General features: G+C 49.0%; 1 long non-coding RNA gene, 3 other non-coding genes and 8 pseudogenes across 4 annotated transcripts; 11 read left to right on the top strand and 1 right to left on the bottom strand.

Moving 5' to 3' along the window:
- Positions 1–230: 230 nt before the first annotated feature.
- Positions 231–405, top strand: LOC142653758 (U2 spliceosomal RNA; annotated as a pseudogene).
- A 23,549-nt stretch (positions 406–23,954) lies between these two features.
- LOC142653734 (U2 spliceosomal RNA) lies at positions 23,955–24,127 on the top strand (annotated as a pseudogene).
- Positions 24,128–30,705: 6,578 nt separating this feature from the next.
- On the top strand, positions 30,706–30,924 carry LOC142654005 (U2 spliceosomal RNA; annotated as a pseudogene).
- A 4,967-nt stretch (positions 30,925–35,891) lies between these two features.
- On the bottom strand, positions 35,892–36,657 carry LOC142652859 (uncharacterized). The gene is made up of 3 exons (XR_012847957.1): positions 36,571–36,657; positions 36,065–36,146; positions 35,892–35,967 (listed from the first exon to the last, which is right to left on the bottom strand). It is a non-coding gene; the product is annotated as an uncharacterized LOC142652859 (long non-coding RNA).
- Positions 36,658–37,105: 448 nt separating this feature from the next.
- On the top strand, positions 37,106–37,296 carry LOC142653815 (U2 spliceosomal RNA). The gene has a single exon (XR_012848674.1). It is a non-coding gene; the product is annotated as a U2 spliceosomal RNA (small nuclear RNA).
- A 6,635-nt stretch (positions 37,297–43,931) lies between these two features.
- On the top strand, positions 43,932–44,122 carry LOC142654224 (U2 spliceosomal RNA). The gene has a single exon (XR_012848937.1). It is a non-coding gene; the product is annotated as a U2 spliceosomal RNA (small nuclear RNA).
- Positions 44,123–45,395: 1,273 nt separating this feature from the next.
- LOC142654712 (U2 spliceosomal RNA) lies at positions 45,396–45,465 on the top strand (annotated as a pseudogene).
- A 786-nt stretch (positions 45,466–46,251) lies between these two features.
- Positions 46,252–46,430, top strand: LOC142654136 (U2 spliceosomal RNA; annotated as a pseudogene).
- A 6,265-nt stretch (positions 46,431–52,695) lies between these two features.
- LOC142654056 (U2 spliceosomal RNA) lies at positions 52,696–52,888 on the top strand. The gene has a single exon (XR_012848852.1). It is a non-coding gene; the product is annotated as a U2 spliceosomal RNA (small nuclear RNA).
- Positions 52,889–54,161: 1,273 nt separating this feature from the next.
- LOC142654588 (U2 spliceosomal RNA) lies at positions 54,162–54,303 on the top strand (annotated as a pseudogene).
- Positions 54,304–67,859: 13,556 nt separating this feature from the next.
- Positions 67,860–68,034, top strand: LOC142653731 (U2 spliceosomal RNA; annotated as a pseudogene).
- A 1,273-nt stretch (positions 68,035–69,307) lies between these two features.
- Positions 69,308–69,409, top strand: LOC142654527 (U2 spliceosomal RNA; annotated as a pseudogene).
- The last annotated feature ends 972 nt before the right edge of the window (positions 69,410–70,381 follow it).

Genomic DNA, 70,381 nt, shown 5'->3' with positions numbered 1-70,381 from the left:
CCTCCTACCCACTCCCCTATCCCATCACTTGTCTGTAATGCTTTGTTGTTTGGCTTTAGTGAATGCAAGAATGTTAGTGTAGCATGTGGTGTAATGTATAGCATAGGCTAGCCTGTACTGTGTATTATACTGTCATGTTATGTTTGACGACTGTTATTATTTATTATTTGCTGCTTCATGGCTTGCGCTGCGTCGCAGTAATGTTTGTATGATGACGATTGATTGTCAATAAAGCATTTTTCAATCAAAAAATCTGTTCTTATCAGTTTAATATCTGATACGTCCCCTATCTGGGGACCATATATTAAATGGATTTTTAGAACAGGGAGATGGAAATAGAGCTTGCTCTGTCCACTCCACGCATTGACCTGGTATTGCAGTATTTCCAGGACCGGTGCACCCTTCCCTTATGTGTTGACTAAAATCAGATTCCAAAAGTGCTATTTGTGTTTGCTATTGTTTTTGTCTTTCTGATGGGATCTCCCCTTTTAATCCCATTATTTCAACACCTGTTGGACAATGCATTTGTACAGTCATGTGTGATAATGAGCTAATTTATTAAATGCAATTAATTAATACATTGCCACCTCTTGTTGTGTGTGTGTGTGTGTGTGTCTTCTGTGTTTCTGTGTTTCCGGCATTTCACATTGGAACAGCTCATTCACCTTCCTTGTCTTCTCTCCGCCCTCCCTTTTAGGTAGGTTAAAGAGCTGCACCTGAGCCAGCCACTGATTGATTGATTGATGCAGCACCACAGTCAAATAGTGGAGTGGAGTAGGGGGAACAGCAAACAGCCATTAAAGCAGCCCGCCCGCCACAATGGACCTACCTGTGTACACTAGATGGATGTGATGGAATGTACTGTCGTCCCTACATTTCCAAGAAGAAGTAAGAATTGCAGTTGCAACAAACCCTTGCTTGCCTACAAAGAGAGCAGCAATTTGGATTTGTTACTATGTTACCTAGAAGAATAACAAACTGTGCAAGGATGGAGGTTGTAGGAGCAAGGAGAACAAGTTGTCTGTAAAGTTGGTGGATGCCTATTTTCCATTTTGCAGTCCCTTGTCTCCCTCTTGTGGCCTCCTGGAGGCAAATAAATGTGCAAAAAAAAGACAGCCTGGCGGCCGGCTGTTGCAGTGTTGCCCTCTCAGGCAACACTGAGTGACTGACTGAGCCTCACCGTCTTATATAAAGTTCAGACGGAACTTTGCACGTGTCATAGTGGAGCCCTCAGGATTCCAGAGCCAGCTTTCTGACATCATAATGGGGCCTGCCTCAGAGATAAAAGCCTGGGCCCAGGCAGTGTTGTTCAGTGCTGCTCAGCAGGCAGCACAGGACTGGATTAAAGCTGATACAAGGTGTGAAGGAACAAGGGGTGGCTGTGGGCATGCACTTGCTGCCGCTGCCAGTGTTTATCTGCATGGCAGGAGGGCATTTGGGCGTTGCCAGGAAGGCGTTTTTATGTAGATTCCTCCTCTTTCAGCACTGCATTGTGGTGCAAGCAAAAGAAGCAAATCCTGTGTAGCTTCCTCTCCGGCCTTTATTCACCTCCCTCCCGCTTAGTAGCTGTAAATGTGTGTGAGCCTGCAGGGCCCCATGGAATTGCCTAGGAGTAGGCTGAATCAATCGCTGCAAGGGGTGAACAGCAGTATGGGACAGGCTCGGTCAACGGCCGGCCCATTCGGGTTATCGCTTCTCGGCCTTTTGGCTAAGACCAAGTGTATTTATACAGGAGGTTTTTAGTCAGAAGGTGCTCAGGTACCCTCTCTCTCGGCCTCGGGGGATCGTCCAGGTTCGCCTGGACTTCACCCCCGTGCTGCTATTTGGGAGAGAGGCTTAGTCCTGAGCAACGAGTTGCGATCCCCCCCCAGCCCTTTGGTAAGTCTCAGGACCCCATAGGGCGCAGCAATTGCTGTGCGGTTCGGCCTGGCCACGGAAATGGCAGGCGAGCCTGATGCGGTGCCGGTGTATGCCCGGCTAAGGAACTCTGCCCGATTTATCGTGGCAGAGGGTGGAGGCGGTCCACGTGGCGTAAAGTTCTTGGTCCACAAGATCTTGGAAGAACTACTGGCGGTCCACAAGAATGAGATTCTGGCTATCCAGGACTACCCGAAACGAGGAATTTTCGACGTCACCTTTATGGGAGAAGGAATCCTCCGTGATGCCATGGACCGAGCTGAGAGGAGAAAAGGTGAACTCGTGGTAGCGGGAGTCCAGGTAGTAGAACATGCCTTCGAAATTACGAAACTCGTGGTGATTAAAATGTACTCCCCATATGTGAAGGATATGGAAGTGGCAGCATTCTTAGCTGCCTACTTCAAGAATGTCAAACTGTTGGGGAGAGTTATGAACGAGTGTGGAGTGTGGACCGTCAAGTGGAAGTTTTTAGTAACATTGATAAAGGACCCCTCCACCCAGGAAACGAGATTACCACCGGCTCGTTTTAAAATTGGAAATGTGAATGGCGACCTCTATTTTTCAGGGATGCCAAACTTCTGCAGGGCCTGCGGTACTTATGGACATACCAGTTTTAACTGCGATGTCACCTGTAGAAACTGTGGAAGCAAAGAGCACAATATGAGAGAGTGCTCACAAGAGAAAAAATGTAATTTTTGCCAAAAAACTGGTCATTTGTACTATTCTTGTCCCCATAGGTACCGAGGCGAAGAAAATGAGCAACCCGAGGCGCCCCCACGTGCTCCACCAGCGGACCAGTCCCACCCCCGGGGAGAGGAGCATGCCGGGGCCGCGAAGGAGCAGCGAGGCACCTGGGCTTCAGTGGTGCGGAGTAATGGAGCCAAAGCAGGTGCCTCGCAGCCAGCAACCTCTGAGGAAAGGAAGGAGCCCAGCGCCAATGACAAAAGGCAAGCTAAGCGGAAGGCGGAAAAGGAGCAGGCCACCAATGATACTGTGGCATCCCAGAGGGCTGGTTGTCCAGTGGGTGCCGGGCCTGCTCCTGTACCTGGGTCTCAGGAGTCTGACTCCGAGCAGGAGAACTGGGTAGCGGTGGGTCCCCGAAAAAAGGGAAAACAGGAGCGTGCTGGTAGGAGGGAATCAGGGGAGGAGCAGATGGACACATACGTGAAGAAAAGTGAGGCTCCTCCTAGGACCACCTCCTCGCCTGACCTGGTGAGGAGGGTGGGCACTGTTCCCTCCCAGATACCGGACACCCCGCCGTGTGCGCAACCTCCCCCTCTAAGACGGCGTCAACAGAGCCTGGGGGGAGAGGCGGGGCCCTTGGGGGACCCACCCGAAATGGACCTACGTGGTCACCCAGTGGAGACCCAGGTGACGCTAAGCGAGAGTGGGCTCCCCTTGTACGAGATAAGAGTTGCTGGCACGGCTCTCAGTGAAGGTAGTTCCTCTCCCTTTTCGTCCCTCTTTGCAGGCGATTCGGACGAGGGTGGGGATATGAGCGCAAACGAGAATTCTGGTAATGCTGGTGGAGGAAATGTCTGATTTTAAGTTCCACGAATATTTATTATTTTAAAATCAAGACGTTATTTTAATCTCCACAATGTCTGAAGTAAAGGGAATCTCCCTCAACGTGAGGGGCGCCAAGTCCAAAGTTAGAAGGGTTGCTCTCTTCAGCTTTTTAGCTGGCCTGGCAGCCTCTGTTTTTTTCCTGCAGGAGTGCGGCATTCCCCATACGATGAAGTACCATAAATACCAAGAGGATTGGAAGTATGGTCCATCAGTCTGGTCTGGATCTAACGAGTCCAGATCAGCAGGGGTCGCCATTCTTTTTAAGGGAAACGTTTTAATCGATTTTATCCAAGAGATTCTTCCAGGACGTATTTTATTGGTTAAGGCTTTTATTGACGGTGTGAAATGGCAGTTTTTAAATTTTTACGGCTCACCAGACAAAAATGAAAGAGCAGAAATGTTAGCGATTTTACCTCTTTTTATTAACACGACTGAGCCTTTTATCCTCGCAGGTGATTTTAATTGTATCCTGAGAGGGGAACGCCGGCTTACCAGCGCTACAAGCAGAAACTATGACAAGACCTCTGGACTGCTCAAAGATATGGTGGGTGATTTTAAGTTAAAAGACGTTTATAAAGAATGTAACAGGAGCAGTCCAGAGGAAGCCGGCGTTACCTGGAGCAACGCCACCTGTAGCTCCAGGATAGATTTTATATTTTGTAATGAGAATCTACTGCCTTTTAAATGTGAAGTTTTAACCAATGTGTTTTCTGATCACAAGCTTTTATCATTTTATGTAAAGCGTGATTTTAATAACGTTATTAGTAAAAAGTCCTGGAAGTTAAATGTTTCCCTTTTAGATGATCCACAGGTTTTTACAGATTTTATTGAATTTTACAAAGAGAGTAGGCGGGTGAGAGACACACGGGCTCCCATCACTGAATGGTGGGAGAAAATGAAAAGAAAAATAAAAGAATTTTTTATTAAAAAAAGTGTGGCAAAAGCCAGAGAGAAGCAAGCTTTTTTTAAAATCCTCAACACCCGCCTACAGACCCTGTACAAGATGAGAGAGCATGAGATAGATGTAAAAGACGACATCACCAACTTAAAAAAAGAGATAGCTCAGTGCCTGGAGCAGAAAGGCAAAGAAATTATTTTTCGTTCTAGGATACAACACGTGGAAGAGAACGAGACCTGCTCCAGGTACTTTTTTAAGAAAATGAACAATAAAAAAGCTATTCTTAAAAATATTGATGGGGTGTCGGATGTACAGGGTCTTTTAAGTAAAGTTCATGAGTTTTATACTGACCTTTTTAATGTGAAAACTGTGGATCGTGATTTTATGCGTGACTCGCTGAAGGAGATTACCACTGTTTTAGACCCTGTCTCCCAGAATTTTTTATTGCAGGAACTGTCGGAGCAGGAGATTTTAGAGACAGTGAAGAGTTTTAAAGCAGGTAAAGTTCCTGGCCCGGACGGTATACCCAGCGAGTTTTATGTCAAATTTTATGATATTTTAAAAGATGATCTCTTAAACCTTTTTACCGAAGTCTTTCATTCCAAGATGCTGCCTAAGTCCTGGCGGAAGGGTGAGGTCTCCTTGCTATACAAAAAAGGTGACATCGCAGTTTTAGAGAATTGGAGACCAATAACCCTTCTGAATAGTGACTACAAAATAATGGCAAAACTATGTGCAAACCGTTTAAAAGCCATAGTACCCCACATCATACACTCTAACCAGGTGTGTGGGGTGCCAGGCCGCAGCATCTGGGATAATATTAATTTAATAAAAGATGCGATTGAAGACACAAAATCTAGAAACGGAAAATTAGCCATTTTATCCATAGATTTTCAAAAAGCTTTCGACCGAGTATCGCACTTTTATCTTTTTAAGGTTTTAGAGCGGATGGGTATACCTGAAGGTTTTTTACTATCTATTAAAGCCTTTTATAAAGATTGCACAAGCAAAATTTTAGTAAATGGTTTTAAGACACAGGACGTTCTTTTAAACTCTGGGGTGAAGCAGGGGTGTCCCTTGTCCCCACTGCTTTTCATATGTGCACTAGAGCCTCTGCTATGCGCAATACGCCGTGATAAACAAATACGTGGAGTCCCCCTGCCAGGGGGAGGCGGCATAGAGGCTAAAGCAGTGGGGTACATGGATGATGTGGCGATACTTTGTAGGGACACCCTCTCGCTTCAGAAAGCCCTAAAACAAATTGAGTTTTATTGCTGTGCTTCCGGTTTTAGAATAAATTTCAGCAAAAGTAATATTTTAAGAATAGGAAGCATGGTTTTTAGAGACGTACCCGTTCCTGTGTCAGATACTATTAAAGTTTTAGGTATCTCCTTCAGTGAGCACGACAATGGTTTTATAAGTTGGGACATGGTGGCGCAGAAGGTAAACAATAAAATTTGTATGTGGAATATGAGGAAACTCACCATGGAGGGAAAAATTTTAATCATAAAAATGGTCATTTTACCCCTTCTTTTATATACAAGCATGGTGTTCCCTCCCCCAACAGTTTTATTACGAAAAATAACAAAAGCATGTTTTACCTTCTTTTGGAGTTCCAGGATGGAGAAATTGAAACGAGAAACGGTAATAAAGTCCAAACCAAAGGGTGGCAAAGATTTTCCTGATTTTAATAGGTTTCTTTTAATTAAGTTCTTTAGTTTCTGTTTTAATTCCCTTTTTAAAGAGCACTATTGGTCTTACTTTTTACGTTTTAATACTGGGTTTTTTATGCGGAGGTTTGGTTGGTTTAACATAATTTTATCCTCACCATACGCTTTTAAATTACCAGCAAACTACGTAATTTTAGAAAAAATAGTGGCTCTCTTCAATTTAAAAGGGAAGACCGTGAATGAACTTAAGAATAGCAAAAAACTAATAAAAGACCTGAGAGAGAGCGAGACGGTCAGCAATGTAGAGAATTTTAATACGCAACGATGTGCTTTTATTTTCAAAATGATTAATGTGTTTTATCTTTTTAATGCACAGATGGACCTGGCCTGGAGCTGCGTTCATCAATGTCTTCCATGCCGGGCATTCCAGTACAGAAGAGGATTCGCGAGGTCTGCCGTCTGCCCGAGGGAAGGCTGCCAGGCCGAGGAAACTATAAGACATATTTTTTGGACATGTGACTTTGCAAAACAATTTTGGAAAAAAATATTCCCTCTTTTGGTGAAGATGGCAGACCTAAAGGACTTAAACTATGAAGATATTTTATATGGACTTTTTGGATGCCCAACCGCGAGTCAGAAGATAATTGCATGGAAGACGATGAACTGCGCCAAAGAAGCTCTATGGAAGGCCAGGAACATCCTCCTTTTTAAGCACGACGTTTTATCGGTTGATGATGTTTTAGGTCTTTGTTTTAGTGAGATGTATATTTATTTTTTATTAGACAAAAAAAGGAATGCCACCCTTCTAAATAAATGGTTTGTGACTGACTGGAACTCCAAATAAATAAAGATTTGCCCCATGTCCCTCTACATAAATTTTATGAAAATTTGATTTTACTATTGTTACAATGTAAAAATTATTTGTATGTATCTGTGTAACTAAAATGTGTTTTATTGTAAAATTGAAATTTTTATAAATAAATCATTGACACCCCCGCGAGGGGGTAGCCAACTGAAAAAAAAAATCTGTTCTTATCAGTCCTTGTAAGGATAGATAGCTCGGAGAACCACTGGGGGCTATAAACACTAGCTTAGCGATCCAAGAGCGTTCCAGACGAAGCCGGCGACGAACTGCGGAGAAGAACCAGCGAAGACGACGATCCAGAAGGGAGAAGCCGCCATCGAGGAAGAAGCTCCGGGAGATCGCTGCCGGGAAGAAGAAGGAGAACTTCGGAGAAGAGCCGCTGCTGAAGGGAATCTTCGAAGAAGCTCGGCCGCAGAAGAAGAAGCTCGACGAGGAACCGCTGCGGAAGAAATTTCGTGGAAGAACCTCGGCCAGCAAGGAGAAGATTTGCATAGCTCCGCCCCCTTCGGGAAAGAGCTATCGAAGATCCTCCCCAAGCGACAGGAACAGCTGGAAGAAGCCATGGCCTCAACCAGCAACCCTGCCACCCAGAAGGAGAAGGCTGATGGACCAGGTGAGCCGGCCCAGGCCAGGACATCTCCTCCTGAAGCCTCCTCAAGCCAACAGGCCACCAGGAAGCCGAACCAGGCTGCTCCAACCCTGGAGCCCTGGATGAAGCAGACGGTGGCCCTGAAGCTGAAGGAGGTGGACGGGAGAGTGCCGGACATGACGGAAGAAGTGTTCTGCCAGAAGATGCTCCTGGACCAGGGCTTCGCTAAGCCGGAGACCATCAGCATCCAGGCCTTCATGACCGGGATGTTCTTCGTGACCTTCGCTTCGATCAACATTTGCAGAAGGTACTGGGAGATGGTGAAAGCGGCGAGGCCTGAATCCCCTTTCTCTCGCTTTGTGGGCAACTGCCCTGTCCAAAGAGAGGAAAGGCGGGTGACGGTCTCAATGCGGAACCCACACACCCCCGGCAAAGACATCACCACGCTCCTGAAGCGGTTCTGCACAGTGGTGAGGGAACCCACCCACATCCTGAACGGACTCGGCTTCTGGACTGGCAAGTGGTCGGTAATCGTCCGACTGAACAAGGATTCGAGCGCGGAAGACGGCCTCCAGCACCTGCCCCAGTCATTCTCGCTGGGCAACTCCTACGGCCTCATCTATTACCCGGACATGCCGCAGATCTGCAGGAGATGCAGCAAGAAGGGTCATTCGGTGAAGGACTGCAAGGAGGACGCCTGCAAGAACTGCCGGGTAACAGGACACGAGACCAAAGACTGCCCGAAACGGACAATGTGCAACCTCTGCGGACAAGCAGCCCACTCTTACAAGGACTGCCCGAAGAGGGATCGATCCTGGGCAACTGTAGCAGCGAAAGCTCCAGCCAGAGGGAACCCCGCCCCAGCCAGAGCTCCAGCGGCACAGAAGACCGGGAAAAAGAAGGATGGTAAGAAGACGACAGTCCCTCCCCCCCCTCTCCCGGCCCTCCCTCGCCCTACCCTTCCCACCCTCCCTCGCCCGGCCCTCCCCACCCCCCCGTCCCCAACCCCTGTCACCCCCACTGAGGCTCTCACCTTCTCCTACCCACCCATCTCAGTGGTCCTGTCACCTGCACCTCTCCCAACCCAGCCTCCCTTCTCCCCAGCTCCAGCAGCACTAACATCTTCCCCTCCAGCTGCTGGAGTCCTCTCCCTGGAGGATTTTCCCCCTCTTGTCTCCTCAGGTGCCATCCAGAGGAAGAGAAAGGTGAGGGACAGCCCAGCTGCTGAGTCCTCAAAGCGACAAGTCGTGGAAATCTGCGAAGATTCCCTTGCGCAGCAGGAGGAAATGGAGCAGATGGTGGAGGAACTCGTGTCTGAACCTGAGGTCATCGACTTCACAACAGACATCCAGGTGGCTACAATCCTGGAACAATTTTTGTCAGAGGGCCTGCTGGATCTTCCGGACCCGCCAGGCTCCAGAGAGGAGGATCCGCCCGACCGGACTGGTAACTAAGGTGTATCGTTTGCACTAACCTTCTTTATTCTCCCCCATGGCTGCTAAACTTAACATCTTTAGCCTCAATGTGAGGAGTGTTAGAGATAGGACTAGATGTCAGATGGTGCTAACTTTTCTTTCCAAGCAGTCGAGTGATGTATTTATGCTGCAGGAATGTACTCTCCCCTCTTCCAGGTCATACCATCATCTGGCCAGGCAGTGGACCCATGGCCCGTCCTACTGGTCTGGTGGGGGCGACTGTAAGTCTGCAGGGGTTGCCATCCTGATTAGGGGAAGCGTATTTACTGTTGACTCTGTCCAGGAGCTCGTCTGCGGCCGCTTGTTGGTCGTAGACGGTTCCTGGGCGGGAGAGCCGATTAGGCTCATCAACGTGTACGCCCCCCCTATGAAGGCTGAGCGCCTGGAACTATTCCAGACCCTGCGGACCCAGCTCGCCACCACTAGGGCAGTGGTGATGGCCGGGGACTTCAACTGCCCCATCGAAGAGGATGGACGAAGTTCCGGCACTTCAATCAAGCTGGATGTCAGTTCCAAACTGCTTATCGAGATGGTAACCGAAGCATCCTTGCAGGACGTGGTGGGCTCCATGGGGATCGGCTCTGTGAACTATTCATGGAGCCGACCCGATGGCTCACTTCGTTCTCGGATTGACTTTGTGTTCACCTCCCGGGCAGTCAAGCAGCATGGGCACTCCATGGTCCCCTGCTTCTTCTCTGACCACAGGGCCATTCTCTTCCAGGGTGCCATCGGCCACGGTTTTCCTCCCGGCCCTGGCTCCTGGAAGCTGAATTGTGCCCTGCTGGAAAGAGAGGAGGTACTGGCGGAACTTAGAGACGCCTATATTGTTTGGAGGAATGATAAAGTTTTCTTTGACAAAACCTGTGACTGGTGGGAATATGTTAAAGTTGAATTTCGTTGTTTCTTTCAGGCAAAAAGTCGTCAACAGGCGTGTGAGAGGAAGAGAGACTTCAGAGAGATGCAGCGTCAGCTGCGATCCCTGCAAGACCTCCTTCAATGCGGCTGGGACGTCAGGAAGGAGCTGGAGGAAGCCAAAAAGGGCCTGAAAAGGCACTTTGAGGAGGAATCCAAGCGAATTGTCTTTCGTTCCAAGGTGGAGAACCTGGAGAAGGGTGAGAAATGTAACTCGTTCTTTTTCAGGAAACTCCATGCCGGCCACACGCCCCTGAAGGAACTCCGAGATGAGACCGGAAACATGCATTCTGGGAAGAAGGAGGTGATGGGAGTCGTCACAGACTACTACCGAAGCCTCTACTCCCGGAAAACCACTGACCCCGAAGCCGCCGATAAATTCCTGTCAGGTATCACTAATCATCTTGATCCTGCAGGTACGGAGGCTATGGATGTACCCCTGACGGTGGAGGAACTGCTCTCTGCCGCTAAATCCTTCAGACCCGGCAGGACCCCGGGCAGTGATGGTCTCCCAGCAGAGCTCTATGTAGCGCTGGGGGACTTGATCTGTCCGGACCTGCTGGAGCTCTATGAGGAGATGGTGGTGGAGGGTAGAATGCCACCGTCCTTGAGAGAAGGCATGATCACGATCTTGTATAAGCGGAAGGGGGAGAGATGTGACCTGAAAAACTGGCGTCCCATCTCTCTCCTGAACGTGGACTACAAGATCCTCGCCAAAGTATTGGCCAACAGACTGAAGGTTGTCATCGGACAGATCATCGGATCGGACCAAACCTGCGGCATTCCTGGCCGTAGGGTGGCCGACAGTCTTGCCCTGGTGAGGGACACGGTGCATTACATGCAAAGCCGCCGTACACACGCGGCCCTGGTCAGTCTGGATCAGGAGAAGGCTTTTGACCGGGTCTCTCACGAATTCATGGGTAAGGCTCTGCGTAGGCTGCGGCTTGGCAGGTTGTTCTGTTTGTATGTTAACCTGATGTATTGCGACATTTACAGCTCGGTGCTGGTGAACGGCTGGAAGACTGACCCCTTTCCTGTATCGTCGGGGGTTAGACAAGGCTGTCCTCTTTCACCTCTCCTTTTTGTTTGTGTTATAGAGCTCTTCGCAGAGGCTATCCGGCAGAATGGAGAGATCAGAGGGATCACCGCACCAGGTCCAGGACACTTCGAGGTCAAATGCTCGCTGTACATGGACGACGTGACCGTCTTCTGCGCTGACCAGAGTTCGGTGACTGCACTCGTCCAGACCTGCGAGGAGTTCGGACGCGCTTCAGGGGCAAAAGTCAACTGCGGGAAGTCGGAAGCCATGCTCTTCGGAAAGTGGTACCTGCCTTCTCCTGCCTCCTTCCCGTTTACTATCAAGCCGGACTTCATCAAAATTCTGGGAGTCTGGTTCGGTAAGGAAGGTGCAGCCCTAAAGTCGTGGGAAGAACGCTTGGCCAAAGTCAACCAAAGGATCGGACTGTGGAGCCTCAGACAACTCACTATTGAGGGCAAAGCAATGGTCCTGCGTAACGAAGTCTTGCCTGTGCTACAATACACTGCACAGGCATGGCCCCCTCTTGCCACCGTCTCGAGGGCCATTACCAGGACTGTGTTTCGCTTCATCTGGGGCTCGAAAATGGACAGAGTAAAGCGGACTGTTATGTACAAGGAGCCCCGCAAAGGTGGGAAGGGTATACCCGACATTCCCACTCTGCTGCGGATCGCTTTTGTATGTGACTGTGTTCGTAGGACTCTGAGGACAGCAAACGGCTCTGCGGGCAAGGCCATGTCCCGCTACTTCCTCCTTCCCCTCTGGCGAGGTTTTGGCTGGGACAAGTGGGACAGCTCCTTCCCTTACAACTGGCACGCTCCCTGGTTCTACGGAGATGTCGTCCGGTTTGTGAGGGAGCATCAACTGGAGGGTCTTAAGCCCGACTTGTGGAAACCTAAGACGATCCACAAGCACATCAGAGCAAAGGACTCACTGGAGTCTGTTCCAGGGCTTCATGCCGACACGTTGGAGACTGTTTGGACTAACGTGTCATCTGGCAGGTTGACCAACGGGCACAAGGACATTTCATGGATGGCCATCCAGGGAGGACTGCCTCTTAGGTCATTCATGCATGCCCGCAACCTGTGCAAGACCCGGTACTGCCCCAGGTGCCCCTTCACGGAGGAAACATCTTTGCACATTTTCTGGCAGTGCCCCTTTGCACAGGGTCTGTTGAAAGCCTTGGAACATGAACTCAAGGACTCAGTACCCAGGAACAGACTGTCGTACCGCTCGGTACTTTATGGACTATTTCCTGGGAATACCACGGATGGAGCAATCCAGGAAGCCTGGCGCCTTATGAACTGCTTTAAGGACGCTATATGGTTTGCCAGGAACCGTCTGATTTTGCGGAGAGAGAGTGTGTCCGTCCAGGACTGCCGCAGGCTGATCCACAGCCTGCTCAGAGACTATTCCACCTGGGACAGCCCGGACGTCGATGAGGAAGAGGACTGATACTCCCCTTCCCCCCACTCTCCCTTCTTGTGTGTCGTCTTTCAATAAAGCTTCGGGCCTGTGATTTCCCCCTCCCCTATCCCCTCCTACCCACTCCCCTATCCCATCACTTGTCTGTAATGCTTTGTTGTCTGGCGTTAGTGAATGCAAGAATGTTAGTGTAGCATGTGGTGTAATGTATAGCATAGGCTAGCCTGTACTGTGTATTATACTGTCATGTTATGTTTGACGACTGTTATTATTTATTATTTGCTGCTTCATGGCTTGCGCTGCGTCGCAGTAATGTTTGTATGATGACGATTGATTGTCAATAAAGCAATTTTCAATCAAAAAATCTGTTCTTATCAGTCCTTGTAAGGATAGATAGCTCGGAGAACCACTGGGGGCTATAAACACTAGCTTAGCGATCCAAGAGCGTTCCAGACGAAGCCGGCGACGAACTGCGGAGAAGAACCAGCGAAGACGACGATCCAGAAGGGAGAAGCCGCCATCGGGGAAGAAGCTCCGGGAGATCGCTGCCGGGAAGAAGAAGGAGAACTTCGGAGAAGAGCCGCTGCTGAAGGGGATCTTCGAAGAAGCTCGGCCGCAGAAGAAGAAGCTCGACGAGGAACCGCTGCGGAAGAAATTTCGTGGAAGAACCTCGGCCAGCAAGGAGAAGATTTGCATAGCTCCGCCCCCTTCGGGAAAGAGCTATCGAAGATCCTCCCCAAGCGACAGGAACAGCTGGAAGAAGCCATGGCCTCAACCAGCAACCCTGCCACCCAGAAGAAGAAGGCTGATGGACCAGGTGAGCCGGCCCAGGCCAGGACATCTCCTCCTGAAGCCTCCTCAAGCGAACAGGCCAACCCTGGAGCCCTGGATGAAGCAGACGGTGGCCCTGAAGCTGAAGGAGGTGGACGGGAGAGTGCCGGACATGACGGAAGAAGTGTTCTGCCAGAAGATGCTCCTGGACCAGGGCTTCGCTAAGCCGGAGACCATCAGCATCCAGGCCTTCATGACCGGGATGTTCTTCGTGACCTTCGCTTCGATCAACATCTGCAGAAGGTACTGGGAGATGGTGAAAGCGGCGAGGCCTGAATCCCCTTTCTCTCGCTTTGTGGGCAACTGCCCTGTCCAAAGAGAGGAAAGGCGGGTGACGGTCTCAATGCGGAACCCACACACCCCCGGCAAAGACATCACCACGCTCCTAAAGCGGTTCTGCACAGTGGTGAGGGAACCCACCCACATCCTGAACGGACTCGGCTTCTGGACTGGCAAGTGGTCGGTAATCGTCCGACTGAACAAGGATTCGAGCGCGGAAGACGGCCTCCAGCACCTGCCCCAGTCATTCTCGCTGGGCAACTCCTACGGCCTCATCTATTACCCGGACATGCCGCAGATCTGCAGGAGATGCAGCAAGAAGGGTCATTCGGTGAAGGACTGCAAGGAGGACGCCTGCAAGAACTGCCGGGTAACAGGACACGAGACCAAAGACTGCCCGAAACGGACAATGTGCAACCTCTGCGGACAAGCAGCCCACTCTTACAAGGACTGCCCGAAGAGGGATCGATCCTGGGCAACTGTAGCAGCGAAAGCTCCAGCCAGAGGGAACCCCGCCCCAGCCAGAGCTCCAGCGGCACAGAAGACCGGGAAAAAGAAGGATGGTAAGAAGACGACAGTCCCTCCCCCCCCTCTCCCGGCCCTCCCTCGCCCTACCCTTCCCACCCTCCCCCGCCCGGCCCTCCCCACCCCCCCGTCCCCAACCCCTGTCACCCCCACTGAGGCTCTCACCTTCTCCTACCCACCCATCTCAGTGGTCCTGTCACCTGCACCTCTCCCAACCCAGCCTCCCTTCTCCCCAGCTCCAGCAGCACTAACATCTTCCCCTCCAGCTGCTGGAGTCCTCTCCCTGGAGGATTTTCCCCCTCTTGTCTCCTCAGGTGCCATCCAGAGGAAGAGAAAGGTGAGGGACAGCCCAGCTGCTGAGTCCTCAAAGCGACAAGTCGTGGAAATCTGCGAAGATTCCCTTGCGCAGCAGGAGGAAATGGAGCAGATGGTGGAGGAACTCGTGTCTGAACCTGAGGTCATCGACTTCACAACAGACATCCAGGTGGCTACAATCCTGGAACAATTTTTGTCAGAGGGCCTGCTGGATCTTTCGGACCCGCCAGGCGAGGAGGACCCGCCCGACCGGACTGGTAACTAAGGTGTATCGTTTGCACTAACCTTCTTTATTCTCCCCCATGGCTGCTAAACTTAACATCTTTAGCCTCAATGTGAGGAGTGTTAGAGATAGGACTAGATGTCAGATGGTGCTAACTTTTCTTTCCAAGCAGTCGAGTGATATATTTATGCTGCAGGAATGTACTCTCCCCTCTTCCAGGTCATATCATCACCTGGCCAGGCAGTGGACCCATGGCCCGTCCTACTGGTCTGGTGGGGGCGACTGTAAGTCTGCGGGGGTTGCCATCCTGATTAGGGGAGGCGTATTTAGTGTTGACTCTGTCCAGGAGCTCGTCTGCGGCCGCTTGTTGGTCGTAGACGGTTCCTGGGCAGGAGAGCCGATTAGGCTCATCAACGTGTACGCCCCCCCTATGAAGGCTGAGCGCCTGGAACTATTCCAGACCCTGCGGACCCAGCTCGCCACCACTAGGGCAGTGGTGATGGCCGGGGACTTCAACTGCCCCATCGAAGAGGATGGACGAAGTTCCGGCACTTCAATCAAGCTGGATGTCAGTTCCAAACTGCTTATCGAGATGGTAACCGAAGCATCCTTGCAGGACGTTGTGGGCTCCATGGGGATCGGCTCTGTGAACTATTCATGGAGCCGACCCGATGGCTCACTTCGTTCTCGGATTGACTTTGTGTTCACCTCCCGGGCAGTCAAGCAGCATGGGCACTCCATGGTCCCCTGCTTCTTCTCTGACCACAGGGCCATTCTCTTCCAGGGTGCCATCGGCCACGGTTTTCCTCCCGGCCCTGGCTCCTGGAAGCTGAATTGTGCCCTGCTGGAAAGAGAGGAGGTGCTGGCGGAACTTAGAGACGCCTATATTGTTTGGAGGAATGATAAAGTTTTCTTTGACAAAACCTGTGACTGGTGGGAATATGTTAAAGTTGAATTTCGTTGTTTCTTTCAGGCAAAAAGTCGTCAACAGGCGTGTGAGAGGAAGAGAGACTTCAGAGAGATGCAGCGTCAGCTGCGATCCCTGCAAGACCTCCTTCAATGCGGCTGGGACGTCAGGAAGGAGCTGGAGGAAGCCAAAAAGGGCCTGAAAAGGCACTTTGAGGAGGAATCCAAGCGAATTGTCTTTCGTTCCAAGGTGGAGAACCTGGAGAAGGGTGAGAAATGTAACTCGTTCTTTTTCAGGAAACTCCATGCCGGCCACACGCCCCTGAAGGAACTCCGAGATGAGACCGGAAACATGCATTCTGGGAAGAAGGAGGTGATGGGAGTCGTCACAGACTACTACCGAAGCCTCTACTCCCGGAAAACCACTGACCCCGAAGCCGCCGATAAATTCCTGTCAGGTATCACTAATCATCTTGATCCTGCAGGTACGGAGGCTATGGACGTACCCCTGACGGTGGAGGAACTGCTCTCTGCCGCTAAATCCTTCAGACCCGGCAGGACCCCGGGCAGTGATGGCCTCCCAGCAGAGCTCTATGTAGCGCTGGGGGACTTGATCTGTCCGGACCTGCTGGAGCTCTATGAGGAGATGGTGGTGGAGGGTAGAATGCCACCGTCCTTGAGAGAAGGCATGATCACGATCTTGTATAAGCGGAAGGGGGAGAGATGTGACCTGAAAAACTGGCGTCCCATCTCTCTCCTGAACGTGGACTACAAGATCCTCGCCAAAGTATTGACCAACAGACTGAAGGTTGTCATCGGACAGATCATCGGATCGGACCAAACCTGCGGCATTCCTGGCCGTAGGGTGGCCGACAGTCTTGCCCTGGTGAGGGACACGGTGCATTACATGCAAAGCCGCCGTACACACGCGGCCCTGGTCAGTCTGGATCAGGAGAAGGCTTTTGACCGGGTCTCTCACGAATTCATGGGTAAGGCTCTGCGTAGGCTGCGGCTTGGCAGGTTGTTCTGTTTGTATGTTAACCTGATGTATTGCGACATTTACAGCTCGGTGCTGGTGAACGGCTGGAAGACTGACCCCTTTCCTGTATCGTCGGGGGTTAGACAAGGCTGTCCTCTTTCACCTCTCCTTTTTGTTTGTGTTATAGAGCTCTTCGCAGAGGCTATCCGGCAGAATGGAGAGATCAGAGGGATCACCGCACCAGGTCCAGGACACTTCGAGGTCAAATGCTCGCTGTACATGGACGACGTGACCGTCTTCTGCGCTGACCAGAGTTCGGTGACTGCACTCGTCCAGACCTGTGAGGAGTTCGGACGCGCTTCAGGAGCAAAAGTCAACTGCGGGAAGTCGGAAGCCATGCTCTTCGGAAAGTGGTACCTGCCTTCTCCTGCCTCCTTCCCGTTTACTATCAAGCCGGACTTCATCAAAATTCTGGGAGTCTGGTTCGGTAAGGAAGGTGCAGCCCTAAAGTCGTGGGAAGAACGCTTGGCCAAAGTCAACCAAAGGATCGGACTGTGGAGCCTCAGACAACTCACTATTGAGGGCAAAGCAATGGTCCTGCGTAACGAAGTCTTGCCTGTGCTACAATACACTGCACAGGCATGGCCCCCTCTTGCCACCGTCTCGAGGGCCATTACCAGGACTGTGTTTCGCTTCATCTGGGGCTCGAAAATGGACAGAGTAAAGCGGACTGTTATGTACAAGGAGCCCCGCAAAGGTGGGAAGGGTATACCCGACATTCCCACTCTGCTGCGGATCGCTTTTGTATGTGACTGTGTTCGTAGGACTCTGAGGACAGCAAACGGCTCTGCGGGCAAGGCCATGTCCCGCTACTTCCTCCTTCCCCTCTGGCGAGGTTTTGGCTGGGACAAGTGGGACAGCTCCTTCCCTTACAACTGGCACGCTCCCTGGTTCTACGGAGATGTCGTCCGGTTTGTGAGGGAGCATCAACTGGAGGGTCTTAAGCCCGACTTGTGGAAACCTAAGACGATCCACAAGCACATCAGAGCAAAGGACTCACTGGAGTCTGTTCCAGGGCTTCATGCCGACACGTTGGAGACTGTTTGGACTAACGTGTCATCTGTCAGGTTGACCAACGGGCACAAGGACATTTCATGGATGGCCATCCAGGGAGGACTGCCTCTTAGGTCATTCATGCATGCCCGCAACCTGTGCAAGACCCGGTACTGCCCCAGGTGCCCCTTCACGGAGGAAACATCTTTGCACATTTTCTGGCAGTGCCCCTTTGCACAGGGTCTGTTGAAAGCCTTGGAACATGAACTCAAGGACTCAGTACCCAGGAACAGACTGTCGTACCGCTCGGTACTTTATGGACTATTTCCTGGGAATACCACAGATGGAGCAATCCAGGAAGCCTGGCGCCTTATGAACTGCTTTAAGGACGCTATATGGTTTGCCAGGAACCGTCTGATTTTGCGGAGAGAGAGTGTGTCCGTCCAGGACTGCCGCAGGCTGATCCACAGCCTGCTCAGAGACTATTCCACCTGGGACAGCCCGGACGTCGATGAGGAAGAGGACTGATACTCCCCTTCCCCCCACTCTCCCTTCTTGTGTGTTGTCTTTCAATAAAGCTTCGGGCCTGTGATTTCCCCCTTCCCTATCCCCTCCTACCCACTCCCCTATCCCATCACTTGTCTGTAATGCTTTGTTGTTTGGCGTTAGTGAATGCAAGAATGTTAGTGTAGCATGTGGTGTAATGTATAGCATAGGCTAGCCTGTACTGTGTATTATACTGTCATGTTATGTTTGACGACTGTTATTATTTATTATTTGCTGCTTCATGGCTTGCGCTGCGTCGCAGTAATGTTTGTATGATGACGATTGATTGTCAATAAAGCAATTTTCAATCAAAAAAAATCTGTTCTTATCAGTCCTTGTAAGGATAGATAGCTCGGAGAACCACTGGGGGCTATAAACACTAGCTTAGCGATCCAAGAGCGTTCCAGACGAAGCCGGCGACGAACTGCGGAGAAGAACCAGCGAAGACGACGATCCAGAAGGGAGAAGCCGCCATCGGGGAAGAAGCTCCGGGAGATCGCTGCCGGGAAGAAGAAGGAGAACTGCGACAGAGACCTTCGGAGAAGAGCCGCTGCTGAAGGGGATCTTTGAAGAAGCTCGGCCGCAGAAGAAGCTCGACGAGGAACCACTGCGGAAGAAATTTCGTGGAAGAACCTCGGCCAGCAAGGAGAAGATTTGCATAGCTCCGCCCCCTTCGGGAAAGAGCTATCGAAGATCCTCCCCAAGCGACAGGAACAGCTGGAAGAAGCCATGGCCTCAACCAGCAACCCTGCCACCCAGAAGAAGAAGGCTGATGGACCAGGTGAGCCGGCCCAGGCCAGGACATCTCCTCCTGAAGCCTCCTCAAGCCAACAGGCCACCAGGAAGCCGAACCAGGCTGCTCCAACCCTGGAGCCCTGGATGAAGCAGACGGTGGCCCTGAAGCTGAAGGAGGTGGACGGGAGAGTGCCGGACATGACGGAAGAAGTGTTCTGCCAGAAGATGCTCCTGGACCAGGGCTTCGCTAAGCCGGAGACCATCAGCATCCAGGCCTTCATGACCGGGATGTTCTTCGTGACCTTCGCTTCGATCAACATCTGCAGAAGGTACTGGGAGATGGTGAAAGCGGCGAGGCCTGAATCCCCTTTCTCTCGCTTTGTGGGCAACTGCCCTGTCCAAAGAGAGGAAAGGCGGGTGACGGTCTCAATGCGGAACCCACACACCCCCGGCAAAGACATCACCACGCTCCTGAAGCGGTTCTGCACAGTGGTGAGGGAACCCACCCACATCCTGAACGGACTCGGCTTCTGGACTGGCAAGTGGTCGGTAATCGTCCGACTGAACAAGGATTCCAGCGCGGAAGACGGCCTCCAACACCTGCCCCAGTCATTCTCGCTGGGCAACTCCTACGGCCTCATCTACTACCCGGACATGCCGCAGATCTGCAGGAGATGCAGCAAGAAGGGTCATTCGGTGAAGGACTGCAAGGAGGACGCCTGCAAGAACTGCCGGGTAACAGGACACGAGACCAAAGACTGCCCGAAACGGACAATGTGCAACCTCTGCGGACAAGCAGCCCACTCCTACAAGGACTGCCCGAAGAGGGATCGATCCTGGGCAACTGTAGCGGCGAAAGCTCCGGCCAGAGGGAACCCCGCCCCAGCCAGAGCTCCAGCGGCGCAGAAGACCGGGAATAAGAAGGATGGTAAGAAGACGACAGTCCCTCCCCCCCGTCTCCCGGCCCTCCCTCGCCCTACCCTTCCCACCCTCCCTCGCCCGGCCCTCCCCACCCCCCCGTCCCCAACCCCTGTCACCCCCACTGAGGCTCTCACCTTCTCCTACCCACCCATCTCAGTGGTCCTGTCACCTGCACCTCTCCCAACCCAGCCTCCCTTCTCCCCAGCTCCAGCAGCACTAACATCTTCCCCTCCAGCTGCTGGAGTCCTCTCCCTGGAGGATTTTCCCCCTCTTGTCTCCTCAGGTGCCATCCAGAGGAAGAGAAAGGTGAGGGACAGCCCAGCTGCTGAGTCCTCAAAGCGACAAGTCGTGGAAATCTGCGAAGATTCCCTTGCGCAGCAGGAGGAAATGGAGCAGATGGTGGAGGAACTCGTGTCTGAACCTGAGGTCATCGACTTCACAACAGACATCCAGGTGGCTACAATCCTGGAACAATTTTTGTCAGAGGGCCTGCTGGATCTTTCGGACCCGCCAGGAGAGGAGGATCCGCCCGACCGGACTGGTAACTAAGGTGTATCGTTTGCACTAACCTTCTTTATTCTCCCCCATGGCTGCTAAACTTAACATCTTTAGCCTCAATGTGAGGAGTGTTAGAGATAGGACTAGATGTCAGATGGTGCTAACTTTTCTTTCCAAGCAGTCGAGTGATGTATTTATGCTGCAGGAATGTACTCTCCCCTCTTCCAGGTCATACCATCATCTGGCCAGGCAGTGGACCCATGGCCCGTCCTACTGGTCTGGTGGGGGCGACTGTAAGTCTGCAGGGGTTGCCATCCTGATTAGGGGAAGCGTATTTACTGTTGACTCTGTCCAGGAGCTCGCCTGCGGCCGCTTGTTGGTCGTAGACGGTTCCTGGGCAGGAGAGCCGATTAGGCTCATCAACGTGTACGCTCCCCCTATGAAGGCTGAGCGCCTGGAACTATTCCAGACCCTGCGGACCCAGCTCGCCACCACTAGGGCAGTGGTGATGGCCGGGGACTTCAACTGCCCCATCGAAGAGGATGGACGAAGTTCCGGCACTTCAATCAAACTGGATGTCAGTTCCAAACTGCTTATCGAGATGGTAACCGAAGCATCCTTGCAGGACGTTGTGGGCTCCATGGGGATTGGCTCTGTGAACTATTCATGGAGCCGACCCGATGGCTCACTTCGTTCTCGGATTGACTTTGTGTTCACCTCCCGGGCAGTCAAGCAGCATGGGCACTCCATGGTCCCCTGCTTCTTCTCTGACCACAGGGCCATTCTCTTCCAGGGTGCCATCGGCCACGGTTTTCCTCCCGGCCCTGGCTCCTGGAAGCTGAATTGTGCCCTGCTGGAAAGAGAGGAGGTACTGGCGGAACTTAGAGACGCCTATATTGTTTGGAGGAATGATAAAGTTTTCTTTGACAAAACCTGTGACTGGTGGGAATATGTTAAAGTTGAATTTCGTTGTTTCTTTCAGGCAAAAAGTCGTCAACAGGCGTGTGAGAGGAAGAGAGACTTCAGAGAGATGCAGCGTCAGCTGCGATCCCTGCAAGACCTCCTTCAATGCGGCTGGGACGTCAGGAAGGAGCTGGAGGAAGCCAAAAAGGGCCTGAAAAGGCACTTTGAGGAGGAATCCAAGCGAATTGTCTTTCGTTCCAAGGTGGAGAACCTGGAGAAGGGTGAGAAATGTAACTCGTTCTTTTTCAGGAAACTCCATGCCGGCCACACGCCCCTGAAGGAACTTCGAGATGAGACCGGAAACATGCATTCTGGGAAGAAGGAGGTGATGGGAGTCGTCACAGACTACTACCGAAGCCTCTACTCCCGGAAAACCACTGACCCCGAAGCCGCCGATAAATTCCTGTCAGGTATCACTAATCATCTTGATCCTGCAGGTACGGAGGCTATGGATGTACCCCTGACGGTGGAGGAACTGCTCTCTGCCGCTAAATCCTTCAGACCCGGCAGGACCCCGGGCAGTGATGGTCTCCCAGCAGAGCTCTATGTAGCGCTGGGGGACTTGATCAGTCCGGACCTGCTGGAGCTCTATGAGGAGATGGTGGTGGAGGGTAGAATGCCACCGTCCTTGAGAGAAGGCATGATCACGATCTTGTATAAGCGGAAGGGGGAGAGATGTGACCTGAAAAACTGGCGTCCCATCTCTCTCCTGAACGTGGACTACAAGATCCTCGCCAAAGTATTGGCCAACAGACTGAAGGTTGTCATCGGACAGATCATCGGATCGGACCAAACCTGCGGCATTCCTGGCCGTAGGGTGGCCGACAGTCTTGCCCTGGTGAGGGACACGGTGCATTACATGCAAAGCCGCCGTACACACGCGGCCCTGGTCAGTCTGGATCAGGAGAAGGCTTTTGACCGGGTCTCTCACGAATTCATGGGTAAGGCTCTGCGTAGGCTGCGGCTTGGCAGGTTGTTCTGTTTGTATGTTAACCTGATGTATTGCGACATTTACAGCTCGGTGCTGGTGAACGGCTGGAAGACTGACCCCTTTCCTGTATCGTCGGGGGTTAGACAAGGCTGTCCTCTTTCACCTCTCCTTTTTGTTTGTGTTATAGAGCTCTTCGCAGAGGCTATCCGGCAGAATGGAGAGATCAGAGGGATCACCGCACCAGGTCCAGGACACTTCGAGGTCAAATGCTCGCTGTACATGGACGACGTGACCGTCTTCTGCGCTGACCAGAGTTCGGTGACTGCACTCGTCCAGACCTGTGAGGAGTTCGGACGCGCTTCAGGGGCAAAAGTCAACTGCGGGAAGTCGGAAGCCATGCTCTTCGGAAAGTGGTACCTGCCTTCTCCTGCCTCCTTCCCGTTTACTATCAAGCCGGACTTCATCAAAATTCTGGGAGTCTGGTTCGGTAAGGAAGGTGCAGCCCTAAAGTCGTGGGAAGAACGCTTGGCCAAAGTCAACCAAAGGATCGGACTGTGGAGCCTCAGACAACTCACTATTGAGGGCAAAGCAATGGTCCTGCGTAACGAAGTCTTGCCTGTGCTACAATACACTGCACAGGCATGGCCCCCTCTTGCCACCGTCTCGAGGGCCATTACCAGGACTGTGTTTCGCTTCATCTGGGGCTCGAAAATGGACAGAGTAAAGCGGACTGTTATGTACAAGGAGCCCCGCAAAGGTGGGAAGGGTATACCCGACATTCCCACTCTGCTGCGGATCGCTTTTGTATGTGACTGTGTTCGTAGGACTCTGAGGACAGCAAACGGCTCTGCGGGCAAGGCCATGTCCCGCTACTTCCTCCTTCCCCTCTGGCGAGGTTTTGGCTGGGACAAGTGGGACAGCTCCTTCCCTTACAACTGGCACGCTCCCTGGTTCTACGGAGATGTCGTCCGGTTCGTGAGGGAGCATCAACTGGAGGGTCTTAAGCCCGACTTGTGGAAACCTAAGACGATCCACAAGCACATCAGAGCAAAGGACTCACTGGAGTCTGTTCCAGGGCTTCATGCCGACACGTTGGAGACTGTTTGGACTAACGTGTCATCTGGCAGGTTGACCAACGGGCACAAGGACATTTCATGGATGGCCATCCAGGGAGGACTGCCTCTTAGGTCATTCATGCATGCCCGCAACCTGTGCAAGACCCGGTACTGCCCCAGGTGCCCCTTCACGGAGGAAACATCTTTGCACATTTTCTGGCAGTGCCCCTTTGCACAGGGTCTGTTGAAAGCCTTGGAACATGAACTCAAGGACTCAGTACCCAGGAACAGACTGTCGTACCGCTCGGTACTTTATGGACTATTTCCTGGGAATACCACGGATGGAGCAATCCAGGAAGCCTGGCGCCTTATGAACTGCTTTAAGGACGCTATATGGTTTGCCAGGAACCGTCTGATTTTGCGGAGAGAGAGTGTGTCCGTCCAGGACTGCCGCAGGCTGATCCACAGCCTGCTCAGAGACTATTCCACCTGGGACAGCCCGGACGTCGATGAGGAAGAGGACTGATACTCCCCTTCCCCCCACGCTCCCTTCTTGTGTGTTGTCTTTCAATAAAGCTTCGGGCCTGTGATTTCCCCCTTCCCTATCCCCTCCTACCCACTCCCCTATCCCATCACTTGTCTGTAATGCTTTGTTGTTTGGCTTTAGTGAATGCAAGAATGTTAGTGTAGCATGTGGTGTAATGTATAGCATAGGCTAGCCTGTACTGTGTATTATACTGTCATGTTATGTTTGACGACTGTTATTATTTATTATTTGCTGCTTCATGGCTTGCGCTGCGTCGCAGTAATGTTTGTATGATGACGATTGATTGTCAATAAAGCATTTTTCAATCAAAATCTGTTCTTATCAGTTTAATATCTGATACGTCCCCTATCTGGGGACCATATATTAAATGGATTTTTAGAACAGGGAGATGGAAATAGAGCTTGCTCTGTCCACTCCACGCATTGACCTGGTATTGCAGTATTTCCAGGACCGGTGCACCCTTTCCTTATGTGTTGACTAAAATCAGATTCCAAAAGTGTTTTTTCTCTTTGCCATTGTTTCTGTCTTTCTGAAGGGATCTCCCCTTTTAATCCCATTATTTCAACACCTGTTGGACAATGCATTTGTACAGTCATGTGTGATAATGAGCTCATTTATTAACTGCAATTAATTAATGAATAGATTGCCACCTCTTGTTTTGTGTCGTCTGTGTTTCTGTGTTTCCGGCATTTCACATTGGAACAGCTCATTCACCTTCCTTGTCTTCTCTCCGCCCTCCCTTTTAGGTAAGTTAAAGAGCTGCACCTGAGCCAGCCACTGATTGATGCAGCACCACAGTCAAATAGTGGAGTGGAGTGGAGTAGGGGAACAGCAAACAGCCATTAAAGCAGCCAGCCGCCTACCCGCCACAATGGACCTACCTGTGTACACTAGATGGATGTGATGGAATGTACTGTCGTCCCTACATTTCAAGAAGAAGTAAGAATTGCAGTTGCAACAAAGCCTTGCTTGCCTACAAAGAGAGCAGCAATTTGGATTTGTTACTTTGTTACCTGGAAGAATAACAAACTGTGCAAGGATGGAGGTTGTAGGAGCAAGGAGAAGTTGTCTGTAAAGTTGGTGGATGCCTATTTTCCATTTTGCAGTCCCTTGTCTCCCTCTTGTGGCCTCCTGGAGGCAACTAGCTGTGCAAAAAAAAGACAGCCTGGCGGCCGGCTGTTGCAGTGTTGCCCTCTCAGGCAACACTGAGTGACTGACTGAGCCGCACCGTCTTATATAAAGTTCAGACGGAACTTTGCACGTGTCATAGTGGAGCCCTCAGGATTCCAGAGCCAGCTTTCTGACATCATAATGGGGCCTGCCTCAGAGATAAAAGCCTGGGCCCAGGCAGTGTTGGTCAGTGCTGCTCAGCAGGCAGCACCGGACTGGATTGGATTAAAGCTGATACAAGGTGTGAAGGAACAAGGGGTGGCTGTGGGCATGCACTTGCTGCCGCTGCCAGTGTTTATCTGCATGGCAGGAGGGCATTTGGGCGTTGCCAGGAAGGCGTTTTTATGTAGATTCCTCCTCTTTCAGCACTGCATTGTGGTGCAAGCAAAAGAAGCAAATCCTGTCTGGCTTCCTCTCCGGCCTTTATTCACCTCCCGCTTAGTAGCTGTAAATGTGTGTGAGCCTGCAGGGCCCCATGGAATTGCCTAGGAGTAGGCTGAATCAATCGCTGCAAGGGGTGAACAGCAGTATTAGGCAGGCTCGGTCAACGGCCGGCCCATTCGGGTTATCGCTTCTCGGCCTTTTGGCTAAGACCAAGTGTATTTATACAGGAGGTTTTTAGTCAGAAGGTGCTCAGGTACCCTCTCTCTCGGCCTCGGGGGATCGTCCAGGTTCGCCTGGACTTCACCCCCGTGCTGCTATTTGGGAGAGAGGCTTAGTCCTGAGCAACGAGTTGCGATCCCCCCCCAGCCCTTTGGTGTGTCTCCTTGAACCCAAAGGGCGCAGCGCAAGCTGTGCGGTACCGACCTGGCCACGCAAATGGCAGGCGGACCTGATGCGGTGCCGGTATACGCCCGGTTGCGGAATACTGCAAGATTTATCTTGGCAGAGGGTGGAGGCGGTCCTCGTGGTCTCAAGTTCCTTGTCCACGATATTTTGGAAAAGCGGTTGGCGGTCCACAAGAATGAGATTTTGGCGATCCAGGACTACCCAAGGCGTGGAGTGTACGACGTGACTTTTATGGGAGAAGGAATCCTCCGTGATGCCATGGGAAAAGCTGAGAGGCAACAAGGTGAACTCATGGCCTTGGGAGTCCAGGTAATTGAACACGCTTTTGAAGTAACCAAACTCGTAGTGATTAAAATGTATTCCCCATACGTGAAAGATCAGGAAGTGGCGGCGTTTCTTGCTGCATACTTTAAGAACGTTAAGCTGCTGGGGAGAGTTATGAACGAGTGCGGTGTGTGGACCGTCAAATGGAAATTTATTGTTACGCTAATAAAGGACCCCTCCACCCAAGAAACGAAGCTACCACCTGCTCGTTTTAAACTTGGGAATGTGAATGGCGACCTCTATTTCTCAGGAATGCCAAACTTCTGCAGGGCCTGCGGTACCTATGGACATACCAGTTTTAACTGCGATGTCACCTGCAGGAACTGTGGAAGTAAACAACACACAATGAGAGAATGTACAGAAGAGAAAAAATGCAATTTTTGTCAAAAAACTGGTCATCTTTATTATGCTTGTCCACATAGGTACCGAGGCGAAGAAGATGAGCAACCCGAGGTGCCCCCACGTGCTCCACCAGCAGAGCAGTCCCGTCCTCAAGGAGGAGAACAAGCTGTTGCGGCGAAAGAGCAGAGAGGTACCTGGGCTTCAAGAGTACGGCTAGCCGAAGCCAAAACAGGTGCCTCTCAGCCAGCGACCTCAGGGGATAAAAATGAGCCCAGCGCCAAGGAAAAACGGCAGGCCAAGAGGAAGGCAGAAAAGGAGCAGGCCATCGATGAACCTGTGGCATCCCAGACGGCTGGTTGCTCAGGCGGTGCCGGGCCTGCTCCTAATCCTGGGTCTCTAGAGACCGACTCGGAAGGAGAAGACTGGGTACAGGTGGGTCCCCGTAAAAAGGGGAAGCAAGAACGTGCCAGTAGGAGGGAGACAGGGGAGGAGCAGATGGATACGTCCGTGCGGAAAGATGTGGCTCCTCCTGGGACCCCCTCCTCGCCTGCACTGGTGAGGAGGACGGGCACTGCTCCCTCCGTATTATCGGACACCCCGCCATGCGCACAACCTCCCCCTCTAGACCGGCCTTCACGGGCCCAGGGGGGAGAGGCGGGGCCCTTGGGGGACCCACCAGACATGGACCCAGTCGGTCAACCGAGAGAGACCCAGGTGAGGCTGTGCGAGTCTGGGCTCCCCGTGTACGAGGTGAGTGTTGCTGGCTCAGCTCTCAGCGACAGTAGTTCTTCTCCTGCCTCGTCCCTCTTTTCAGTTGAGTCGGATGAGGGCGGGGCCATGAGTTCAAGTGAGGTTTCGGGTATTGCTGGTGGAGGAGCAATCTGATTTTAAGTACGCCTATTATTTATTATTTTAAAATCAGAATTTTGCTTTAACTCTCCACGATGTCTGAGCTCATGGGAATCTCCCTCAACGTGAGGGGCGCCAAGTCAAAAGTGAGAAGGGTTGCTCTCTTCAATTTTTTATCTTGCCTGGCAGCCTCTGTATTTTTCCTGCAGGAGTGCGGCATTCCCCATACAATGAGATATGAAAATTACAAAAAGGATTGGAAGTATGGTCCATCCGTCTGGTCTGGATCCAACGAGTCCAGATCAGCAGGGGTCGCCATTCTTTTTAAGGGAAACGTTTTAATTGATTTTATTCAAGAAATCTTACCAGGACGTATTTTAATGGTTAAAGCTTTTATTGATGGTGTAAAGTGGCAGTTTTTAAATTTTTACGGATCACCAGAAAAGAACGAAAGAGCGAGGATGCTGGAGATTTTACCGCTTTTTATCAACACATCTGAGCCTTTTATCCTCGCAGGTGATTTTAATTGTATCCTGAGAGGAGAACGCCGGCTTACCAACAGTACGAGTAGGAACTATGACAAGACCTCTGGACTGCTCAAGGATATCGTGACTGATTTTAAATTAAAAGACATATACAAAGAATGTAACAGGAGCAGTCCAGAGGAAGCCGGCGTTACCTGGAGCAACGCCACCTGTAGCTCCAGGATTGATTTTATCTTTTGTTCTGAAAATTTACTGCCTTTTAATTGTGAAGTTTTAACCAATGTGTTTTCAGATCACAGGCTTTTATCTTTTAAAGTAAAGCATGATCTTAATAATATTGTATGTAAAAAGTCCTGGAAGATGAATGTTTCCCTTTTAGACGATCCACAGGTTTTAGCAGATTTTATTGAATTTTACCAAGAAAGCAGGCGGGTAAGAGACACACGTACTCCCATCAGTGCATGGTGGGAGAAAATGAAAAAGAAAATAAAAGATTTTTTTATTAAGAAAAGCGTGGCGAAAGCCAAAGAGAAATACGCTTTTTTTAAAATTCTCAATACCCGTCTGCAGACCCTGTACAAAATGCAAGATCATGACATAGACGTTAAAGATGACATCACCAATTTGAAAAAGGAGATAGCCCAGTGCCTGGAGCAGAAAGGTAAAGAGATTATATTCCGTTCAAAAATACAACATGTGGAGGAGAACGAGACCTGCTCCAGGTACTTTTTTAAGAAAATAAATAACAAAAAGGCAATTATCAAAAATATAGAAGGGGTGTCAGATGTACAGGGTCTTTTAAGTAAAGTTCATGAGTTTTACACTGACCTTTTTAATGTTAAGACTGTGGATCATAATTTTATGCGTGACTCACTGAAGGAGATTACTACTGTTTTAGACCCTGTCTCCCAGAATTTTTTATTACAGGAGCTGACGGAGCAGGAGGTTTTAGAAACTGTTAAGAGTTTTAAAACAGGGAAAGTTCCCGGACCGGACGGTATACCCAGTGAGTTTTATGTAAAATTTTATGACATTTTAAAAGAGGATCTTTTTAACCTTTTTTCTGATGTTTTTAATTCCAAGATGCTGCCTAAGTCCTGGCGGAAGGGTGAGGTCTCCCTGCTGTATAAGACGGGTGACATCGCAGTTTTAAAGAATTGGAGACCAATAACCCTTCTAAATAGCGACTATAAAATTATGGCTAAAATATGTGCAAATAGATTAAAAGCCATAATACCCCACATTATACACTCTGACCAGGTGTGTGGGGTGCCAGGCCGCAGCATCTGGGATAATTTAAACCTAATAAAAGACGTGATTGAGGACACGAGGTCTAGAAAAGTTAAATTAGCCATTTTATCTATAGACTTTGAGAAGGCGTTCGACCGTGTCTCTCATTTTTATCTTTTTAAGGTTTTAGAACGTATGGGTATACCTGAAGGATTTTTATTATCTATTAAAGCCTTTTACAGAGAATGCACCAGCAAAATTTTAGTGAATGGTTTTAAGACACAGGACGTATTTTTAAACTCTGGGGTGAAGCAGGGGTGTCCCTTGTCCCCACTGCTTTTTATATGTGCATTGGAGCCTCTGTTATGCGCAATTCGCCGCGATAAGTGTATCCGTGGAGTCCCCCTGCCCGGGGGAGGCGGCGTAGAGGCCAAAGCAGTGGGGTACATGGATGATGTGGCGGTTTTATGTAGGGACGCCCTGTCGCTTCAGAGAACCCTTAGGCAAATCGAGTTTTATTGCTGTGCTTCCGGTTTTAAAGTAAACTTCAGCAAGAGTCATATTTTAAACATAGGAAGCATGGCTCTTAGAGATATACCGGTTCCTGTGTCTGATAATATTAAAATTTTAGGTGTCTCCTTCAGTGGGTACGACAATGGTTTTATCAGTTGGGACATGGTGGCGCAGAAGGTAAATCAAAAAATATGCATGTGGAACATGAGGAAGCTTACCATGGAGGGAAAAATTTTAATAATTAAAATGATAATTTTACCTTTGCTTTTATACTTAAGCATGGTTTTCCCTCCTCCCACGGTTTTATTAAGAAAAATTACTAAAGCTTGTTTTACCTTCTTTTGGAGTTCCAGAATGGAGAAACTTAAACGTGAGACGGTAATGAAAATCAAACCAAAGGGTGGCAAAGACTTTCCAGATTTTAATAGGTTTCTTTTAATCAAGTACTTTTGTTTCTGTCTTAATTCTCTTTTTAAACAACATCATTGGTCTTATTTTCTACGTTTTAATACTGGGTTTTTTATGCGAAGGATGGGGTGGTTTGAAATTGTTTTAACCTCACCTTATGCTTTTAATCTACCAGCAAATTACGTGATTTTAGAGAAAATAGTGGCCTTGTTTAATTTTAAAGGGAAAAATTTTAATGACATGATAAACAGTAAGAAACTTATAAAAGACATAAGAGGAAATGAAGTCGTCACTAATATTGAAAATTTTAATAATGAACGCTGTGCTTTTATCTTCAAAATGGTTAATGTGTTTTATCTTTTTAATACACAGATGGACCTGGCCTGGAGCTGCGTTCATCAATGTCTTCCATGCCGGGCATTCCAATTCAGGAGAGGATTCGCGAGGTCTGCCATCTGTCCGAGGGAAGGCTGCCAGGCTGAGGAGACCGTGCGTCATATTTTTTGGACTTGCGATTTTACTAAACATATTTGGATAAAGATATTCCCTCTAATGAAGAAGATGGCAGACCTAAAGGACTTGACTTACGAAATGATTTTATATGGACTCTTTGGATGCCCAACCGCGAACCAAAAGACTATTGCATGGAAGACGATGAACTGCGTAAAAGAAGCTCTGTGGAAGGCCAGGAACATCCTGATTTTTAAGCACGATGTTTTATCTGTTGACGATGTTTTAGGTCTTTGTTTTAGCGAGATGTACATTTATTATTTATTAGATAAAAAAAGAAATGCCACCCTTTCAAATAAATGGTTTGTAAAAGAATGGAACTCCAATATATAAGAATTTGCCACCATGTCCCCTTTTATGTGTTTTTATGTAAATTGATTTTATTACTGTAATTCATTGTAAAAAGCTGTAATTCATTGTAAATATTTTTTGAATTTTAAGTAATAAATCATTGACACCCCCGCGAGGGGGTAGCCAACTTAAAAAAATCTGTTCTTATCAGTTTAATATCTGATACGTCCCCTATCTGGGGACCATATATTAAATGGATTTTTAGAACAGGGAGATGGAAATAGAGCTTGCTCTGTCCACTCCACGCATTGACCTGGTATTGCAGTATTTCCAGGACCGGTGCACCCTTTCCTTATGTGTTGACTAAAATCAGATTCCAAAAGTGTTTTTTCTCTTTGCCATTGTTTCTGTCTTTCTGAAGGGATCTCCCCTTTTAATCCCATTATTTCAACACCTGTTGGACAATGCATTTGTACAGTCATGTGTGATAATGAGCTCATTTATTAACTGCAATTAATGAATAGATTGCCACCTCTTGTTTTGTGTCGTCTGTGTTTCTGTGTTTCCGGCATTTCACATTGGAACAGCTCATTCACCTTCCTTGTCTTCTCTCCGCCCTCCCTTTTAGGTAAGTTAAAGAGCTGCACCTGAGCCAGCCACTGATTGATGCAGCACCACAGTCAAATAGTGGAGTGGAGTGGAGTAGGGGAACAGCAAACAGCCATTAAAGCAGCCAGCCGCCTACCCGCCACAATGGACCTACCTGTGTACACTAGATGGATGTGATGGAATGTACTGTCGTCCCTACATTTCAAGAAGAAGTAAGAATTGCAGTTGCAACAAAGCCTTGCTTGCCTACAAAGAGAGCAGCAATTTGGATTTGTTACTTTGTTACCTGGAAGAATAACAAACTGTGCAAGGATGGAGGTTGTAGGAGCAAGGAGAAGTTGTCTGTAAAGTTGGTGGATGCCTATTTTCCATTTTGCAGTCCCTTGTCTCCCTCTTGTGGCCTCCTGGAGGCAACTAGCTGTGCAAAAAAAAGACAGCCTGGCGGCCGGCTGTTGCAGTGTTGCCCTCTCAGGCAACACTGAGTGACTGACTGAGCCGCACCGTCTTATATAAAGTTCAGACGGAACTTTGCACGTGTCATAGTGGAGCCCTCAGGATTCCAGAGCCAGCTTTCTGACATCATAATGGGGCCTGCCTCAGAGATAAAAGCCTGGGCCCAGGCAGTGTTGGTCAGTGCTGCTCAGCAGGCAGCACCGGACTGGATTGGATTAAAGCTGATACAAGGTGTGAAGGAACAAGGGGTGGCTGTGGGCATGCACTTGCTGCCGCTGCCAGTGTTTATCTGCATGGCAGGAGGGCATTTGGGCGTTGCCAGGAAGGCGTTTTTATGTAGATTCCTCCTCTTTCAGCACTGCATTGTGGTGCAAGCAAAAGAAGCAAATCCTGTCTGGCTTCCTCTCCGGCCTTTATTCACCTCCCGCTTAGTAGCTGTAAATGTGTGTGAGCCTGCAGGGCCCCATGGAATTGCCTAGGAGTAGGCTGAATCAATCGCTGCAAGGGGTGAACAGCAGTATTAGGCAGGCTCGGTCAACGGCCGGCCCATTCGGGTTATCGCTTCTCGGCCTTTTGGCTAAGCTCAAGTGGCTTGTCAGAGGGTCTCCTAGCCTGTCATACCCTTGGCCTTAGAGCATTGGCAGTTTACTGTCTGAAGCTCTATGCTGCTATAAGGGGAAGACCACGGAGAACAAGAAGGCGATCGACTGAGTTCCCAGACAGGGATACAGATAATATGGCTTCTTATGGCCGAATCCGATTCCTGGAGCGTGGACAAAATTTTGTGAAGAACGGCATCCGAATTGATATTGGAGAAAATTATCGGGAGGAGTTCGGATTGAAACATCTGGCTACAGAGATCCTGTTTGGACTTCTTCTGGTGGAAAAGAATGACATTCTCTGCCTACAACATCCGGCAAAAGACTATTATATCCTGGTCTTGGAGACAACAGCTGCCTGCCAGAACTTCTACCAGACTCTGAAATTGAAAGAGGGGAGTCCAGAGCTGGAAGGACTTAAATTCACCTTGCTGTACTCCTATGGTGAAGCGTATGTGACTGTCTTCATGTACAATCCGTATGTCACCATGGACAATATTGCTCGGTTCCTGCTGCGGTATTGTACGGACATTAAAAATGGCCAGAAGGTGATGGACGAAGTTGGCCTATGGACAGGCAAATACAAATTTTTGGTGAAGTTTGGAGCAGACCCAGATGGGATTGGGGGAGTTCACCACCCGCCTTCCAATTTCACCATTGGCCGTGACAGAGGCTATCTGTTCTACAACAATATGCCCTCCTATTGTAGGAAATGTAGGAAGTTTGGGCACAAGCCAGATGGATGCAAAGCAGAGGCGGCTGATACACGCTTCTGCAGTCACTGTGGGAAACTTGGCCACAATAGAGACGAGTGTCAGGAGGAGATCACATGTAATCTGTGTGGTGGGAAGAGACACACGTTCAAAGATTGCCCAGATAGGGTAAAGACTTGGGCGCAGGTTGCAGCGTCAGCTCAACAACAACCTGGACTGACTATTCTATCCAAGGAGCCTGCTGCTGGGCCATCTGTTGCTGGCCTCATACGGAAGGTGGCCCCAGTATCAGAGGGAAAAAAGAACCTATCCGTTATCCTGAGTCCTTCCGTAATGGTGGCAGGTCCTGTAGCAGTTACAGAGTCCGATGTCCCATCCGAGGCCAAGGGTCTGCCATCTAGTGGTTCTCGTGTGACTGATGTCCGCTCTCCCGGTCTTCCTGATGGCCAAGAGGATGACTGGGGTGAAGTGATGGAGCTGGAGGAGAAAAGAAAAAGGAAAAAGGTTGAGTCGGCTGAGTCTAGTAGTGTCAAGTCGAAAAAGACTATGAAGGCAAAATTAAAAGACGTACAGCCAGTGCTGGCAATGGAGACACCGCAACCAGTATCGGCAATTGAGATGTCTCAACCTATCCAGCCCACCATGGATATCCAGGAGTTCGCAACTCCAAGCCTGGGGGATATACTTCCTGAACTTTCTGATTCTGATGGGTCATCATGAAGTCTGAATGATGTCCTGTCTGAAGTTGCTCTCGCTGAATGTGAGGAGTGTGAGGAGCTCTGCCAGAAGGGCTGCCTTTTTTTCGTTTTTGAGCACATTGAACTTTGATATTGTTTTTCTGCAAGAATGTGATATAGATCACAGTATGGACTATAAAGAGCTGAGAGACAGTTGGCCTCACGGACAATCGGTTTGGTCAGGCGAAAATTCAAATAAGTCAACAGGAGTAGGTGTTTTATTGAAAGGGCAGAATTGCCGAATTATTTCCTTTGTTGAACTTATCCCCGGGAGGGCGCTTTTAGTTATTGTTGACTATAATGGGAGTGAAGTGAAACTCCTCAATGTGTATGCCTCACCTGATACTAATGAAAGGTCAGAATTGATTGAAGATATCCAGCCATTTATTGCCGGCTCAACATCGCTTGTAGTAGCAGGTGATCTCAATTGTGCACTCGAAAGTGAAGATCGAACTGGAGGTGCTGCAAGAAGAGTAGATAAAACCGTGCAACAGTGGAAAAATTTCATTTGCGATTTTGAATTGTCTGATGTATGGAGGAGTCTGAAGAGGTCTGAACCAGGTTATACCTGGGAGAACATTACAGTCAAGTCCAGACTGGATTATGTACTCACATCGAAAAATATGAAGCCAGTGGATATTAAGATTGAAGACAATATCTTCTCTGACCATAAAATGCTCAGTGCAACTATTCATATCCCTGCAAATGAAAGAGGAAGAGGAGTATGGAGATTAAATACCAGCTTTCTGGAAGACAAAGTGATGCAGGAGGAATTCATTGTAGCCTACAAAAAATGGGCAACTGCTAAAGGAAAATTTCCATCAATCCTAGAATGGTGGGACAATACTAAAGAGAAGATCAAGAACTTCTTCTTAGATTATGGGATTAAAAGAGCCCGAGAGAAGAAAAGGTGGTACAAGAGACTCAACACAAAATTACAGACTTACCTGAGTTTGAAGAACGCTGGTGTTGATGTCGCTGACCTGGTGGGAAAAATTAAAAAAGAAATTAAAGAGGTCATCCATCAAAAAGGACAAGAAGTGATCTTTAATACTAAAGTGCAACAGTTGGAAAATAACGAGAAATGTTCACGCTTCTTTTTCAAGAAAAGTATGGAACAGAAAAATATCATGACCAATATCGCTGGTCAAACCAGCAAAGAAGGTATGCTTCAAGAGGCCAAGAAATTCTATCAGACTCTCTTTGACAAAAAGAAGATAGATATGTCTTATGTCTCACACGCCCTAGAAGCGCTAGAACTTAAGCTTGGCCAAGCTGAGAAAGAAGACCTATGCAAGGAACTTACCTTGGGAGAACTCCTGAGTGTAATCAAGAGTTTCGCAAGAGGGAAGGCTCCAGGATCAGATGGTCTATCAGTGGAGTTCTTTTCAACATTCTGGAACACTCTGAAGGAAGACCTGCTGGAGATCTTCAAAGCAGCAATGAAGAGCGAGCTGTTACCTGAGTCATGGAGGAGAGGAATAGTTACTTTGCTGTTCAAGAAAGGAGACAAGACCAGCCTTGAAAATTGGAGGCCAATAACCCTCCTCAATGTCGATTACAAGGTGTTATCCAAAATCTTGGTCAATAGAATTAAGAAACACATCGACAAGGTCATCCACCAAGACCAAGTTTGTGGGGTACCGGGTAGAAGTATCGCAGATAACCTAAATACCATCAGGGACTGCATCTGGTACTCCAAAGACAGAAAGCAAGATTTGGCCGTGTTGTCACTGGACTTTCAGAAGGCCTATGACCGAGTCTCGCACGAGTTTCTGTGGCTTGTGCTGAAGAAAATGAATTTTCCTGAGACAGTGATCAAACAAGTCGCATTACTGTACAAAGAATCCTATAGCCAAGTTACCATTAATGGCTTCTTGTCTGGAAAAGTGGATCTGATGTCTGGGGTAAAACAAGGATGCCCCCTGTCGCCCATCCTCTTCATCTGTGTCCTCGAACCCCTGCTCACGCTGTTGAGGAAAGAGAAGATCATTAGAGGGGTGCCGATTCCAGGAGGAGGTGGGCAGTCAGTGAAAGTAAGTGCCTATATGGACGATGTCAATATTTTATGCTCCAATAAACAATCTGTGAGGAGGGCGCTACTGCTAACAGACTTCTTCTGTCAAGCATCAGGATTCAGATTGAATAAGAATAAGTGCGACTGCTTCACACTGAAGGAATGGAGGGATTTCGACTTACCAGAGGTCAATACCCAGTGCGACAGAATCAAAATTCTTGGTGTCATATTCACGCCCCAGAATGATGGAAAAGAAAGCTGGGAGCTGATAAGTGAAAAGGTGAAGAAGAAGATTGAGTTTTGGAAACTCAGACAGCTAACAATTGAAGGGAAGAACTTGGTCATCAAAGCACTAGTACTACCTCTGCTGTTGTACTTGAGCCAGGTTTTTCTACCAAGCGAAAATCGTCTTAAGGAACTCCAAAGGATATGTTTCCATTTCATCTGGAATTCAAAAATGGAGAAAGTTAGACGAGAGATAATGTACAAGCAGAAGAAGAATGGAGGAAAGGAGATTATCTTCTTTAAACGCTTTCTATATCTGCAGTATTTCTCCTTGTGTTTCAAGAACATCAAGACGAATAAAACCTGGGCCTATTTTCTAAGGTATGCCGCTGGACACGTGTTCAGAAAGAGAAAGTGGATAGAGCTGCCCCTTACAAAGCCTACCCTGCTGCTACCACCTGTGCAGTATGTATGTTTGGAAAGAACCATCCGTGTCTACCAACTGGAAGGTATGGAACAGGAACATCTTAAGAATGCCAGAAAGCTGAGAATGTTGCTGGACAGTCACCAAGAGACAACAAATGTGAGTAACTTCACAACATCAAAGTCTATGGAGCTATGGAGAAACACCAACGCTCCTTACCTATCCAATGTTCTTAAAGACTTGTCTTGGATGATTCTACACGAAAGTCTCCCTACCAGGGCATTTCAGTATAGAAGAGGGCTCGTCTCCACTCCAAGATGCCCAAGAGCTGGGTGTCCTGGAGAAGAAAGCGTCATGCACTTAATGTGGAACTGTGCCTATGCTCAGAAGGTATGGAAAACTGTTGGCATTCTACTGAAATTTACCTGTGAATTAAGGTTCCTGAACCATGAAGTGGTGCTGTATGGAGACTTCAAGCATCCTGTGGGAGAGAAGAAGAGAGTGTTGTGGATTATCTTGAACTGTTTAAAAAATGCCCTATGGAAGGTGCGCAACATCTTACTGTTCAGAAGAGACACCATTTCCGAGAAAGACTGTATAAAGCTGGCCCTAAGTGAAATTTACGTCTTCTATTTGTTGGACAGGAAGAGAGTGGGTCCAAAAGCCTCAAGCTGGTGGAATTTAAGAAGTTGGAACGTCCTGTTGGAAGATGTTTGAACTGAAGCTTTTTTCTGTTTCGCAGATTTTATAAGAAATAGCTGAATAAGAACTAAAAAAATTAAAATGTAAAAATCTGTTCTTATCAGTTTAATATCTGATACGTCCCCTATCTGGGGACCATATATTAAATGGATTTTTAGAACAGGGAGATGGAAATAGAGCTTGCTCTGTCCACTCCACGCATTGACCTGGTATTGCAGTATTTCCAGGACCGGTGCACCCTTTCCTTATGTGTTGACTAAAATCAGATTCCAAAAGTGTTTTTTCTCTTTGCCATTGTTTCTGTCTTTCTGAAGGGATCTCCCCTTTTAATCCCATTATTTCAACACCTGTTGGACAATGCATTTGTACAGTCATGTGTGATAATGAGCTCATTTATTAACTGCAATTAATTAATGAATAGATTGCCACCTCTTGTTTTGTGTCGTCTGTGTTTCTGTGTTTCCGGCATTTCACATTGGAACAGCTCATTCACCTTCCTTGTCTTCTCTCCGCCCTCCCTTTTAGGTAAGTTAAAGAGCTGCACCTGAGCCAGCCACTGATTGATGCAGCACCACAGTCAAATAGTGGAGTGGAGTGGAGTAGGGGAACAGCAAACAGCCATTAAAGCAGCCAGCCGCCTACCCGCCACAATGGACCTACCTGTGTACACTAGATGGATGTGATGGAATGTACTGTCGTCCCTACATTTCAAGAAGAAGTAAGAATTGCAGTTGCAACAAAGCCTTGCTTGCCTACAAAGAGAGCAGCAATTTGGATTTGTTACTTTGTTACCTGGAAGAATAACAAACTGTGCAAGGATGGAGGTTGTAGGAGCAAGGAGAAGTTGTCTGTAAAGTTGGTGGATGCCTATTTTCCATTTTGCAGTCCCTTGTCTCCCTCTTGTGGCCTCCTGGAGGCAACTAGCTGTGCAAAAAAAAGACAGCCTGGCGGCCGGCTGTTGCAGTGTTGCCCTCTCAGGCAACACTGAGTGACTGACTGAGCCGCACCGTCTTATATAAAGTTCAGACGGAACTTTGCACGTGTCATAGTGGAGCCCTCAGGATTCCAGAGCCAGCTTTCTGACATCATAATGGGGCCTGCCTCAGAGATAAAAGCCTGGGCCCAGGCAGTGTTGGTCAGTGCTGCTCAGCAGGCAGCACCGGACTGGATTGGATTAAAGCTGATACAAGGTGTGAAGGAACAAGGGGTGGCTGTGGGCATGCACTTGCTGCCGCTGCCAGTGTTTATCTGCATGGCAGGAGGGCATTTGGGCGTTGCCAGGAAGGCGTTTTTATGTAGATTCCTCCTCTTTCAGCACTGCATTGTGGTGCAAGCAAAAGAAGCAAATCCTGTCTGGCTTCCTCTCCGGCCTTTATTCACCTCCCGCTTAGTAGCTGTAAATGTGTGTGAGCCTGCAGGGCCCCATGGAATTGCCTAGGAGTAGGCTGAATCAATCGCTGCAAGGGGTGAACAGCAGTATTAGGCAGGCTCGGTCAACGGCCGGCCCATTCGGGTTATCGCTTCTCGGCCTTTTGGCTAAGACCAAGTGTATTTATACAGGAGGTTTTTGGTCAGAAGGTGCTCAGGTACCCTCTCTCTCGGCCTCGGGGGATCGTCCAGGTTCGCCTGGACTTCACCCCCGTGCTGCTATTTGGGAGAGAGGCTTAGTCCTGAGCAACGAGTTGCGATCACCCCCAGCCCCTTGGTCTCCGTAAGACAAGGGGCGCAGCGAAAGCTGTGCGGTTCGACCTGGCCACGCTAATGGCAGGCGAACCCGATGCGGTGCCGGTGTACGCCCGGCTTAAGAATTCTGCACGATTTATCGTGGCAGAGGGTGGAGGCGGTCCCCGTGGTATTAAATTTTTAGTCCACGCCATTTTGGAAGATCTGCTGGCGGTCCACAAGAACGAGCTCTTGGCTATCCAGGACTACCCGAAGCGAGGAATCTACGATGTCACCTTCATGGGAGAAGGAATACTCCGTGATGCTATGGACCGAGCTGAGAGGAAACAAGGTGAACTCGTAGCAGCGGGAGTCAAGGTAGTAGAGCATGAATTTGAAATAACCAAACTCGTGGTGATTAAAATGTATTCCCCATATGTGAGAGATATGGAAGTGGCAGCATTTCTAGCTGCCTACTTCAAAAATGTCAAACTCCTGGGGAAAGTGATGAACGAGTGTGGAGTGTGGACCGCCAAATGGAAGTTTTTAGTTACGCTGATTAAGGACCCCTCCACCCAAGAAACGAGATTACCACCGGCTCGTTTTAAAATTGGAAATGTGAATGGCGACCTCTACTTCTCAGGGATGCCAAACTTCTGCAGGGCTTGTGGTACCTATGGACATACCAGTTTTAACTGCGATGTCACCTGCAGAAACTGTGGAAGCAAAGAGCACAATATAAGGGAGTGCACAGAAGAAAAAAAATGCAACTTTTGTCAAAAAACTGGTCACTTGTATTTTTCTTGTCCTCATAGGTACCGAAGCGGAGAAGAAGAGCAACCCGGGGCGCCCCCACGTGCTCCACCAGCGGACCAGCCCCGCCCTCAGGGAGAGGAACAAGCCAGTGCTGCAAAGGAGCAGCGGGGTACCTGGGCTTCAAGGGTACGGTCTGTTGGAGCCAAAGCAGGTACCTCACAGCCAACAGCCTCAGAGGAGAGAAGGGAGTCCAGTGCGAAGGAAAAACGCCAAGCCAAACGTAAGGCTGAGAAGGGGCAGGCCAGTGAGATAACTGAGGCATCCCAGAGTGCTGGTTGCTCAGTGGATGCCGGGCCTGCTCCCAATCCTGGGTCTCTAGATACGGAGTCTGAAGAGGAAGGTTGGCTGAAAGTGGGTCCCCGTAAAAAGGGTAAACAGGAGCGTGCCGGTAGGGGGGTGACAGGGGAGGAGCAAATGGATACGTCCGTAAAGCAAAGTGAGGCTCCTCCTAGGACCGCCCCCTCGTCGTTACTGGTGAGGAGGGTGGGCACTGTTCCCCCCGAGCCAACCGACACCCCGCCATGTGCGCAACCTCCCCCTCTAGAACGGCCTGCACGGCCTGCACGGCCTCAGGGGGGAGCGGCGGGGCCCTTGGGGGACCCACCCGATACAGACCTATATGGTCAGCCGTTAGAGACCCAGGTAAGGCTGTGTGAATCTGGACTCCCTGTATACGAGATGAGGGCTGTTGGCTCGACGCTCACGGAAGGTAGTTCCTCTCCTGAATCATCCCCTTTCTCGCTAGAGTCAGACGAGGGCGGGGAGATGAGTTCAAGCGAGATTTCTGGTATTGCTGGTGGAGGCCAAGTCTGATTTTAAGTAACACGATTATTTATTTTTTAAAATCAAGACTAACACAATTAAAACTCCACGATGTCTGAAATAAAGGGGATCTCCCTCAACGTGAGGGGCGCCAAGTCCAAAGTCAGAAGGGTTGCTCTCTTCAGTTTTTTATCTGGCCTGGCAGCCTCTGTTTTTTTCCTGCAGGAGTGCGGCATTCCCCATGCAATGAAGTACCATAAATACAAAGAGGATTGGAAGTATGGTCCATCAGTCTGGTCTGGATCTAACGAGTCCAGATCAGCAGGGGTCGCCATTCTTTTTAAGGGAAACGTTTTTATTGATTTTATTCAAGAGATTCTTCCAGGACGTATTTTATTGGTTAAAGCTTTTATTGACGGCGTAAAATGGCAGTTTTTAAATTTTTACGGCTCACCTGACAAAAATGAGAGAGCAGAGATGCTAGAAATGTTACCTCTTTTTATTAATACAACTGAGCCTTTTATCCTCGCAGGTGATTTTAACTGTATCCTGAGGGGGGAACGCCGGCTTACCAGTACTACAAGTAGGAATTACGATAAGACCTCTGGACTGCTCAAAGATATTGTAAATGATTTTAAATTAACAGATTTGTACAAAGAATGTAATAGGAGCAGCCCAGAGGAAGCCGGCGTTACCTGGAGCAACGCCACCTGTAGCTCCAGGATAGATTTTATTTTTTGTAATGAGAATGTACTGCCTTTTAATTGTGAAGTTTTAACTAATGTTTTCTCAGATCACAAGCTTTTATCATTTTATGTAAAGCGTGATTTTAATAAACCGGTGTGTAAGAAGTCCTGGAAGTTAAATGTTTCCCTTTTAGATGATCCACAGGTTTTTACTGATTTTATTGAATTTTACCAAAAATGCAGGCGGGGGAGAGACATGCGTACTCCCATCAGTGCATGGTGGGAGAAAATGAAAAAAAGAATAAAGGAATTTTTTATTAAAAAGAGCGTGGCGAAAGCCAGAGAAAAACATGCTTTTTTTAAAATTCTCAGCACCCGTCTGCAGACCCTGTACAAGATGAGAGATAATGAAATTGACGTTAAAACTGACATCACTAATTTAAAAAAAGAAATAGCTCAGTGCCTGGAGCAGAAAGGCAAAGAAATCATTTTTCGTTCCAAAATTCAGCATGTGGAGGAGAATGAGACCTGCTCCAGGTACTTTTTAAAAAAAATTAACAATAAAAAGGCTATTATTAAAAATATTGAAGGTGTGTCAGATGTACAGGGTATTTTAAGTAAAGTTCATGAGTTTTATGCTGACCTTTTTAGTGTTAAAACTGTGGATCATAATTTTATGCGTGACTCACTGAAGGAGATTACTACTGTTTTAGACCCTGTCTCCCAGAATTTTTTATTACAGGAGCTGACGGAGCAGGAGGTTTTAGAAACGGTAAAGAGTTTTAAAGCCGGAAAAGTTCCCGGACCGGACGGTATACCCAGTGAGTTTTATGTCAAATTTTATGACATTTTAAAAGAGGATCTTTTTAGCCTTTTTTATGAAGTTTTTAATTCCAAGATGCTGCCTAAGTCCTGGCGGAAGGGTGAGGTCTCCCTGCTACATAAGAAAGGTGACATCGCAGTTTTGAAGAACTGGAGACCAATAACCCTTCTGAATAGCGACTATAAAATAATGGCAAAAGTGTGCGCAAATAGATTAAAAGCCATAATACCCCACATTGTACACTCTAACCAGGTGTGTGGGGTGCCAGGCCGCAGCATCTGGGATAATCTTAACCTGGTAAAAGATGTGATTGAGGACACGAGGTCTAGAAGAGGTAAATTAGCCATTTTATCTATAGACTTCGAGAAGGCGTTCGACCGTGTCTCTCATTTTTATCTTTTTAAGGTTTTAGAGCGTATGGGTATACCTGAAGGATTTTTATTATCACTTAAAGCCTTTTATAAAGATTGCACAAGCAAAATTTTAGTGAATGGTTTTAAGACACAGGACGTGATTTTAGACTCAGGGGTGAAGCAGGGGTGTCCCTTGTCCCCACTGCTTTTTATTTGCGCATTAGAGCCTCTACTGTGTACAATTCGCCGCGATAAGTTAATACGTGGAGTCCCCCTGCCCGGGGGTGGCGGCGTAGAGGCTAAAGCAGTGGGGTACATGGACGATGTAGCGGTTTTTTGCAGGGACACCCTGTCGCTTCAGAGAACCCTCAGACAAATTGAGTTTTATTGCTGTGCTTCCGGTTTTAAGGTGAACTTCGACAAAAGTAATATTTTAAATATAGGAAGCATGGCTTTTAGAGACATACCCGTCCCTGTGTCAGATAATATTACGATTTTAGGTGTCTCCTTCAGTGAGTGCGATAATGGTTTTATCAGTTGGGACATGGTGGCGCAGAAGGTAAATCAAAAAATATGTATGTGGAACATGAGAAAACTTACCATGGAGGGAAAAGTTTTAATTATTAAAATGGTCATTTTACCCCTGCTTTTATATCTCAGTATGGTTTTCCCTCCCCCCACGGTTTTATTGCAAAAAATTACTAAAGCATGTTTTACCTTCTTTTGGAGTTCCAGAATGGAGAAACTTAAAAGAGAGATTGTGATGAAATCCAAACCGAAGGGTGGCAAAGATTTTCCGAATTTTAACAGGTTTCTTTTAATCAAGTTCTTCAGTTTCTGTTTTAATTCCCTTTTTAAAGAACATTATTGGTCCTATTTTTTACGTTTTAATACAGGGTTTTTAATGCGAAGGTTTGGGTGGTTCAACATTGTTTTATCCTCACCTTACGCTTTTAAACTCTCAATAAACTATGTGATTTTAGAAAAGATAGTGACCTTATTCAACCTGAAGGGAAAAAATGTAAATGAGCTGAAAAATAGTAAAAAATTAATTAAAGACCTAAGAGAAAGTGAGACGGTCAGCAGGATTGAGAATTTTAATGAGGAACGAAGTGCTTTTATCTTCAAAATTATTAATGTGTTTTATCTTTTTAATACACAGATGGACCTGGCCTGGAGCTGCATTCATCAATGTCTTCCATGCCGGGCATTCCAATACAGAAGGAGGCTCGCGAGGTCTGCCGTCTGCCCGAGGGAAGGCTGCCAGGCCGAGGAAACGATTCGACACATTTTTTGGACGTGTGATTTTGCGAAGAAATTTTGGAAAAAAATATTCCCTCTTTTGGTAAAGATGGCAGACCTGAAAGACTTGAATTATGAAGATATTTTATATGGACTATTTGGATGCCCAACCGCGAGCCAAAAGATAATAGCGTGGAAGACGATGAATTGCGCCAAAGAAGCTCTATGGAAGGCCAGGAACATCCTGATTTTTAAGCACGATGTTTTATCTACTGATGATGTTTTAGGTCTTTGTTTTAGCGAAATGTACATTTATTATTTATTAGACAAAAAAAGAAATGCCACCCTTCTTAATAAATGGTTTGTGAAAGAATGGAACTCCAACATATAAAGATTTGCCACCATGTCCCTTTTATGTAATGTAATGCAATGAAATATTGATTTTATTGTTATTCATTTGTACAAAAGTTGGTTTTATTGTAAACTGTATTTTTTATCATGAAATAAATCATTGACACCCCTGAAAAGGGGTAGCCAACTTAAAAAAAAAAAAAAAAAAAAAAAAAAAAAAATCTGTTCTTATCAGTTTAATATCTGATACGTCCCCTATCTGGGGACCATATATTAAATGGATTTTTAGAACAGGGAGATGGAAATAGAGCTTGCTCTGTCCACTCCACGCATTGACCTGGTATTGCAGTATTTCCAGGACCGGTGCACCCTTTCCTTATGTGTTGACTAAAATCAGATTCCAAAAGTGTTTTTTCTCTTTGCCATTGTTTCTGTCTTTCTGAAGGGATCTCCCCTTTTAATCCCATTATTTCAACACCTGTTGGACAATGCATTTGTACAGTCATGTGTGATAATGAGCTCATTTATTAACTGCAATTAATTAATGAATAGATTGCCACCTCTTGTTTTGTGTCGTCTGTGTTTCTGTGTTTCCGGCATTTCACATTGGAACAGCTCATTCACCTTCCTTGTCTTCTCTCCGCCCTCCCTTTTAGGTAAGTTAAAGAGCTGCACCTGAGCCAGCCACTGATTGATGCAGCACCACAGTCAAATAGTGGAGTGGAGTGGAGTAGGGGAACAGCAAACAGCCATTAAAGCAGCCAGCCGCCTACCCGCCACAATGGACCTACCTGTGTACACTAGATGGATGTGATGGAATGTACTGTCGTCCCTACATTTCAAGAAGAAGTAAGAATTGCAGTTGCAACAAAGCCTTGCTTGCCTACAAAGAGAGCAGCAATTTGGATTTGTTACTTTGTTACCTGGAAGAATAACAAACTGTGCAAGGATGGAGGTTGTAGGAGCAAGGAGAAGTTGTCTGTAAAGTTGGTGGATGCCTATTTTCCATTTTGCAGTCCCTTGTCTCCCTCTTGTGGCCTCCTGGAGGCAACTAGCTGTGCAAAAAAAAGACAGCCTGGCGGCCGGCTGTTGCAGTGTTGCCCTCTCAGGCAACACTGAGTGACTGACTGAGCCGCACCGTCTTATATAAAGTTCAGACGGAACTTTGCACGTGTCATAGTGGAGCCCTCAGGATTCCAGAGCCAGCTTTCTGACATCATAATGGGGCCTGCCTCAGAGATAAAAGCCTGGGCCCAGGCAGTGTTGGTCAGTGCTGCTCAGCAGGCAGCACCGGACTGGATTGGATTAAAGCTGATACAAGGTGTGAAGGAACAAGGGGTGGCTGTGGGCATGCACTTGCTGCCGCTGCCAGTGTTTATCTGCATGGCAGGAGGGCATTTGGGCGTTGCCAGGAAGGCGTTTTTATGTAGATTCCTCCTCTTTCAGCACTGCATTGTGGTGCAAGCAAAAGAAGCAAATCCTGTCTGGCTTCCTCTCCGGCCTTTATTCACCTCCCGCTTAGTAGCTGTAAATGTGTGTGAGCCTGCAGGGCCCCATGGAATTGCCTAGGAGTAGGCTGAATCAATCGCTGCAAGGGGTGAACAGCAGTATTAGGCAGGCTCGGTCAACGGCCGGCCCATTCGGGTTATCGCTTCTCGGCCTTTTGGCTAAGATCAAGTGTAGTACCTGCTCAAGCTGAGGTTAGTAATCATCCCTGCCGGTGGTACGTGGGCCATCGTAGGGGGATGACAGAACGCCGAGGTGAGGGCAGGGAACCACAACGGTCATCGCTCTGGTGTACGCATTTGGTTTAAAGGTACCATTTGTAGGTGACCAGGCGACCGCCGGATCGAGGTCAGGAGGTCGGGTAGTTTGAAAGCCCGAGTTGCTATGTGCCCCAGGGCTGGTGACCCTGGGGTGCCCTAACTCACTGGGGGTGGGATCCCACTGAGTGAAGGCACACTTGCACGCACTCTTCTTTCACACTTTTAAGCACACACCTTTATTCTCCCGGCCTTCTGGCTGGGAGATGAGGAATTTTTATATACCTGGCGGATGTCCAGGCTGTATCACAGCGCACATCCACTTATTTAATTTTGTTTTTCACTGTGTGTTTGTCACGTTTGTCACAAGGATTTTGGGATGCGGTGCCCTTTTGGGACCCTCCTGAGGTCTAGGGGGAAAATGTGTGGCCTTCTGGTTCCTTTTTCCCCTGCAACCCGGCCTCCCTTCTTCGGAGGGGAGGTGCAACTAGGATGCAGGCTCCTAGGTGGACTGGGGTGGCAGCCCAGGTAGAAGCCTAGGAGTGTGTTTGGGTCTCCCTAAGCTTCGGCGAGGGGGGACCATCGATCCTTGATCCTCTAGGCCTATGGTTTGGAGGGTCAGGGAATGGTTATGCGGGGCCTCTCTCTTTTAAGAGAAGGGCTGCGATAGACCGCATCCTTGTGCACTTTTTGTGTGGCACCTCTGCACTTTTTATGCACTTGGGTGATAGAAAGCACGGCTCGGGCTTTCAATAAAAAAAAAAAATCTGTTCTTATCAGTTTAATATCTGATACGTCCCCTATCTGGGGACCATATATTAAATGGATTTTTAGAACAGGGAGATGGAAATAGAGCTTGCTCTGTCCACTCCACGCATTGACCTGGTATTGCAGTATTTCCAGGACCGGTGCACCCTTTCCTTATGTGTTGACTAAAATCAGATTCCAAAAGTGTTTTTTCTCTTTGCCATTGTTTCTGTCTTTCTGAAGGGATCTCCCCTTTTAATCCCATTATTTCAACACCTGTTGGACAATGCATTTGTACAGTCATGTGTGATAATGAGCTCATTTATTAACTGCAATTAATTAATGAATAGATTGCCACCTCTTGTTTTGTGTCGTCTGTGTTTCTGTGTTTCCGGCATTTCACATTGGAACAGCTCATTCACCTTCCTTGTCTTCTCTCCGCCCTCCCTTTTAGGTAAGTTAAAGAGCTGCACCTGAGCCAGCCACTGATTGATGCAGCACCACAGTCAAATAGTGGAGTGGAGTGGAGTAGGGGAACAGCAAACAGCCATTAAAGCAGCCAGCCGCCTACCCGCCACAATGGACCTACCTGTGTACACTAGATGGATGTGATGGAATGTACTGTCGTCCCTACATTTCAAGAAGAAGTAAGAATTGCAGTTGCAACAAAGCCTTGCTTGCCTACAAAGAGAGCAGCAATTTGGATTTGTTACTTTGTTACCTGGAAGAATAACAAACTGTGCAAGGATGGAGGTTGTAGGAGCAAGGAGAAGTTGTCTGTAAAGTTGGTGGATGCCTATTTTCCATTTTGCAGTCCCTTGTCTCCCTCTTGTGGCCTCCTGGAGGCAACTAGCTGTGCAAAAAAAAGACAGCCTGGCGGCCGGCTGTTGCAGTGTTGCCCTCTCAGGCAACACTGAGTGACTGACTGAGCCGCACCGTCTTATATAAAGTTCAGACGGAACTTTGCACGTGTCATAGTGGAGCCCTCAGGATTCCAGAGCCAGCTTTCTGACATCATAATGGGGCCTGCCTCAGAGATAAAAGCCTGGGCCCAGGCAGTGTTGGTCAGTGCTGCTCAGCAGGCAGCACCGGACTGGATTGGATTAAAGCTGATACAAGGTGTGAAGGAACAAGGGGTGGCTGTGGGCATGCACTTGCTGCCGCTGCCAGTGTTTATCTGCATGGCAGGAGGGCATTTGGGCGTTGCCAGGAAGGCGTTTTTATGTAGATTCCTCCTCTTTCAGCACTGCATTGTGGTGCAAGCAAAAGAAGCAAATCCTGTCTGGCTTCCTCTCCGGCCTTTATTCACCTCCCGCTTAGTAGCTGTAAATGTGTGTGAGCCTGCAGGGCCCCATGGAATTGCCTAGGAGTAGGCTGAATCAATCGCTGCAAGGGGTGAACAGCAGTATTAGGCAGGCTCGGTCAACGGCCGGCCCATTCGGGTTATCGCTTCTCGGCCTTTTGGCACGATCCCGTGTCAAGAGGAGGTCAGCATGTCATGCCCTTGGCCTTTTGGCATCGCCACTTCGGTGGCTTAAGCCAACTGCTGCTATAAGGGGGTAGGCTGGGTGATCAACTGTCGAGCGATCATGGGAGCTAGGCTTCGATACGCTGGGATCGGGGAAACCCGGATCAAGAATGGATTTGGCATTGACGTACCCTTGAACAAGAAGGACCTTTTTTCATTGAAACACCTGGTGAATGAAGTCATTTTCAAGACCCTCAACGTGAGTAGGAACGACATCCTTTGTCTTCAAGATCCCAGAGGTAATCGCTTCACTTTGGTTCTTAAAAGTTTGAATGCTTGTTACAACTTGTATGCCGCAATTAATGCTAACTTGCAAAACCCTGGGTTGGATGGACTTATCTTCACCGTTTTATATAACAACGATGTTCCACTGGTTGTTTTGATGTACAATCCTTATGTGATGGTGGATGATATTACTTCCTTCTTAAAGAAGTACTGCTCTTACGTCAGCTATTCTCACCAGGTGTTAAATGCTGAATCCCTCTGGACAGGGAAGCATAAATTCTTTGTGAGATTTGAGGAGGATCCTTCAGGGCCTCTGGGTGTGAAATACCCTCCTAGGAATTTTGCCATCGGCCGGGACAAAGGCTACTTATTTTTTCCCCAGCCTCCTGTGTTTTGCAGGAAATGTAAAAGATATGGCCATGTTCATGAAGATTGTACGCAAGAAGGTGTTACATGTAACAAATGTAATCAGGACGGTCACCTGGCCAAGGATTGCAAAAACCCAATTGTGTGTAACATGTGCAGCATTGTGGGTCATGCCTTTAAAGACTGTCCAGAGCGTGCTAAAAACAGAAGGGTTAGGACTCTGGCGGAAGTAGTTGCAGGTGAACCTGGCAGTATGAGGTCTAATGTGATTCAGGGCCCAGCTGCCCCGGGAACTGAGGAGTCAGTGCCTGCCCAGGTGTCTGATGGGACTCTCCCTGAGTTAAATCGGTCTGGAAATACGCTGGCTGATGAAATGGAGGTAGCACCTGTTGAGAAAGACCTGCCTCACCCCTCTGATGACCTGACTGGGTTAAGAGGTGATGGGGAGGTGGATGGTTCTTTATCCAAATCACCTGTCTTTTCCTGGGAAGGAATTCTGGTGGACCAACAAGGTGAAGGTGGTCAAGGGGACTTTTCAACTGCACTTGTGAGGCCTTCTGAGGAGGAGGAAGGAGGTTCATCTTCTAAGAGACTTCGCACCATGTTGTCTCCTCTGAGTGAAGATGGAGTGAGCCCGGATAGGGGAGTCTACCCCATTTCTCATTTTCCTGAGGACTTTCCTTTTTTAGGAGAAGACGTGGACAAAGCTATCTTTGTGTCCGGTTGTCAGCCACCAGGAGGTGTAGGCTGATTAAACAGTGGGGTATTGGTGGATATCTACGGAAAAAGATCAAAATATGGACCCCAAAATTACACTTAATGTCTTATCCTTGAATGTCAGGCAAATTACATCAAAGCCTAGACGTGCTGTTGTGCTGGACTATGTTAGGAATCTTGGGGCAGAGATCATATGCCTGCAAGAGTGTGGTATATCTGAGTCACTGGGGGAGGGGGATTGGCCATATGGGCAGTATGTCTGGTCAGGATCTACTTCCAATAAGAATGACGGGGTGGGGATCCTATTAGGAAATATGGGTATGGATCTGGAGAGTTATACAGTGGTGGAAACAGGTAGATGTGTAATTGCAGTGGTATGTTGCAGGGGAGTTAGGGTTAGGGTGGTGAATACTTATTGTCCTATAGATAGAGCAAAAAGGCTGGCGTTGTTGGAAAAGCTAAGTTTGTTCTTACCTGGAAGGATTCCTACCTTTTTTTTGGGAGACTTTAATTGTTCTTTTGATGGGGATGGTCTGGATGTAACTGGGAAAAAGCTTAACCAACTTATATCTGATTTTTCTTTTATAGATGCAGCCGAATTGTCATTGGGTAAACCACCACCGCCAACATATAAATCAGATAGAGGGGGTATTGAGTCAAGAATTGATCGTATTTGCATATCTAAGGGTTTAGTGTGTAATAAGATGGTTCAGAATGAGGTACCTTTTTCAGACCATGTATGTTTACGGGTATGGGTGGAGGTAAGTAGTAAACTTTGTTTTGGGAAAGGGGTGTGGAAGTTGAATACTAGATTATTGGAGGATGTTGAAGTGATGGATGAGTTCAAACGAAAGTATGATGTGTGGAAGGGAGAAAAAGATAGTTTTGTGGATGTGCTTAAATGGTGGGATTGGATGAAAGGGCAGATTAAAAATTTTTTTGTGAGATGGGGATACAAGCAGGCTGCTAGGAAACGTAACCAGTATAAGGAATTGAATATTAGGATAGAATGGTTGCGGAAGATGGGTGAGAAGGGAATTGATTTGAGTGATTTGCTAGAGGAGGCAAGGAACGAGTTAAAGCAAGTTTTGGAAAGAAAGGGAAAGGAGATTATTTTTAGGTCTAAAGTGGAGTACTTAGATAAAAATGAAAAATGCACAAGGTTTTTTTTCAAGAAAATGTGTGGTAAGAAAGATGATATGGATGAAATTGTTAATGCGAAGGGGGAGCGTATAGTGGGTATGGATGTGTTAAAAGTGGTGGAATCGTTTTATTCAGAACTATATGGCAAAAAGTGGATTGATATCGGGTTGATGGATGAAGTTTTGAATGGTTTGGAAAATGTTCTTAGAGAGGAGGATTGTGTGGGGTTGAATGAGGATGTAACGTCTGAAGAAGTAAAGAAAGTGATAATGAGTGCGGGGAAAAATAAAACACCTGGTAAAGATGGTATTCCTGTGGAATTTTATGTGAAGGCCTGGGAGATAATAGGGTTGGATCTGGTGGAAGTATGTAAGTTTATATGGGATAAGGGGGTTTTGTGTGAGTCTATGAAAGAGGGTGTGATTGTTTTGATTTATAAGAAAGGGGATAAGAAGTGTTTGGGTAATTGGAGACCGATTTCACTGCTGAATGTGGATTATAAATGTTTTAGTAAAATTTTGGCTAATCGTATGCGTGAGGTGGTAGGAAAGGTTGTGGGTGAAGACCAAGTCTGTGCTGTGCCAGGTAGGAGTATGTCTGATAATTTGGTTTTGCTGAGAGATTTGATTGGGGACTGTATAAGTAGGAAACAGAAGTGTATGATGCTTGCGTTAGATTTCGAAAAGGCGTTTGATAGAGTGTCGCATGTGTTTATGTTTGCTGTACTTGTTAGGATGGGTTTCCCAGTGAGGTTTTTGGAAGGTGTGAAGTGTTTGTATAGGGATGTGTCAAGTGAAGTGTTGGTGAATGGTAATTTAAGTTCAAAAGTATGTGTGAGATCTGGGGTAAGACAGGGGTGTCCTATGTCCCCAGTTTTGTTTATTTGTGTGATCGAAAGTTTGATGTGTTTGGTAAGAAAAGATAAAGTGGTGAAAGGTTTTTTGATCCCCGGGAGTGGAGGTAAATACGTTAAAATTCTGGGTTATATGGATGATGTTGTGGTTATGAGTGATTGTATGGCTGGGTTGAATAGAGCAAAATTATGGTTGGATTTTTTTTGTGGGGCATCAGCTTTTAAGGTGAATTGGGATAAGTGTGTCTTTAAGTGCTTTGGGGATAGGAGGGTAAGTATGGAGGGAGTGAGGAATGAAGTGGGTGCAGTAAAAGTGTTGGGGATACAGTTTAATGAGGACTTGAGAGGGAATGAGAGTTGGGATGAATGTGGCAAGAGGATTGAGAAGAAATTGAATTTTTGGAGACTTAGAGACCTGACTTTATCAGGGAAGGTGTTGATAATTAAGACAGTGATTTTGCCTATTTTGGTTTTTGTGGCTAGTATTTTTCCCTCCGCTAGTAGGAAAATCAAAAAGTCAGAGAAAATGGTGTTTACCTTTCTGTGGGGAAGTCAAATGGAAAAGTTGAAGCGTGAGTATGTTTATAAGTCTTGTGAGAATGGAGGTTTGGGTTTTCCGAATGTGGAGGTCTTTCTTGGGTTAAATTATATTAAAACAGTGGTGGGGCTCTTGGGGAAAGGAAATAAGAGTGCGTATATGGTAAGGTATATGGCCGGTTGGATGCTTTATGGGTTAAATTGGTTTAAGAGAGATGCTACTGTGCCTGTTGCTTATGTATGTCCGGTATGGTATGTTGTGATTGAAAGGTTCATTAGGAAATATGATTTGATTGCAGTGCCGATGGGTGGGTTTCTGGATAAGAAGGCTGTGCTAAAAAGATTGTGTGTGAATGAGGTTGTGTGTAACATTGTGGGTTTGCGAGGAGAGGATGTTGTGGATACTTGGAAGAAGTTAGGCGTGAGAGGTATGTCCAATAGACAAAAGGACATAGTGTGGATGGCGTTGCATGATATATTGCCTGTTAGAGATGTGCAGAGGAGGAGAATGCTAGTTAGATTTGAGGTGTGTCCAAGGGGTGGGTGTAATTCACGGGAGACTGTTAGGCATCTTTTTTGGGACTGCAATTATTCGTATGAGGTATGGAGGAGGATGGGTGGCGTCTGTAAGGAGTTAGCTGGGGTGAAGTTTGTGGATTGGAAGGTTGCGATGTTTGCTATAGGGGCTTGTAACAGAGTAAGTGATAGGATCTTATGGTTGATTATGGCGTGTATAATGGAAAGCTTATGGGATGTACGTAATTTAGGTGTTTTCAAACATAAGTGGGTACCCATTGGTGAGTGTGTGAGGATGGTTTTGTCAAGACTATACGTAGTCTATCGTTGGGATAGTCAGTGCGGTGGTGGTATAGACGCAGAGGGGATATGGAAATTTAAGAAGTGGAGAAGGTTGGTGAAATATAGCTAATTGATAAGATTTATTCCTGTTTTATTTTTGTTCTTCACAATCCTTTCTGTGTCTTGATTATTATTGTTTGGAATAAAATAGCCATGATGATGTACGACTAAGGCAACTTATGCCTTAAAATGCAAAATGGTTTGTGTACTGTTGCTTTAAGTTAAACTGAAAAAAAAAAAAAAAAAAAAATCTGTTCTTATCAGTTTAATATCTGATACGTCCCCTATCTGGGGACCATATATTAAATGGATTTTTAGAACAGGGAGATGGAAATAGAGCTTGCTCTGTCCACTCCACGCATTGACCTGGTATTGCAGTATTTCCAGGACCGGTGCACCCTTTCCTTATGTGTTGACTAAAATCAGATTCCAAAAGTGTTTTTTCTCTTTGCCATTGTTTCTGTCTTTCTGAAGGGATCTCCCCTTTTAATCCCATTATTTCAACACCTGTTGGACAATGCATTTGTACAGTCATGTGTGATAATGAGCTCATTTATTAACTGCAATTAATTAATGAATAGATTGCCACCTCTTGTTTTGTGTCGTCTGTGTTTCTGTGTTTCCGGCATTTCACATTGGAACAGCTCATTCACCTTCCTTGTCTTCTCTCCGCCCTCCCTTTTAGGTAAGTTAAAGAGCTGCACCTGAGCCAGCCACTGATTGATGCAGCACCACAGTCAAATAGTGGAGTGGAGTGGAGTAGGGGAACAGCAAACAGCCATTAAAGCAGCCAGCCGCCTACCCGCCACAATGGACCTACCTGTGTACACTAGATGGATGTGATGGAATGTACTGTCGTCCCTACATTTCAAGAAGAAGTAAGAATTGCAGTTGCAACAAAGCCTTGCTTGCCTACAAAGAGAGCAGCAATTTGGATTTGTTACTTTGTTACCTGGAAGAATAACAAACTGTGCAAGGATGGAGGTTGTAGGAGCAAGGAGAAGTTGTCTGTAAAGTTGGTGGATGCCTATTTTCCATTTTGCAGTCCCTTGTCTCCCTCTTGTGGCCTCCTGGAGGCAACTAGCTGTGCAAAAAAAAGACAGCCTGGCGGCCGGCTGTTGCAGTGTTGCCCTCTCAGGCAACACTGAGTGACTGACTGAGCCGCACCGTCTTATATAAAGTTCAGACGGAACTTTGCACGTGTCATAGTGGAGCCCTCAGGATTCCAGAGCCAGCTTTCTGACATCATAATGGGGCCTGCCTCAGAGATAAAAGCCTGGGCCCAGGCAGTGTTGGTCAGTGCTGCTCAGCAGGCAGCACCGGACTGGATTGGATTAAAGCTGATACAAGGTGTGAAGGAACAAGGGGTGGCTGTGGGCATGCACTTGCTGCCGCTGCCAGTGTTTATCTGCATGGCAGGAGGGCATTTGGGCGTTGCCAGGAAGGCGTTTTTATGTAGATTCCTCCTCTTTCAGCACTGCATTGTGGTGCAAGCAAAAGAAGCAAATCCTGTCTGGCTTCCTCTCCGGCCTTTATTCACCTCCCGCTTAGTAGCTGTAAATGTGTGTGAGCCTGCAGGGCCCCATGGAATTGCCTAGGAGTAGGCTGAATCAATCGCTGCAAGGGGTGAACAGCAGTATTAGGCAGGCTCGGTCAACGGCCGGCCCATTCGGGTTATCGCTTCTCGGCCTTTTGGCTAAGATCAAGTGTAGTGCTTTAGGGTATTGCCTTGTTTCTTGGTCAGGAGGTGCCCTGGTACCCTTTTCCTTGGCCTGGGGGGATCGTCTCTTTTACAAGAGACTTCACCCCTCTGCTGCTATTGGGGAGGAGGATTAGTCCAGGGCAACGAGGAGCGATCACCCACCTGACACCTCGGTGTTGAAGGTTTACCTTGAAAGACGTCAGAATGGAGACCGTACCGGATTATATGAAGACCAGGAACGCTGTTCGTTTTATGGTGACGGAACTGGAAAGGACCAAGAAAGACCTGCGTTTCCTGAGCAAAGATTTGTTGCTGGGACTGTTTCGGCTGAGCAAGGAGGATATACTGGCTGTAATGGATTATCCACGGAGAGGTGTCTACGACGTCACGTTCATTAACGAAGATACTTACTTGAAGTTTTTGGGAATTTTTAATGAGACACGTGGAGATTCAAGACTGGAAGGTATTGTACTGGTGCCACACTTCTCTGAGTGGCAACGGCTTGTGACTGTTAAAATGTACTCTCCATATGTTGAAGAGGAGGACATTAGCATATTCCTAGGGAAGTATTGTGGGAAAGTTGTGGAGAAAGGCAAAGTCCTGAATGAGTTTGGCTTTTGGACCGGTAAGTGGAGATTTCTTTGTTCACTGAAACTTGACAAAACTTCTGGGAAATTGGTGATCCCGCCGGCACGCTTTAAAATTGGAAACACAACTGGAGATTTGTTTTTTTCTGGGATGGACATCTTCTGCAGGAACTGTAAAAAATATGGGCACAATACAGCAGAATGTCAAAAGACTGTCTGTACGAAATGTTTGCAGGAAGGCCACAGCTACCAAGACTGCAAAGAGGAAAAGATTTGTAACATGTGTGGAGAGGGTGGGCATGTCTTCAGGATATGTCCAAAGAGACATGGAAGAGGAGTGCAACAAGAGAGCGGAACGAGTATGGAGAAAAGTAAACCGAATGTTGAAGAGGTTGCTTCAGTAACGAAAAAAATGGAGAATAGTGGAGGAGAAAGTGTTAAAGATATAGATATGGGGAAAGAAAAAATGGCTGAAAAAAGAAAAATTGAGAAAGCTAAAATATCTAAAGAAGAAAGTGAAGAAAGAGAGAAGATAAGGAGAGAGGTTATGATTTTACGGGAGAAGGCGGATATAGAGGATTTGCGTGAAAGAATAGAATCACATTTGTCAAAACATTTTTTCCGCTTTATGGAAAGATTTAGCATACCACCTTGGTTGGTGGAAGAGGTTAAAAGTGAATGGGATGGTGAAACCCTGAAGCAGGAACACTTAGAAATGCTTGTTATTTTTGCGATAAAAAAAGGCTTGGTGCCATGATTTAAATGGCAACAGATATGGATGTATTTGTGTAATGGATATGTATGTACAATAAATATATTAAAAGAGGAAAATTAAAAAAAAAAAAAAAAAAAAAAAAAAAAAAAAAAATATATATATATATACATTTTTCATTATGATGATCCAAGTCTTAAGATTTGAGTTTTAAGATTTTAGACTTGAGACCTGAGTGGAAAAAAAAAAAAAAAAAAAAAAAAAAAACCTGCTCAAGCTGAGGTTAGTAATCATCCCTGCCGGTGGTACGTGGGCCATCGTAGGGGGATGACAGAACGCCGAGGTGAGGGCAGGGAACCACAACGGTCATCGCTCTGGTGTACGCATTTGGTTTAAAGGTACCATTTGTAGGTGACCAGGCGACCGCCGGATCGAGGTCATTAGGTCGGGTAGTTTGGAAGCCCGAGTTGCTATGTGCCCCAGGGCTGGTGACCCTGGGGTGCCCTAACTCACTGGGGGTGGGATCCCACTGAGTGAAGGCACACTTGCACGCACTCTCTTTCACGCTATATGAGCACACACCTTTATTCTCCCGGCCTTCTGGCTGGGAGATGAGGAATTTTTTATACCTGGCGGATGTCCAGGCTGTATCACAGCGCACATCCACTTATTTAATTTTGTTTTTCACTGTGTGTTTGTCACGTTTGTCACAAGGATTTTGGGATGCGGTGCCCTTTTGGGACCCTCCTGAGGTCTAGGGGGAAAATGTGTGGCCTTCTGGTTCCTTTTTCCCCTGCAACCCGGCCTCCCTTCTTCGGAGGGGAGGTGCAACTAGGATGCAGGCTCCTAGGTGGACACTGGGGTGGCAGCCCAGGTAGAAGCCTAGGAGTGTGTTTGGGTCTCCCTAAGCTTCGGCGAGGGGGGACCATCGATCCTTGATCCTCTAGGCCTATGGTTTGGAGGGTCAGGGAATGGTTATGCGGGGCCTCTCTCTTTTAAGAGAAGGGCTGCGATAGACCGCATCCTTGTGCACTTTTTGTGTGGCACCTCTGCACTTTTTATGCACTTGGGTGATAGAAAGCACGACTCGGGCTTTCAATAAAAAAAAAAAAATCTGTTCTTATCAGTCCTTGTAAGGATAGATAGCTCGGAGAACCACTGGGGGCTATAAACACTAGCTTAGCGATCCAAGAGCGTTCCAGACGAAGCCGGCGACGAACTGCGGAGAAGAACCAGCGAAGACGACGATCCAGAAGGGAGAAGCCGCCATCGGGGAAGAAGCTCCGGGAGATCGCTGCCGGGAAGAAGAAGGAGAACTTCGGAGAAGAGCCGCTGCTGAAGGGGATCTTCGAAGAAGCTCGGCCGCAGAAGAAGAAGCTCGACGAGGAACCGCTGCGGAAGAAATTTCGTGGAAGAACCTCGGCCAGCAAGGAGAAGATTTGCATAGCTCCGCCCCCTTCGGGAAAGAGCTATCGAAGATCCTCCCCAAGCGACAGGAACAGCTGGAAGAAGCCATGGCCTCAACCAGCAACCCTGCCACCCAGAAGAAGAAGGCTGATGGACCAGGTGAGCCGACCCAGGCCAGGACATCTCCTCCTGAAGCCTCCTCAAGCCAACAGGCCACCAGGAAGCCGAACCAGGCTGCTCCAACCCTGGAGCCCTGGATGAAGCAGACGGTGGCCCTGAAGCTGAAGGAGGTGGACGGGAGAGTGCCGGACATGACGGAAGAAGTGTTCTGCCAGAAGATGCTCCTGGACCAGGGCTTCGCTAAGCCGGAGACCATCAGCATCCAGGCCTTCATGACCGGGATGTTCTTCGTGACCTTCGCTTCGATCAACATCTGCAGAAGGTACTGGGAGATGGTGAAAGCGGCGAGGCCTGAATCCCCTTTCTCTCGCTTTGTGGGCAACTGCCCTGTCCAAAGAGAGGAAAGGCGGGTGACGGTCTCAATGCGGAACCCACACACCCCCGGCAAAGACATCACCACGCTCCTGAAGCGGTTCTGCACAGTGGTGAGGGAACCCACCCACATCCTGAACGGACTCGGCTTCTGGACTGGCAAGTGGTCGGTAATCGTCCGACTGAACAAGGATTCGAGTGCGGAAGACGGCCTCCAGCACCTGCCCCAGTCATTCTCGCTGGGCAACTCCTACGGCCTCATCTATTACCCGGACATGCCGCAGATCTGCAGGAGATGCAGCAAGAAGGGTCATTCGGTGAAGGACTGCAAGGAGGACGCCTGCAAGAACTGCCGGGTAACAGGACACGAGACCAAAGACTGCCCGAAACGGACAATGTGCAACCTCTGCGGACAAGCAGCCCACTCTTACAAGGACTGCCCGAAGAGGGATCGATCCTGGGCAACTGTAGCAGCAAAAGCTCCAGCCAGAGGGAACCCCGCCCCAGCCAGAGCTCCAGCGGCACAGAAGACCGGGAAAAAGAAGGATGGTAAGAAGACGACAGTCCCTCCCCCCCCTCTCCCGGCCCTCCCTCGCCCTACCCTTCCCACCCTCCCTCGCCCGGCCCTCCCCACCCCCCCGTCCCCAACCCCTGTCACCCCCACTGAGGCTCTCACCTTCTCCTACCCACCCATCTCAGTGGTCCTGTCACCTGCACCTCTCCCAACCCAGCCTCCCTTCTCCCCAGCTCCAGCAGCACTAACATCTTCCCCTCCAGCTGCTGGAGTCCTCTCCCTGGAGGATTTTCCCCCTCTTGTCTCCTCAGGTGCCATCCAGAGGAAGAGAAAGGTGAGGGACAGCCCAGCTGCTGAGTCCTCAAAGCGACAAGTCGTGGAAATCTGCGAAGATTCCCTTGCGCAGCAGGAGGAAATGGAGCAGATGGTGGAGGAACTCGTGTCTGAACCTGAGGTCATCGACTTCACAACAGACATCCAGGTGGCTACAATCCTGGAACAATTTTTGTCAGAGGGCCTGCTGGATCTTCCGGACCCGCCAGGCTCCAGAGAGGAGGATCCGCCCGACCGGACTGGTAACTAAGGTGTATCGTTTGCACTAACCTTCTTTATTCTCCCCCATGGCTGCTAAACTTAACATCTTTAGCCTCAATGTGAGGAGTGTTAGAGATAGGACTAGATGTCAGATGGTGCTAACTTTTCTTTCCAAGCAGTCGAGTGATGTATTTATGCTGCAGGAATGTACTCTCCCCTCTTCCAGGTCATACCATCATCTGGCCAGGCAGTGGACCCATGGCCCGTCCTACTGGTCTGGTGGGGGCGACTGTAAGTCTGCGGGGGTTGCCATCCTGATTAGGGGAGGCGTATTTACTGTTGACTCTGTCCAGGAGCTCGTCTGCGGCCGCTTGTTGGTCGTAGACGGTTCCTGGGCAGGAGAGCCGATTAGGCTCATCAACGTGTACGCCCCCCCTATGAAGGCTGAGCGCCTGGAACTATTCCAGACCCTGCGGACCCAGCTCGCCACCACTAGGGCAGTGGTGATGGCCGGGGACTTCAACTGCCCCATCGAAGAGGATGGACGAAGTTCCGGCACTTCAATCAAGCTGGATGTCAGTTCCAAACTGCTTATCGAGATGGTAACCGAAGCATCCTTGCAGGACGTTGTGGGCTCCATGGGGATCGGCTCTGTGAACTATTCATGGAGCCGACCCGATGGCTCACTACGTTCTCGGATTGACTTTGCGTTCACCTCCCGGGCAGTCAAGCAGCATGGGCACTCCATGGTCCCCTGCTTCTTCTCTGACCACAGGGCCATTCTCTTCCAGGGTGCCATCGGCCACGGTTTTCCTCCCGGCCCTGGCTCCTGGAAGCTGAATTGTGCCCTGCTGGAAAGAGAGGAGGTACTGGCGGAACTTAGAGACGCCTATATTGTTTGGAGGAATGATAAAGTTTTCTTTGACAAAACCTGTGACTGGTGGGAATATGTTAAAGTTGAATTTCGTTGTTTCTTTCAGGCAAAAAGTCGCCAACAGGCGTGTGAGAGGAAGAGAGACTTCAGAGAGATGCAGCGTCAGCTGCGATCCCTGCAAGACCTCCTTCAATGCGGCTGGGACGTCAGGAAGGAGCTGGAGGAAGCCAAAAAGGGCCTGAAAAGGCACTTTGAGGAGGAATCCAAGCGAATTGTCTTTCGTTCCAAGGTGGAGAACCTGGAGAAGGGTGAGAAATGTAACTCGTTCTTTTTCAGGAAACTCCATGCCGGCCACACGCCCCTGAAGGAACTCCGAGATGAGACCGGAAACATGCATTCTGGGAAGAAGGAGGTGATGGGAGTCGTCACAGACTACTACCGAAGCCTCTACTCCCGGAAAACCACTGACCCCGAAGCCGCCGATAAATTCCTGTCAGGTATCACTAATCATCTTGATCCTGCAGGTACGGAGGCTATGGATGTACCCCTGACGGTGGAGGAACTGCTCTCTGCCGCTAAATCCTTCAGACCCGGCAGGACCCCGGGCAGTGATGGTCTCCCAGCAGAGCTCTATGTAGCGCTGGGGGACTTGATCTGTCCGGACCTGCTGGAGCTCTATGAGGAGATGGTGGTGGAGGGTAGAATGCCACCGTCCTTGAGAGAAGGCATGATCACGATCTTGTATAAGCGGAAGGGGGAGAGATGTGACCTGAAAAACTGGCGTCCCATCTCTCTCCTGAACGTGGACTACAAGATCCTCGCCAAAGTATTGGCCAACAGACTGAAGGTTGTCATCGGACAGATCATCGGATCGGACCAAACCTGCGGCATTCCTGGCCGTAGGGTGGCCGACAGTCTTGCCCTGGTGAGGGACACGGTGCATTACATGCAAAGCCGCCGTACACACGCGGCCCTGGTCAGTCTGGATCAGGAGAAGGCTTTTGACCGGGTCTCTCACGAATTCATGGGTAAGGCTCTGCGTAGGCTGCGGCTTGGCAGGTTGTTCTGTTTGTATGTTAACCTGATGTATTGTGACATTTACAGCTCGGTGCTGGTGAACGGCTGGAAGACTGACCCCTTTCCTGTATCGTCGGGGGTTAGACAAGGCTGTCCTCTTTCACCTCTCCTTTTTGTTTGTGTTATAGAGCTCTTCGCAGAGGCTATCCGGCAGAATGGAGAGATCAGAGGGATCACCGCACCAGGTCCAGGACACTTCGAGGTCAAATGCTCGCTGTACATGGACGACGTGACCGTCTTCTGCGCTGACCAGAGTTCGGTGACTGCACTCGTCCAGACCTGTGAGGAGTTCGGACGCGCTTCAGGGGCAAAAGTCAACTGCGGGAAGTCGGAAGCCATGCTCTTCGGAAAGTGGTACCTGCCTTCTCCTGCCTCCTTCCCGTTTACTATCAAGCCGGACTTCATCAAAATTCTGGGAGTCTGGTTCGGAAAGGAAGGTGCAGCCCTAAAGTCGTGGGAAGAACGCTTGGCCAAAGTCAACCAAAGGATCGGACTGTGGAGCCTCAGACAACTCACTATCGAGGGCAAAGCAATGGTCCTGCGTAACGAAGTCTTGCCTGTGCTACAATACACTGCACAGGCATGGCCCCCTCTTGCCACCGTCTCGAGGGCCATTACCAGGACTGTGTTTCGCTTCATCTGGGGCTCGAAAATGGACAGAGTAAAGCGGACTGTTATGTACAAGGAGCCCCGCAAAGGTGGGAAGGGTATACCCGACATTCCCACTCTGCTGCGGATCGCTTTTGCATGTGACTGTGTTCGTAGGACTCTGAGGACAGCAAACGGCTCTGCGGGCAAGGCCATGTCCCGCTACTTCCTCCTTCCCCTCTGGCGAGGTTTTGGCTGGGACAAGTGGGACAGCTCCTTCCCTTACAACTGGCACGCTCCCTGGTTCTACGGAGATGTCGTCCGGTTTGTGAGGGAGCATCAACTGGAGGGTCTTAAGCCCGACTTGTGGAAACCTAAGACGATCCACAAACACATCAGAGCAAAGGACTCACTGGAGTCTGTTCCAGGGCTTCATGCCGACACGTTGGAGACTGTTTGGACTAACGTGTCATCTGGCAGGTTGACCAACGGGCACAAGGACATTTCATGGATGGCCATCCAGGGAGGACTGCCTCTTAGGTCATTCATGCATGCCCGCAACCTGTGCAAGACCCGGTACTGCCCCAGGTGCCCCTTCACGGAGGAAACATCTTTGCACATTTTCTGGCAGTGCCCCTTTGCACAGGGTCTGTTGAAAGCCTTGGAACATGAACTCAAGGACTCAGTACCCAGGAACAGACTGTCGTACCGCTCGGTACTTTATGGACTATTTCCTGGGAATACCACGGATGGAGCAATCCAGGAAGCCTGGCGCCTTATGAACTGCTTTAAGGACGCTATATGGTTTGCCAGGAACCGTCTGATTTTGCGGAGAGAGAGTGTGTCCGTCCAGGACTGCCGCAGGCTGATCCACAGCCTGCTCAGAGACTATTCCACCTGGGACAGCCCGGACGTCGATGAGGAAGAGGACTGATACTCCCCTTCCCCCCACTCTCCCTTCTTGTGTGTTGTCTTTCAATAAAGCTTCGGGCCTGTGATTTCCCCCTTCCCTATCCCCTCCTACCCACTCCCCTATCCCATCACTTGTCTGTAATGCTTTGTTGTTTGGCTTTAGTGAATGCAAGAATGTTAGTGTAGCATGTGGTGTAATGTATAGCATAGGCTAGCCTGTACTGTGTATTATACTGTCATGTTATGTTTGACGACTGTTATTATTTATTATTTGCTGCTTCATGGCTTGCGCTGCGTCGCAGTAATGTTTGTATGATGACGATTGATTGTCAATAAAGCAATTTTCAATCAAAAAATCTGTTCTTATCAGTCCTTGTAAGGATAGATAGCTCGGAGAACCACTGGGGGCTATAAACACTAGCTTAGCGATCCAAGAGCGTTCCAGACGAAGCCGGCGACGAACTGCGGAGAAGAACCACCGAAGACGAAGATCCAGAAGGGAGAAGCCGCCATCGGGGAAGAAGCTCCGGGAGATCGCTGCCGGGAAGAAGGAGAACTGCGACAGAGACCTTCGGAGAAGAGCCGCTGCTGAAGGGGATCTTTGAAGAAGCTCGGCCGCAGAAGAAGCTCGACGAGGAACCGCTGCGGAAGAAATTTCGTGGAAGAACCTCGGCCAGCAAGGAGAAGATTTGCATAGCTCCGCCCCCTTCGGGAAAGAGCTATCGAAGATCCTCCCCAAGCGACAGGAACAGCTGGAAGAAGCCATGGCCTCAACCAGCAACCCTGCCACCCAGAAGGAGAAGGCTGATGGACCAGGTGAGCCGGCCCAGGCCAGGACATCTCCTCCTGAAGCCTCCTCAAGCCAACAGGCCACCAGGAAGCCGAACCAGGCTGCTCCAACCCTGGAGCCCTGGATGAAGCAGACGGTGGCCCTGAAGCTCAAGGAGGTGGACGGGAGAGTGCCGGACATGACGGAAGAAGTGTTCTGCCAGAAGATGCTCCTGGATCAGGGCTTCGCTAAGCCGGAGACCATCAGTATCCAGGCCTTCATGACCGGGATGTTCTTCGTGACCTTTGCTTCGATCAACATCTGCAGAAGGTACTGGGAGATGGTGAAAGCGGCGAGGCCTGAATCCCCTTTCTCTCGCTTTGTGGGCAACTGCCCTGTCCAAAGAGAGGAAAGGCGGGTGACGGTCTCAATGCGGAACCCACACACCCCCGGCAAAGACATCACCACGCTCCTGAAGCGGTTCTGCACAGTGGTGAGGGAACCCACCCACATCCTGAACGGACTCGGCTTCTGGACTGGCAAGTGGTCGGTAATCGTCCGACTGAACAAGGATTCGAGCGCGGAAGACGGCCTCCAGCACCTGCCCCAGTCATTCTCGCTGGGCAACTCCTACGGCCTCATCTATTACCCGGACATGCCGCAGATCTGCAGGAGATGCAGCAAGAAGGGTCATTCGGTGAAGGACTGCAAGGAGGACGCCTGCAAGAACTGCCGGGTAACAGGACACGAGACCAAAGACTGCCCGAAACGGACAATGTGCAACCTCTGCGGACAAGCAGCCCACTCTTACAAGGACTGCCCGAAGAGGGATCGATCCTGGGCAACTGTAGCAGCGAAAGCTCCAGCCAGAGGGAACCCCGCCCCAGCCAGAGCTCCAGCGGCACAGAAGACCGGGAAAAAGAAGGATGGTAAGAAGACGACAGTCCCTCCCCCCCCTCTCCCGGCCCTCCCTCGCCCTACCCTTCCCACCCTCCCTCGCCCGGCCCTCCCCACCCCCCCGTCCCCAACCCCTGTCACCCCCACTGAGGCTCTCACCTTCTCCTACCCACCCATCTCAGTGGTCCTGTCACCTGCACCTCTCCCAACCCAGCCTCCCTTCTCCCCAGCTCCAGCAGCACTAACATCTTCCTCTCCAGCTGCTGGAGTCCTCTCCCTGGAGGATTTTCCCCCTCTTGTCTCCTCAGGTGCCATCCAGAGGAAGAGAAAGGTGAGGGACAGCCCAGCGGCTGAGTCCTCAAAGCGACAAGTCGTGGAAATCTGCGAAGATTCCCTTGCGCAGCAGGAGGAAATGGAGCAGATGGTGGAGGAACTCGTGTCTGAACCTGAGGTCATCGACTTCACAACAGACATCCAGGTGGCTACAATCCTGGAACAATTTTTGTCAGAGGGCCTGCTGGATCTTTCGGACCCGCCAGGCGAGGAGGATCCGCCCGACCGGACTGGTAACTAAGGTGTATCGTTTGCACTAACCTTCTTTATTCTCCCCCATGGCTGCTAAACTTAACATCTTTAGCCTCAATGTGAGGAGTGTTAGAGATAGGACTAGATGTCAGATGGTGCTAACTTTTCTTTCCAAGCAGTTGAGTGATGTATTTATGCTGCAGGAATGTACTCTCCCCTCTTCCAGGTCATACCATCATCTGGCCAGGCAGTGGACCCATGGCCCGTCCTACTGGTCTGGTGGGGGCGACTGTAAGTCTGCAGGGGTTGCCATCCTGATTAGGGGAGGCGTATTTACTGTTGACTCTGTCCAGGAGCTCGCCTGCGGCCGCTTGTTGGTCGTAGACGGTTCCTGGGCAGGAGAGCCGATTAGGCTCATCAAAGTGTACGCCCCCCCTATGAAGGCTGAGCGCCTGGAACTATTCCAGACCCTGCGGACCCAGCTCGCCACTACTAGGGCAGTGGTGATGGCCGGGGACTTCAACTGCCCCATCGAAGAGGATGGACGAAGTTCCGGCACTTCAATCAAGCTGGATGTCAGTTCCAAACTGCTTATCGAGATGGTAACCGAAGCATCCTTGCAGGACGTTGTGGGCTCCATGGGGATCGGCTCTGTGAACTATTCATGGAGCCGACCCGATGGCTCACTTCGTTCTCGGATTGACTTTGTGTTCACCTCCCGGGCAGTCAAGCAGCATGGGCACTCCATGGTCCCCTGCTTCTTCTCTGACCACAGGGCCATTCTCTTCCAGGGTGCCATCGGCCACGGTTTTCCTCCCGGCCCTGGCTCCTGGAAGCTGAATTGTGCCCTGCTGGAAAGAGAGGAGGTACTGGCGGAACTTAGAGACGCCTATATTGTTTGGAGGAATGATAAAGTTTTCTTTGACAAAACCTGTGACTGGTGGGAATATGTTAAAGTTGAATTTCGTTGTTTCTTTCAGGCAAAAAGTCGCCAACAGGCGTGTGAGAGGAAGAGAGACTTCAGAGAGATGCAGCGTCAGCTGCGATCCCTGCAAGACCTCCTTCAATGCGGCTGGGACGTCAGGAAGGAGCTGGAGGAAGCCAAAAAGGGCCTGAAAGGGCACTTTGAGGAGGAATCCAAGCGAATTGTCTTTCGTTCCAAGGTGGAGAACCTGGAGAAGGGTGAGAAATGTAACTCGTTCTTTTTCAGGAAACTCCATGCCGGCCACACGCCCCTGAAGGAACTTCGAGATGAGACCGGAAACATGCATTCTGGGAAGAAGGAGGTGATGGGAGTCGTCACAGACTACTACCAAAGCCTCTACTCCCGGAAAACCACTGACCCCGAAGCCGCCGATAAATTCCTGTCAGGTATCACTAATCATCTTGATCCTGCAGGTACGGAGGCTATGGATGTACCCCTGACGGTGGAGGAACTGCTCTCTGCCGCTAAATCCTTCAGACCCGGCAGGACCCCGGGCAGTGATGGTCTCCCAGCAGAGCTCTATGTAGCGCTGGGGGACTTGATCTGTCCGGACCTGCTGGAGCTCTATGAGGAGATGGTGGTGGAGGGTAGAATGCCACCGTCCTTGAGAGAAGGCATGATCACGATCTTGTATAAGCGGAAGGGAGAGAGATGTGACCTGAAAAACTGGCGTCCCATCTCTCTCCTGAACGTGGACTACAAGATCCTCGCCAAAGTATTGGCCAACAGACTGAAGGTTGTCATCGGACAGATCATCGGATCGGACCAAACCTGCGGCATTCCTGGCCGTAGGGTGGCCGACAGTCTTGCCCTGGTGAGGGACACGGTGCATTACATGCAAAGCCGCCGTACACACGCGGCCCTGGTCAGTCTGGATCAGGAGAAGGCTTTTGACCGGGTCTCTCACGAATTCATGGGTAAGGCTCTGCGTAGGCTGCGGCTGGGCAGGTTGTTCTGTTTGTATGTTAACCTGATGTATTGCGACATTTACAGCTCGGTGCTGGTGAACGGCTGGAAGACTGACCCCTTTCCTGTATCGTCGGGGGTTAGACAAGGCTGTCCTCTTTCACCTCTCCTTTTTGTTTGTGTTATAGAGCTCTTCGCAGAGGCTATCCGGCAGAATGGAGAGATCAGAGGGATCACCGCACCAGGTCCAGGACACTTCGAGGTCAAATGCTCGCTGTACATGGACGACGTGACCGTCTTCTGCGCTGACCAGAGTTCGGTGACTGCACTCGTCCAGACCTGCGAGGAGTTCGGACGCGCTTCAGGGGCAAAAGTCAACTGCGGGAAGTCGGAAGCCATGCTCTTCGGAAAGTGGTACCTGCCTTCTCCTGCCTCCTTCCCGTTTACTATCAAGCCGGACTTCATCAAAATTCTGGGAGTCTGGTTCGGTAAGGAAGGTGCAGCCCTAAAGTCGTGGGAAGAACGCTTGGCCAAAGTCAACCAAAGGATCGGACTGTGGAGCCTCAGACAACTCACTATTGAGGGCAAAGCAATGGTCCTGCGTAACGAAGTCTTGCCTGTGCTACAATACACTGCACAGGCATGGCCCCCTCTTGCAACGGCCTCGAGGGCCATTACCAGGACTGTGTTTCGCTTCATCTGGGGCTCGAAAATGGACAGAGTAAAGCGGACTGTTATGTACAAGGAGCCCCGCAAAGGTGGGAAGGGTATACCCGACATTCCCACTCTGCTGCGGATCGCTTTTGCATGTGACTGTGTTCGTAGGACTCTGAGGACAGCAAACGGCTCTGCGGGCAAGGCCATGTCCCGCTACTTCCTCCTTCCCCTCTGGCGAGGTTTTGGCTGGGACAAGTGGGACAGCTCCTTCCCTTACAACTGGCACGCTCCCTGGTTCTACGGAGATGTTGTCCGGTTTGTGAGGGAGCATCAACTGGAGGGTCTTAAGCCCGACTTGTGGAAACCTAAGACGATCCACAAGCACATCAGAGCAAAGGACTCACTGGAGTTTGTTCCAGGGCTTCATGCCGACACGTTGGAGACTGTTTGGACTAACGTGTCATCTGGCAGGTTGACCAATGGGCACAAGGACATTTCATGGATGGCCATCCAGGGAGGACTGCCTCTTAGGTCATTCATGCATGCCCGCAACCTGTGCAAGACCCGGTACTGCCCCAGGTGCCCCTTCACGGAGGAAACATCTTTGCACATTTTCTGGCAGTGCCCCTTTGCACAGGGTCTGTTGAAAGCCTTGGAACATGAACTCAAGGACTCAGTACCCAGGAACAGACTGTCGTACCGCTCGGTACTTTATGGACTATTTCCTGGGAATACCACGGATGGAGCAATCCAGGAAGCCTGGCGCCTTATGAACTGCTTTAAGGACGCTATATGGTTTGCCAGGAACCGTCTGATTTTGCGGAGAGAGAGTGTGTCCGTCCAGGACTGCCGCAGGCTGATCCACAGCCTGCTCAGAGACTATTCCACCTGGGACAGCCCGGACGTCGATGAGGAAGAGGACTGATACTCCCCTTCCCCCACTCTCCCTTCTTGTGTGTTGTCTTTCAATAAAGCTTCGGGCCTGTGATTTCCCCCTTCCCTATCCCCTCCTACCCACTCCCATTTCCCATCACTTGTCTGTAATGCTTTGTTGTTTGGCTTTAGTGAATGCAAGAATGTTAGTGTAGCATGTGGTGTAATGTATAGCATAGGCCAGCCTGTACTGTGTATTATACTGTCATGTTATGTTTGACGACTGTTATTATTTATTATTTGCTGCTTCATGGCTTGCGCTGCGTCGCAGTAATGTTTGTATGATGACGATTGATTGTCAATAAAGCATTTTTCAATCAAAAAATCTGTTCTTATCAGTTTAATATCTGATACGTCCCCTATCTGGGGACCATATATTAAATGGATTTTTAGAACAGGGAGATGGAAATAGAGCTTGCTCTGTCCACTCCACGCATTGACCTGGTATTGCAGTATTTCCAGGACCGGTGCACCCTTTCCTTATGTGTTGACTAAAATCAGATTCCAAAAGTGTTTTTTCTCTTTGCCATTGTTTCTGTCTTTCTGAAGGGATCTCCCCTTTTAATCCCATTATTTCAACACCTGTTGGACAATGCATTTGTACAGTCATGTGTGATAATGAGCTCATTTATTAACTGCAATTAATTAATGAATAGATTGCCACCTCTTGTTTTGTGTCGTCTGTGTTTCTGTGTTTCCGGCATTTCACATTGGAACAGCTCATTCACCTTCCTTGTCTTCTCTCCGCCCTCCCTTTTAGGTAAGTTAAAGAGCTGCACCTGAGCCAGCCACTGATTGATGCAGCACCACAGTCAAATAGTGGAGTGGAGTGGAGTAGGGGAACAGCAAACAGCCATTAAAGCAGCCAGCCGCCTACCCGCCACAATGGACCTACCTGTGTACACTAGATGGATGTGATGGAATGTACTGTCGTCCCTACATTTCAAGAAGAAGTAAGAATTGCAGTTGCAACAAAGCCTTGCTTGCCTACAAAGAGAGCAGCAATTTGGATTTGTTACTTTGTTACCTGGAAGAATAACAAACTGTGCAAGGATGGAGGTTGTAGGAGCAAGGAGAAGTTGTCTGTAAAGTTGGTGGATGCCTATTTTCCATTTTGCAGTCCCTTGTCTCCCTCTTGTGGCCTCCTGGAGGCAACTAGCTGTGCAAAAAAAAGACAGCCTGGCGGCCGGCTGTTGCAGTGTTGCCCTCTCAGGCAACACTGAGTGACTGACTGAGCCGCACCGTCTTATATAAAGTTCAGACGGAACTTTGCACGTGTCATAGTGGAGCCCTCAGGATTCCAGAGCCAGCTTTCTGACATCATAATGGGGCCTGCCTCAGAGATAAAAGCCTGGGCCCAGGCAGTGTTGGTCAGTGCTGCTCAGCAGGCAGCACCGGACTGGATTGGATTAAAGCTGATACAAGGTGTGAAGGAACAAGGGGTGGCTGTGGGCATGCACTTGCTGCCGCTGCCAGTGTTTATCTGCATGGCAGGAGGGCATTTGGGCGTTGCCAGGAAGGCGTTTTTATGTAGATTCCTCCTCTTTCAGCACTGCATTGTGGTGCAAGCAAAAGAAGCAAATCCTGTCTGGCTTCCTCTCCGGCCTTTATTCACCTCCCGCTTAGTAGCTGTAAATGTGTGTGAGCCTGCAGGGCCCCATGGAATTGCCTAGGAGTAGGCTGAATCAATCGCTGCAAGGGGTGAACAGCAGTATTAGGCAGGCTCGGTCAACGGCCGGCCCATTCGGGTTATCGCTTCTCGGCCTTTTGGCTAAGATCAAGTGTAGTATCTGTTCTTATCAGTCCTTGTAAGGATAGATAGCTCGGAGAACCACTGGGGGCTATAAACACTAGCTTAGCGATCCAAGAGCGTTCCAGACGAAGCCGGCGACGAACTGCGGAGAAGAACCAGCGAAGACGACGATCCAGAAGGGAGAAGCCGCCATCGGGGAAGAAGCTCCGGGAGATCGCTGCCGGGAAGAAGAAGGAGAACTGCGACAGAGACCTTCGGAGAAGAGCCGCTGCTGAAGGGGATCTTTGAAGAAGCTCGGCCGCAGAAGAAGCTCGACGAGGAACCGCTGCGGAAGAAATTTCGTGGAAGAACCTCGGCCAGCAAGGAGAAGATTTGCATAGCTCCGCCCCCTTCGGGAAAGAGCTATCGAAGATCCTCCCCAAGCGACAGGAACAGCTGGAAGAAGCCATGGCCTCAACCAGCAACCCTGCCACCCAGAAGAAGAAGGCTGATGGACCAGGTGAGCCGGCCCAGGCCAGGACATCTCCTCCTGAAGCCTCCTCAAGCCAACAGGCCACCAGGAAGCCGAACCAGGCTGCTCCAACCCTGGAGCCCTGGATGAAGCAGACGGTGGCCCTGAAGCTGAAGGAGGTGGACGGGAGAGTGCCGGACATGACGGAAGAAGTGTTCTGCCAGAAGATGCTCCTGGACCAGGGCTTTGCTAAGCCGGAGACCATCAGCATCCAGGCCTTCATGACCGGGATGTTCTTCGTGACCTTCGCTTCGATCAACATCTGCAGAAGGTACTGGGAGATGGTGAAAGCGGCGAGGCCTGAATCCCCTTTCTCTCGCTTTGTGGGCAACTGCCCTGTCCAAAGAGAGGAAAGGCGGGTGACGGTCTCAATGCGGAACCCACACACCCCCGGCAAAGACATCACCACGCTCCTGAAGCGGTTCTGCACAGTGGTGAGGGAACCCACCCACATCCTGAACGGACTCGGCTTCTGGACTGGCAAGTGGTCGGTAATCGTCCGACTGAACAAGGATTCCAGCGCGGAAGACGGCCTCCAACACCTGCCCCAGTCATTCTCGC

The sequence above is a fragment of the Rhinoderma darwinii genome, chromosome 5, assembly GCF_050947455.1.
Source record: "Rhinoderma darwinii isolate aRhiDar2 chromosome 5, aRhiDar2.hap1, whole genome shotgun sequence".
Classification (NCBI taxonomy): Eukaryota; Metazoa; Chordata; class Amphibia; order Anura; family Rhinodermatidae; genus Rhinoderma; species Rhinoderma darwinii.
The sequence above is the reverse complement of the archived record's forward strand: the minus strand, read 5'-3'. Positions and strand labels throughout refer to the sequence as shown.